Here is a 61,370-nt window from a genome sequence, read left to right on the forward strand (position 1 = left end):
GAAGCCGTACTGACCAAATGCTAGAAGCGCTGGCACGCATGGAGGCTTTGCATCCACGTTGCACAGACGGTCGACTAGTCTAATCTGTTCGGACCGTCGCACACATCCGATCAAAGAACTTCGTTGTCCGTTGAACACATGGGTAGAGTATTAAATATAGATTAATTATGAAATTAAATATATCGATTAAGATTAATTTATGAGATGAATTTTTAAACCTAATTAATCCATGATTTGATAATATGGTGTTACAGTAACAAATGCTAATACCGGATAAATTAATCTTGATAAATTTGTCTCATAAATTACTAATGAATTCTATAATTTATTTTTTTATTAGCATCTGAACACCCGCTTATACTTAGATTCCCGTTTAAATGCACGAGACTACCCATGTGTACGGCGCTACTACTCTCGTGCGCTATTCGTTCCAACATTTTTTAAACTTGTTTCGGCTGTTCATGCGCGCAAGACAAATATTTGGGACCCTTCTTCTCTGCTCTGTCCGGCGGCACAGGCCGCTGCAAGCAATCGTGCGTAATGCTCGTACAGTGACCGAGCAGGCTGGACCGCTGGAACCTGGAGTGGACGGTGCTTCAGATTCAGCTTGACCAAGCAATGCCCCGAGACAAAAAAAGGGAAGAAAAAAATCCATAAAATACTTAGTCTGGACATACTCCTAGTAGTATATCAATACAGCTTTCTGGCGTCAAAAAAAAATACAGCTTTCTGCTTTCGTGCGTTCAGAGTTCAGCGTTCAAAAAGACCATGGCGTGCATGAATTGGTGGCTCTGGCAAATGTATTGCGGTTGTCTAATCCTGAATGTCCACGCGTGGTTTCTTGAGAAAGCTCAAGGGAAAGCATACACACCTGTGCCAACGTTAGGACGACAGAACAAAAGCTAAAGATGAAAGCGCGCAATGTGACTGAATGATAGTTCCTTCTTGAGAAGGCAAAAAGGAGCGAGAGCAGCTTACATTACCGTGGCCGTGGTGGTGGTATCAATACCATCAATCATCAGGTTTTTCTGATATCCACCTGAAAATGGCACCTATCCGTGCCACTGCAAGTCTTTTGAGAGGGCAAAAGAAAAAACGAAACAGCAATACTGTACTATGGCTATTTTTGTTGGCTTCGCTGAAAAGCTAAGCTAAAAAAATATCATTTGCTGATTTGTTGTGAGCCATGATAAGGTTGTATTTAGTTCCTAAAAAGTTTCCCAAAAAGTGTTATAGTAGTCATCATATCGAATCTTGCGATACTTGTATGGAGTATTAAATATAGACGAAAAAAAACTAATTACACAATTTGGTTGGAAATCGTGAGATGAATATTTTGAGCCTAATTAATTCATAATTAAACACTAATTGTCAAATAAAAACGAAAGTACTGCCGTACATAAATTCCCAGATTTCACCGACTAAAACACAGGCTGAGCGAGCAATAAATGCTCCGGTCGCAACCCCCAAACCGCAACAGGATTTTTTTTTTCTGATCCCGACGAGCATCACATCGCGAGCAGGCGAAAGCAGATTCCCCCCGTCAGGCCGTCAGACGCCCGGCCGGCAGATCACCTCGCGCAGGCGTCCTCCTTTATTTTTCTCCTCCGGCCGGGGCCGGCCACGGGGCCGAGGCCTGCTGGCGCAGTGGCGCGCGCGCGAGCGAGCACTCGCCCGCGTCCTCTCCTCCCGCATTTTGATGCCGTCACCGTCCAATCCTAACAGCGGGGAGCGGGCAGGCCCAGCACACTGCGCAAACGGGCGGGCGCGGCGCCGGGCACACCACGTACGGCTCCTCCGGGGCTCCCGGATCTTCGGCGTCCCCCCCGCCGCGTTGCGGGGTGCGGTCTTCAAGTCCAAGTCCAGTTGGCAAATCAGGCGCGTCAGTGCCGGGTACGGGCGTCGGGTTCCACCACGGCGATTTGGATCGTGTCCGGCGGGCGGGCGTTGCCATGCCAACCGGGCCGGTGCGCGCGGCTGCCAGAGCGACAGGTGCATCGTGCATGCATGCAACGCAAGCAGCAAGCGTAATAAGGGTCCAGTGATCCAGCCGAAATACGCTGCACTGCGTGCATGCCACGGTCGCAACTTTTGATGCGCCGTACTAGCTACGCCGGGGCGACCTCGGGCTAGAGCCCAGGGTAGCCTCTAGCCCACTGTGCCGAGCTTTGTATGGTATCGCAGTCCGCACTCGGCAGGCAGTCCCTCCCCTCCCGGCTCCCACGGCAAGTGCATCGCTGCTTTCCACTACAACTGCTGTAGCCACCCGGCGTCTAGCGCTACGGATCGGATCAGATGGGATCACGACTTGTTTCTAGTAGTAGTACCTGATGACTGGATGAGTGCTGGACCGACCGCGCTAGCGCAGAGAATAGATGTGCATCGACGCGTCAGGCATTGCCCCTGGCCGTGTTTTGTTCTCTCTGTTTTCGCGCTCGATGCGGCGCCAAAGGGAACGGGGTGGATCGGGGCCGAAAACGACTAGAGCCGTCGCGGCGATGGTGGAGGCGCGTGTTGGTGGAGCGGACAAATCGAGGTTTCCTCCCCGACGAGAAAGCCACGCGAGGCCGACAAATCTTTGGGGCCGGCCGGAAAGGGAGGCGTGGCGAGCTAAAATAAAAGCTCCCGCGGCGGCACATACACATTGGCATTGCACCGAGCCCGAGCGGGTGGGGACTGGGGGTTGCAGCCTGGACCTGGAGGTTGCCCCTTGCCTGACCCGGGAGGCATGGGTCGCTGCTTGCGGCCGCCGGGTGGTGGTGGTCTGGACGTCTGGTCACTGCTGGTCTGCTGGACGAGGATCACGTCGGACGTCGCCGAGAACAGCCTTTGGGAAAAGGCCACTCGAGTCCAGTCCAGTTCAGTCGAGTCGTGCTGGCTTGGCTGTTGGCTCGCTCCGAGTCCGAGCGGAGCGGACTGTTGACACGAGCGTGACTGATTGGAGTTCTCCCGAGCACACTGCACACAGCGCGCGCGCGCGCGCGCGGCTGCTCAAGAGCGGCCACGTTGCGGCGCCCACCGGCGTCCCCCCGCCGCCGTGATGACACGCACGAGCGAGAACACAGGCATGTATATATATGCCCAAGTCGCGTCAACAGAGCCCGGCTCGATCGGGTCCGCAAGCACGCGCGTTTTGTGCATCTTTTCCTGCGGCCGTGCGAGCGAGCGAGGCTGCATGCCCCGCCTTTTGTTGCCGTCGGCCAATCGATGCACGCTAGGCGATCCACGCCGCTGTACTGCCGGGGATCAGCTGTAATTTGCAATCCTCCGGCCGTGCATGCTCCTTAGATCGCGCTGCAGCCTTTTGACTGAGCGAGCATTTGTTAATGAACACGGCAGGCAGCTCCGGACCGAGACACCTGATGTGTTTCAAGTACGTACTGATCCTTTTCGTGTGTGTGTGTGTGTGTGTGTGTGTGTGTGTGTTTTCTTTCTGTTCTTAATGACTTTGCTTTGTGCTCCTCTGGCTCCGACGTCAAATCGGTCGCGCCATTTTGAGGGGTTTCCTGCATGACGAGCGATCGACGATGCAGCATTGACCGTGTCAGGCGAACCGCACGGCCCTGAAGTTGCTGCGCACCGGCCGTGTCGCTCGCTTTTGCATCGCATCGCTTACATGACTTAATTACACTTCGATCTTTCTCTTTCCCCTGGCAAGTAAAAGCACCTCAGGCAGGTCACGTACACGCGTGCTTCAAAAGAGGGCAGCTCCGGCCCGGTCGTATCGCTGCAAACATTAGTACCGGGGGCCGTCAACGCGAGCGTGCATGCATGCAACCGACTGGCCCGTGTGCACTCGCGGTCGACCTACTACTACACAGCGACGCGCAGCTTCTTTTTCATCGAGACGTGTTTCGGGGCTGTGTTTGGTTTTGACGGAACTAAAATCTATATTTTAGTTGGACTAAAAAGTAAAACACTTGATTAAAAGTAGATTAAAATTTTTTAGTCCTTTAGTCCACAAAACTGGACTAAAATGGGTTAAAAGGGGTTGAGGACACCCATGTCTCTCATTTATTGCTCTCTCTCTTTACTTTAGTTAATTTTAATTTAATAAATCAAACACTACTTTAATCCACTTTTAGTTCATAGACTAAAATAGACTAAAATTTTTAGTCGATGAACCAGAGAATGGCGTACAGGGGGTGGCAGGCCTGCCTTTGCCACTCGCAGGGTCGGCAATGTCTCATGTGACAAAGCTGGACACATCGGTCTGCGCTTGCGCGGCACACGCAGCGTAGCAAGGGGAGGGGACAGGCAGTGTGCAGTGGCGTTACTTGGTGGCATGGCGCGCCAGTGTCGAGGTCTCCCGTGCTGAGGTCTCCACTGTCCCGGCAAAGGTTCTGGGGGACCATGTACTCTTGGAGACAGTTCTTGCTCAGAGATGGATGCTTAATTCGGCATGTACTTGCTGGCCTATACAAGTATGCAACTACTTGTGCAGATATAGTGTAATGTACATAAGTGGGAAATGGAGAAACGGGTAGGCAATAGGTACGAACCCAATTTTGCCGATCCATCTCTGGATCATTCGACAATCGCCAACTTTAGCATAAAAATTGACCAAAACATGGGGGAAACATACAAAAATGCAAAAGGAAACAAAAGCTTTCCCGACGAATAGAACTGAAAGCATCTAGGCCTCTAGTTGGGTTTCGACGATTAATGACAATACATGATTACTATGACTAACGTGTGTTTTGCAGAGGCAATTAAGTTAGGTCATGGTAATGGAGATCGATTGGGCTATCATGGTGGTCATGCCCCTACGATGGAAATCGTTTCGGTTTTCAAATGATGGACGACAAGGTTAAGGATGGACTAGTTCTAAGTGTCATTTGGTGTTGAAGAGACACTTAGAGTAGTTTAGAACTTTGTTTTTTCATTGGCCGTACTATTAAGGGGATATGGACGGATAGCTTGACCTAGGTGAGTCTAGTGGGTTAGGTGTGGTGCACACTTGCTAAACCTAGCACTAGGTAGCTCCTAAAAGCCCTTAGATCCATTGGAGCAAACTTCATTCACGTACGATCGAAAATTAGAAGTGATTGGAGGGTCAAATACTGACCAGACGCTGGCACAGAGTCTGATCAGTTCATTTGATCAAGGTGAAGTCGTCTAGAAGTGACCGGACGCTGAGAGGTGAACTGACCGGACGCTGGCCCCAGTAAGGTTCCAGAGAGGGAAAATAACGACCGGACGCGTTCGGTCAGCGATAACCGGACGCTGTCCAGCGTCCGGTCACCATTTGATCACTGAAATTCGGGGTGAACTGACCGGCGCGTCCGGTCAACATGACCAGAGCGTCCGGTCACCCCCACAGAGACACATAACGGTTCGTTTTTCAACCCATGTTATAACTACTTCCTCTATTCGTGTGTAGGGGTACTTTTGCTCATTTCAACAACTGAGAAACACCTTTGAGGGTGCCAAGAAGAGTAAGATCCTAGTGAGGTGATTGAGATTTAAGAACCCCAAAGAGAGCCCTTATTAGTGAGATCAAGAGTAGCAAAGTGTGCATCCACCCTTCTCTTTAGGCTTGTTGTGGTCAAGTGAGAGTTCGTGCTTGTTACTCTTGATGATCGCCATCACCTAGACGGCTTGGTGGTGATTGGAAGCTTGGTGATCATCCGGCGGAGCTTGTGGATGACCCAACTCAAGTTGTGAGCGGTTGTGGGTGATTCACCGTGACGGAGTGTCAAAGAATCAACCCGTAGAGATCATTTGATCCTTGCGCAGATCAAGGGGGAGCTACACCCTTGCGTGGGTGCTCCAACGAGGACTACTGGGGAGTGACGACTCTCCGATACCTCGATAAAATATCACCGTGTTCCTCCTTCTCTCTTTACTTTGAGCATTTACTTTAAGCAATTCAATACTTGTCTTTACATTCATAGAATTACCATGCTAGAGTAGGATTGGAACTTAGGTTGCAAGACTTTTTATGTGATAGAACATTAAAAACACTTTCTAGACACAAGGGGGCAATTGGGCTAACCGTTGGATTTAATTATTACAAAGAAATTTAGAATTAGCCTAATTCACCCTCCCTCTTGGACATCTTGATCCTTTTAATTGGTATCAGAGTCTCGTGCTCACGTATTTAGGCTTAACTGCCTAGAGAAAGATGTCTCACGGGAATGGACCTCCTCCTATCTTTGAGGGAGATGATTTTTTATATTGAAAAATTCGCATGGAGGCGTACTTAGAAGCTCTAGACATTGGAATACTTAGAGCCGCCTCATAAGGCTTCCCAAAACCTCAGGATGCTACTAACCTACAAGGCAATGAGGTGAATTACGAGAAATAGAATGCAAAGGCTCAAAGCACCATCTTTAGAGCCCTTTACAAAGATGCGTTTAACCGGGTGAGGAACCACAAAGACGCCCATGCACTATGGTCGGACGTTTGTGCGCTCCATGAGGGAACGAAGAGTGAGCGTGAGGAATGCTATCATCTTGTCATAAAAAAGTTTAATCCTTTGAGATGCTTCCTAAATAATTTGCTAATGAAATGTATTCACGCTTGAATGTTCTTGTAGAGGAAGTCAATGGGCTTGGACTCACTCAAATGCAACCATCTGATGTTGTAAGAAAGATCTTGAGTGTCCTCCCCATTGACAAATATGGGCATATTATGACCGTGCTTCATCAAGGTGATCTTTTCACCGATACACCGACACAAATCTTAGGAAAGATCAATGCTCATGAGATGTGCATGCACATCACACCTCAAGATGGCTCATCCTCTACAAAGAAGAAAGAAAAGGACTTAGCATTCAAAGCTAGCCAAGAGAAGGGTAAAGCAAGACTTGAGTATGAGAGCTCAAATGATGATGAAGTTGATGATGCAAGTCTTGCTCTCATGGTGAGAAAAACGTCAAGATGCTAAAGAAGCTCAACAAGAGTGGCATCAAATTCAATGGCAAGAACAAGAAGTTCTTCACTAATTCTAGAAGGAAGCCAATCTCCGAGATGAATTGGTATAATTATGGAGAACTTGGTCATCTAGCACACCAATGCACCAAGTCCAAGAAAGACAAGTTCAAGAACAAGTACAAGGGCAAGAAAGATGACTCAAGTAATGAAGAAGAAGATGAGAAGAAGAAAAACAAGCCATACAAGAAAAGAGATGGCAAGAAGAAAGACTTCCACAAGAAGAAGTTGGCTCACGGACATTGATTCATCTAGTGACTCATCCGATGATGATAGTGACAACGAGAAGGTGGCCGCAATTGTTATTGACTCTCATCATCTTCACCGTCACCACCGCTATCATCCTCTACACACCTATGCCTTATGGCCAAGGGTGAATGCAAGGTATCAAATGATGATGATAGTAGTGGTGATGAACATGCTAGTAATGGTGATAGTGATAGTGATGACGATGAATATAAATCACCTTCTTATGATGATATTGCTAAATTGCTAAAACAATACACTATGATCATTATAAAGACTAGAGGTAAAAATGAAAAGCTAGAAGCTAAGAATGATTCATTTTTAGCAAAATGTGATATGGCAAAAAAGGTTAGTATTGATCTTAAAGAAGCAAATGATGCTATATCATCCAAACTCAAGGAGCTCAAATCTTCTAAGAGCTTAGAGATAAACATGATAAACTTGAGAGGATACACAATGAGCTCATCATTAGCCATAACAAGCTAAAAAAGAATATACAACTCTAAATATCAATCATGATAATCTTGTTATTACTCAAGAATTCTTATCCAATGAGCCACATGATGCTACTAATGATATATCATGTGATGATTTGATCATTGAGAGCATTGAGCAAAGTTCTAGTAGCAAGGGCAAGCAAGTGATTGAGGCTGATAATTATGATGAGTTTGTCAAGCTCAAGAATGACAATGAAAAGCTCAAGAAAGATTATGAAGAGATCAAAAGCCACAATACTATTATGCAAGAAACTCTTGATCATGATGGTGACTTGATCCTTGAGAATGAGAAGCTTAAAGAGGAAAACAAGAAGCTCAAGGAAGAGAAAAACAATGATGCTCTCAAGGTAGAAAACAAGAAGCTCAAATTAGAGAAAGAGCATCTCAAGATTGAATTGAGCAAGTTCACAAGAGGCAAGTATCTACAAAGTGAGCTACTTATAAACACCGTCATGAAGATGGATAGAAGTGGCATTGTGTATTTAGTAAACCAAGAGAAGAAGGCTCAAGCTCAACAACAACACAAGTCAAAGCCAAAGCCAAAGAGATATTTTAAGTGTGGACAAGAAGGTCACTTTGCCTATGAGTGCCAAACTCCACCACCACAACCCTTGCTCAAGCATGCTAGACCTTTTGCCTTCAATGCTCACTACATGCTTAGAAAGGATTCTAGTGGGAAAATGAAAGTCATGTTCTTAGGACCTCCCAATAAGAATAGGCCTAAGAAAATTTGGGTTGCAAAGTCACTTGTTGAGAAGGTGAAGGGCTCTCAACAAGTTTGGGTTCATAAAGCTTGATCTCTTATGTGTACGTGAACTACAAGACCGGTGGAAGTCATTGGGTTATTGATAGTGATTGCACACAATATATGACCGGTGATCCTCGTATGTTCACCTCACTTGATGAAGAAGTAGATGGTCAAGAAAGGATTACTTTTGGTGATAATTCAAAGGACAAAGTACAAGGTTTAGGCAAAGTTGTAATATCAAATGATCACTCAATATCAAATATGCTATATGTTGCTTCATTGAGCTTCAACTTGCTATCCGTTGGTCAATTATGTGATCTTGGCTTTCAATGTTTGCTCACCGAGAAGGAAGTGGTCGTGTCCAAGAAAGATGATGATCAAGTTATATTCATGGGCTTTAGATACAACAACCTATATCTAGTGAATTTCACCTTCAAAGATGTAATCTTGAAGACATGTTTATTCACCAAAACATCACTTGAGTGGCTTTGGCATAGAAGACTTGCACATATTGGGATGAGCTCACTCAAGAAGCTAATGAAAAATGAGTTGGTGAGAGGTTTAAAGGATGTGAAATTTGAGAAGAACAAGCTTTGTAGTGCATGTCAAGCTGGCAAGCAAGTTGCAAACACTTACCCAACCAAAGCTTACATATCAATAATAAGAGTGCTAGAGCATCTCCACATGGATCTATTTGGATCAATAACTTATAAGAGCTTGGGAGGCAACCTCTATTGTCTTGTGATAGTCGATGACTACTCTAGATACACTTGGATGTTCTTTCTTTATGACAAGACCGAAGTGGTGAAAGGTCCTAATGGCTAGAGGAGGGTGAATAGTCTAATAAAAATTTCTACAACAACACTTAACAAAATAGTTAGACAACTATGAGGCGAAATAAGTGTTGCGCTAGCCTACTCAAGATGCAAGCCACCTACCACAATTCTAGTTTAGATAGTGTCTATTCACACAATAGCTATGACACTACCCTATGTTAGTGTGCTCTCAAAGGCTAACTAAAGAGCCACACCAACCAAGCAAGCAAGCTCTCACAACTAGCTATACTAAAGAGCTTGTCAACTAGTTTGTGGTAAAGTAAAGAGAGTGATCAAGATAGTTATACCGCCATATCAAGAAGTGAACCAATCAATCACAAGGATGAATAACAATGAAGACCAATCACCTCAGAATCAAAGGATGAACACAATGATTTTTATCGAGGTTCACTTGCTTGCCGGCAAGCTACTCCTCGTTATGGCGATTCACTCACTTGGAGGTTCACGTGCTAATTAGCTTCACACGCCAAACCCTCAATAAGGTGCTGCACAACTAACACAAGATAAGGATCACACAAGCCATGAGCAATCCACTAGAGTACCTTTTAGTGCTCTGCCGGGGAAAGGTCAAGAACCCCTCACAATCACCACGATTGGAGCTAGAGACAATCACCACCCTTCACTCAACGATCCTCGCTGCTCTAAGCCATCTAGCTGGCGGCAATCACCAAGAGTAACAAGCGAAATCCATAGCGAAACACGAACACCAAGTGCCTCTAGATGCAATCACTCAAGCAATGCACTTGGATTCACTCCCAATCTCACTATGATGATAAATCAATGATGGAGATGAGTGGGAGAACTTTGGCTAGGCTCACAAGGTTGCTATGTTAATGAAAATGGCCAAAGATATGAGCCATAGCCGGCCATGAGGCTTAAATAGAAGCCCCACGAAATAGAGCCGTTGTACCCCTTCACTGGGCACACTGCGCTCTGACCGGACGCTCCGGTCATACTGACCGGACCCTGGACTCAGTGTCCGGTCCACTGATTTATGCCATGTGTCACTCTAAGTTAAAACTGAATCATCAGATCACAATGGCTAAGTGCTGACCGGACACTCCGGCAAAACTGACCGGACCCTGGAGCCTTAGCGTCCGGTCGAGTACACTAAGGGTCCAAATCCATTTTCCTCGACCGGACATGTCCGGTCCACCTCGACCGGACACAGCCTAGCGTCTGGTGGAGTGCCCTAGCCACTGTACCGCCAGGTCAACGTGACCGGACGCAGGCAGTCAGTGTTCGGTGCATTCAGATCGAGCGTCCGGTCACTTGGAGATAATTCAAATAGCAAGGTTAAAGGATTGGGCAAAGTGGCAATATCAAATGATCATTCTATCTCAAATATGCTATATGTTGCTTCATTGAGCTTCAACTTGCTATCCGTTGGACAATTATGTGATCTTGGCTTTCAATGTTTGTTCACCGAGAAGGAAGTTGTTGTATCTAAGAAGGATGATGATCAAGTGATATTCAAAGGATTTAGATACAACAACCTATATCTAGTGGATTTCACCTCTAAAGATGCAAATTTGAAGACTTGCCTATTCACCAAAACAACACTTGGGTGGCTATGACATAGAAGACTTGCTCATGTTGGGATGAGCTCACTCAATAAGCTAATGAAGAATGATTTGGTGAGAGGGTTGAAGGATGTGAAGTTTGAGAAGGACAAGCTTTGTAGTGCATGTCAAGCCGGCAAGCAAGTTGCAAATACTCATCGAACCAAAGCTTTCATGTCAACCATAAGAGTGCTAGAAATCCTTCACATGGATTTATTTTGACCAATAACATATAAGAGTTTGGGAGGAAATCTTTATTGTCTTGTGATTGTTGATGACTATTCAAGATATATATGGGTATTCTTCCTTCATGACAAATCTGAAGTTGTATCTTGCTTCAATAAGTTTGCCAAGAGAGCACAAAATGAATTTAAAGTGAAGCTCAGGAAGATTAGAAGTGACAATGGAAAAGAATTTGACAACACAAACATAGAAGCCTATTGTGATGAAGTTGGGATCAAGCATAAGGTCTCCGCAACATATACTCCTCAACAAAATGGTGTAGTTGAGAGAAAGAACCAGACATTGATCACTCTTGCAAGAACAATGCTAGATGAGTACAACACCCCCGAAGCTCTATGGGCGGAATCTATCAACACCGCATGCTATGCATCCAACCGTCTATTCCTTCAAAAGTTCCTTGGTAAGACACCTTATGAGTTGCTCAATTGGAAGAAGTTGGACGTCTCTTTCTTTAGGGTGTTTGGCTACAAATGCTACATCTACAAGAAGCGGCAACACCTAGGGAAGTTTCAAAGACGTTGTGATATTGGTTTTCTTGTTGGTTACTCATCAAAGTCCAAAGCATATAGAGTATTTAATCATGCCACCAGCTTGGTTGAAGAAACATATGATATAGAATTTGATGAATCTAACGGCTCCCAAGGAGCACATAAGAATCTTGATGATGTAGGTGATGAACCATTAAGGGAGGCTATGAAGAATATTTTGGTTGGAGACATCAAGCCTAAAGATGATGTACAAGTGATTGATCCACCTTCTTCATTAAGTGTGCCACAAGATTGTGATAAAGAAGGAAGAGTAGAAAACAAAGATACTCATATCTCCCATGATCAAATGGTGGTATAAGCATAAGATGTTGATGCTCCACAACCTTCTCCTCAAGTGGTCAATAGAAAAAAATACACCTCTACTATAAGATCATCCACAAGATCTCACCATAGGGAGTCCATCAAAAGGTATAATGACTCGCTCACAAAAACTTGCTTCATTTATTGCTCATCATTCTTTTGTCTCTTGCTATGAGCCTACCAAGGTAGAAGAAGTTCTTCAAGATCTGGATTGGATAAACGACATGCATGAAGAGTTGAACAAATTCATCCATAATGAAGTTTGGACTCTTGAAGAGCGACCAAAAGGTGCAAGAGTCATTGGAACAAAGTGGGTGTTCCACAACAAGCAAGATGATCAAGGCATAGTTGTGAGGAACAAGACAAGACTAGTTGCAAAGGGGTTCTCTCAAGTTGGAGGATTGGATTTTAGAGAGACATTTGCACCGATTGCAAGACTAGAAGCCATTCGTATCCTCCTTGCATATGCATCACATCATGAAATAAAATTATATCAAATGGATGTGAAAAGTGCATTTTTAAATAGCTTTATTAATAAACTAGTCTATGTTGATCAACCTCCCGGGTTTGAAGACCCTAGATATCCTAATCATGTTTATAGGTTGTCTAAGACATTATATGGGCTTAAGCAAGCCCCAAGAGCTTGGTATAAGCGCCTTTGGGATTTCCTCATTGAGAAGGGCTTCACCATCAAAAAGGTTGACACCACACTATTCACCAAGAAGCTTGATAGCCACATCTTCATTTGTCAAGTGTATGTTGATGATATCATCTTTTGATCATGAAATAAAGATTCTTGCAAAGAGTTTGATGAATTGATGTCAAAGAAGTTCGAGATGTCAATGATTGAAGAGCTTACATTCTTTCATGGTTTTCAAGTCAAGCAAATGATAGAAGAGATTTTTATCTCTTATGAGAAATATACAAATGATCTTCTCAAGAGATTCAAGATGGATGAATATAAGCCAATCAAGACACCAATGCCAAGTAATAGACATCTCGACCTAGATGAGGGAGGTAACACGGTTGATCAAACTATCTACCGCTCTATGATAGGTAGCTTATTATATTTAACCGCATCTAGGCCCGACATCATATTTAGTGTGTGTATGTGTGCAAGATTTCAAGCTAATCCTAAGGAAACTCACTTAATTGTCGTAAAAAGAATCCTTAGGTATCTTAAGCACACACCAAGCATTGGCCTTTGGTATTCCAAAGGAGCTATATTTAAATTAGTTGGCTATTCTGATTCGGATTATGCCGGTTGCAAAGTTGATAGAAAAAGCACATCCGGAGGGTGCCATTTGTTTGGTAGATCACTTGTGTCTTGGTCCTCAAAAAATAAAGTAGTGTGGCCTTGTCCACCACCAAAGCGAAATATATTGTCGCGGGTGCTTGTTGTGCACAAATACTTTACATGAAGTAAACTTTGCTAGACTATGGTGTAGTTCTAGAAAAGGTACCTCTTTTGTGCGACAATGAAAGTGCAGTAAAACTTGCTAATAATTTAGTTCAACACTCTCGCACCAAACACATAGATATCCGCCATCACTTTCTTAGAGATCATGTTGCTAAAAATAATATATCATTAGAAGGTGTAAGGACCCAGGATTAATTGGCGGATATCTTCACTAAACCGCTAGATGAGGTGACTTTTTGTCGATTGCGGAATGAGCTCAATATTTTTGATTTTAGTAACTTCACTAAAAAATGAGCTTGTGTTGTCCCTTGCATTGCATTGTAATATACAACATGTTTAATTTTTGGTAATGCATATAGGGCTTGTCTAACATGGTTAAGATAACCGCCGTAAAGCGTGTGAAGAAGCTTAACCTTGGATCAAACTTGACAAGCAACTAGATTTATTTTCAAGTATTGCATTGCATATGCATGAATGTTGCTTTGTTGTTTATCTTCAATTGCCCTATTATTGCCTATTTTCTTAAAAAGAATTATAGCCTAAGGCAAAATATTTTGAAAATTTTAAGGGTTTGAGAGAGGTCACTCATATCAGTCCCAATTGGTGTTTATTTGGATCTTATTAGAGTTAAGACTTGATTGGGAACAGACAGCACGAAGGACTTTAAAGATTTGCTCGAAAAGGGTAACCGAACGCTGCATCGGACTCTGATGTCCAGCGTTCGGTCAGTTCACAGGAGGTGAACTACTGCTGAGAAAGAGTGACCGAACGCTGAAACAGTGTTCTCCCAGCGTCTGGTCAGATGGCGATCCAGCGTCCGGTCGATCGAAGACGATGAAGGCAGCTTGCACCGGACTCTAGCTGTGTCCAGTCGGTGTTCGCTGGACGCGTCCGGTCACGATTCTAGGGGATTTGGACCTCTTTGGAATCGACCAGATGCTTGGTGGCAGCGTTCGGTCGCTGCCACTGGAGCGTCCGGTTAGTAAAAATCGTGCGGGAATCAAACTCTCTTCTTCGTTTCCTATTCTACTCCGTGGGGGGCACTATAAATCTCCGCGTGCGGTTTTTGACCTATCTCTATTCTGCATCCTCGCCACCGCCGCGCCCGTCCACTATGCCATCGCCAGCTCCATGCCATGCGCCACCGCCATCGTTGCCCGTGCTCCGCTGCTGCCCGCACTGTGCCGCGCCTGCGCTCCGCCGCTGCCCGCGCACCGCCATCGTTGCTCGGGCTATGCCCTACCTACGCCACCACCGCCGCGCCCCGCGACGCCGTCCCCGCGCCTCCCCTACCCGCAGCTAGGCCGCCACTGCTCGTGTCGTCGTGCCCTACCCATAGCCGCGCTGCTGCTGCCAGCGCCGCTGTGTCCTGCCCGCGCCGCCTCCATGCACCAGCGCCGCCATCCGATCCAAGCTAGAGTCCCTGCCATCGCAAGCAACAGAGTCACTTTCCTACTCGCCTGTGCCCTAATCCACTGCCCTACATTGCATTGCTCGACCACCGCACTTCGCTGAAACCCTAATCACCTGTTGCCGACCCGGTGGTCCCCCGATCTGTTCCTCTTCTCGTCGTTTCGCTGGTTCATCAGGTAGCAAGCCCTTGGTTCTAATTTCGCATCTAATTGCTTGTTTTTCTAGGGTTTCATATCTCTAGATGAATAATTAAAATTATTTGTATACCCTCTATTCTATTGTGCAGCGAGTCGGTGTCGTTGTGGTCCTATTTGCAGTCATCAGTCAACTCGGGGCCAAGCTCGTGAGTACGGATCGAGGCCAAGCCTCGGAAGTGACAGTTGGCAGTTGATCTTCATCAACAATAGTTGTTCTTTTCAGATCCATCAGATGGTTCGCGTCAAGAATGTTGGAGGAGGCCCCGATGATGAGGATTTGAGACACCCGCCTCGCTTGCCTATAGATCCAAAAGGCAAGACAACGAAGAAGCTTACAACAAAGAAGTGAAAGTATCCAGATGCAGATACTGCTAGAGCAGCCGCAGTTGCAGTAGTAGCAGAGTGTGCAGAGGCAGGAGATGCTAGGAGTGGAGTCCAGATCGCAGATCAGCTCTCTCCATCTATGAGAGTTGCACTAGAGTAGGTCGAGCGCCGTCATGGTGGTCTAGCTGGGACTATCATGGTTGTGGAACGATGAGTTGTCTTGGATGAAATTCAGCCTCAGGGGGGTCATAGCAGGAGCCACAGCCAGCAGAGCAGACTCAGGAGGGAAAGCAGGCTGTGGAGATAGAGCAGGCACCTCAGTCACAGCTTCGCCGCTCTGGTCATACCCGTGTTCCAGTCACTCCGAGGTCAGAGACATAGTGGAGAGGTTCACGTCCACCGCCTAGACCACAGGGTCCGCCTCTAGTGACCCACTTGGATTTGAGGGCCGCCATGGCCAAGCAGGTTCAGCAGCTCAGATTTGTAGACTTTGAGCAGTCGTTTCCACCGAGGCAGGATGAGCGTGCTTCAAAGGGTTTCTACACACCTCTACAGAAAGATTTTTATAATGCATATCTTAACAGTGGGACTGTATTTAGATCTCAGAGGGTGTATAACATTAAGACCATTGTTGCAGCAGCTAGAGAGCACATTTGCCCCTACCTATCTTACCTGCCAGGGCTGATAGATTTACTTGGATGGATAGGCTTATATATTCCATCTTGGGCCTGTCAGTTCTATGCTTCTCTCTGGATTGACCCATAGCACAGATTTATACACTTTGCATTCAGTGGTAGAGATTATAGGCTGACGAGCACTAGGGTCAGAGAAATAGTCAGGCTTTAGGAGCAGCCTGTCCGGCTACATGAGGTTTGCTATAGACAGACAGTGCCCCCTAGATGCCCTCATGGCGGTATAGTGTCCCCTATAGATCTAGTCCACCATTGCTTCACAGAGCCATTCGGTGAGGGGTCTAGCAGGACACCCAGTGATCTCACTCTCACTACTAGAGTGCTTGATGCCATTATGAAGAGGACACTGCTTCCAAGGATGGGGTATCATGAGGGCTTGACTCACATACAGTTGTGGTTACTAAACTCTCTAATGTAGCAGACAACGTTTGATATTTGGGATCTCCTTCTATCAAAGATGGATGATACTATTGTAGAGGGGTTTAGGGGTCACAGGCAGCTGTCGTATGCTTACTGGATTACATTCTTGATCCACAGGGCAGTTACTGTGAGGACACCAGAGATGCTGGTAGAGTACAGTGGTGCTACTACAGAGTTCCCTGCATACAACATGACTCAGATGATCCACCATAGTGTAGTGAGGACACCTAGCCAGCCAAGCTGATGTCCAGAGGTGCTAGAGACTGTAGCTCAGTAGGATGAGACTATCAGGGGCATAGCAGCTATAGAGGAGGAGCAGCTTGATGCTCAGCAGAAGGGGAAGGTCGAGAGCGAATCTAGTGACAGATCAAATGAGGACTATCAGGACATTCCTCAGATGCCTCCATGTCGACATGACCATGAAGCCGGTAGCTCCAGTTCAGCTCCACCTACACCGCAGATAGACCCCGCTCTACCTGCCATACTTAAGCGGATGAGGCAGGATCAAACTCACCAGGCTCAGGAGACTGCCGCCACTTTTACATAGTTTCAGACTCGGCATGATGAGTTTCAGCGACAGCAGCATGCCATATAGCAGCAGCAGCAGGCCATGCATCAGCAACAGCTCCTCATGCAGCAATAGCTCCTTGGATTTATACAACATGTAGTGACAGCAATTGGGGTTCCACCGCCACAGCATTCACCCCAGCTGGTCAGCCTGCCACCAATTCTATGACTCTAGCTTTACAGCCTAGTGGGCTTCAGAGTCAGGGACAGCCATCAGCACAGTTTGCTTCACCTATAGAGCAGGTGTCCTAGTGGTTTGCTTCGCCAGTGTTAGCCCCACAGTTCACACCTCTTCAGATGGCCTTCACACCGGCTCAGACTTCCTCGCTACTAGTGTCAGATACCTCAGTCTCCAGGAGTCTTGAAGGACTTTCAATGAGTTGACAGGGCAGCCTACTCCGCCATATTTACATGTCCCAGGTCCTTCTATAGTTGCACCTATTACCGGGACTATAGAGATGCTTCCTTCCTCAGTGGCATCATCAGAGTCAGCTGCTCTAGTCATACCTGCATAGTATACGGCAGCTCTAGTTGTTGATCTAACCCAGACTGCTTCAGCGTCGCTTCTGGCTACAGAGGGTCAGACTGCTCAGAGCTCTGGTTCAGATGATGATGGCACTCAGTTTCAGCTTGCTCCTCGTACCTTAGTGCCCGACTTATCCGTTGTAGCCCCGCCGATCGACCCTTAGGTTTTGGTGTTTGACGCCAAAGGGGGAGAGGGATTGAGTATGTTAGTCTTAGGGGGAGCGACATATCTAGGGGGAGCTTAGTTTATCTATTAGATTATCTATTACATTTGGAGTTTTATGTGTGATACACTATTATGCATTCGTGTGTTTACTTTTATGCATCAAACTATATTTATGTGATAGTGATATCTACGTGATCGTGATATATGATATGTGTGCTCTCTACTTTGGATTATTTATATGTCATATCACTTGTGCTATGCTCATTTGCTTTGCTTTCGCGTTTTACTCCGATGCAAATGAGCTTGATTACTTGTACTCATGCTTATTTTCATATCTTTTGAGTACATCATGTTGGCTTGGGTCATATAAGCTTGCCTAACTCTTTTGTTCTTATTGTCAAAAGCTTATATGAACCAAACGTGTTAAAAACCTCAACTCTTTCACATACTCGAGGTAGTATTGTCATCAATCACCAAAAAGGGGGAGATTAAAAGCATCTAGGCCCCTAGTTGGGTTTCGGTGATTAATGACAATACGTGATTACTATGACTAACGTGTGTTTTGTAGAGGCAATTAAGTTAGGTCATGGTAATGGAGATCGATTGGGCTATCATGGTGGTCATGCCCCTACGATGGAAATTGTTTTGGTTTTCAAATGATGGACGATAAGGTTAAGGATAGACTAGTTCTAAGTGTCGTTTGGTGTTGAATAGACACTTAGAGTAGTTTAGGACTTTATTTTTCCTTTGGTCGTACTATTAAGGGGGGTATGGATGAGTAGCTTGACCTAGGTGAGTCTAGTGGGTTAGGTGTGGTACACACTTGCTAAACCTAGCCCTAGGTAGCTCCTAAAAAGCCCTTAGATCCATTGGAGTAAACTTCATTCACGTACGATCGAAAATTGGAAGTGATTGAAGGGTCAAATACTGACCGGATGCTGGCTTCGGTGTGACCAAACGCTGGCACATAGTTCGATCAGTTCATTTGATCAAGGTGAAGTCGTCTGGAAGTGACCGGACGCTGAGGGCCAGCGTCCGGTCGACTCCAGTAAGGTTCCAGAGAGGGAAAATCACGACCAGACGCGTCCGGTCAGTGATGACCGAACGCTGTCCAGCGTCCGGTCACCATTTGATCACTGGAATTAGGGGTGAACTGACCGGCGCGTCCGGTCACCCCATAGAGGCACATAACGGTTCGTTTTTCAACCCATGTTATAAATACTTCCTTCATTCGTGTGTTGGGGCACTTTTACTCATTTCAACAGCTGAACAACACCTTTGAGAATGCCAAGAAGAGCAAGGTCCTAGTGAGGTGATTGAGATTTGAGAATCCCAAAGAGAGCCCTCATTAATGAGATCAAGAGTAGCAAAGTGTGCATCCACCCTTCTCATTAGGCTTGTTGTGGTCAAGTGAGAGTTCATGCTTGTTACTCTTGGTGATCGCCATCACCTAGACAGCTTGGTGGTGATTGAGAGCTTGGTGATTATCCGGCGGAGCTTATGGATGACCCAACTCAAGTTGTGAGCAGTTGTGGGTGATTCACCGCGACGGAGTGTTAAAGAATCAACTCGTAGAGCGCACTTGATCCTTGCACGGATCAAGGGGGCTACACCGTTGCGCGGGAGCTCCAACGAGGACTAGTGGGGAGTGGCGACTCTCCGATACCTCGACAAAACATCGCCGCGTTCCTCATTCTCTCTTTACTTTGAGCATTTACTTTGAGCAATTCAATACTTGTCTTTACATTCGTAGAATTGTCATGCTAGAGTAGAATTAGAACTTATGTTAAGACTTTTTATGCGGTAGAATATTAGAAACACTTTCTAGACACAAGGAGTCAATTGGGTTAACCGTTGAATTTAATTATTGCAAAGAAATTTAGAATTAGTCCAATTCACCCTCTGTCTTAAGCATCTTGATCCTTTCCAGAACCAATGGCTAGATTACAAACAGGCCGGGCTCGTGCAGAGATCAATGACACGAACACCACGCTATCCACTTAGATAACAGCACGAGGATTTATCATAGGGAAAAAAGGGGAGATTCCTGTGCGCTGTCTCAATGTAGAAGCTTGACCATGTAAGCACGGGATGGGTCACCAAAGAAACATCATCAATATTAGAGAATATTCTTACAGACCACAAAGTACCTATAAGGTTTCAGGTATATAGAAGTAGTCACATGAATAACAGATCTACCTTTCAGAGTTGTCGCAAATGTTACATGAAACAGCCAAAAGAATATAGAAGATACACCAAACACATACCGTGCTAGGACACTAGTTTCAAGCTATTTTACAAAGTCATACTCCATTCCTAACATGGGCTTCCTCAATTGTCCTCGTCAAAATGTACTATTGTGCAGACTGCATTACAATGAATCCCATTACAGCATCACCAGACATGACTCAGATGGTCGCTGTGGCAGTGCGGGGTCAGCAGACAAGAAAACTTCCATATGGAGGAACTGTTTACCATGAACCAATGCCAACGGGAAACATATTACAAAATAGACTTTGTTCAAGTTAACTGACGTGTTATGTTTTGTAACTGTGTATGGAGGTCTATGAAGAAACAGTGCCTTTGGAAACTGTGGTACAAAAGAATGGGTCAACCTGACAAAACAAGTGGGATAATATCAAAGAGAAGTTAAAACAGTCAATTGGTGCAGTTTAGAGGATAAGCACATACCTTGGATGAATAGTGGTTAAAAGACAACATGCACAGATGTGGGCAAGATGCATCAATCAATCGGATGCTTGTCTGTTTGCCTGGTGGTGTATTGGGCAGAAATCAGAAGCAAGGACAGGAACGCACTAGCCACAAATATAGCATCAAACCAGCGGTGGTAGAAGTCAAATTGGATATCACCACCCAAAACATCAGTAATGATCACCCTGAGCACAAATGCATTAACAACCATATATTATATTGATGGAACTTGATCATGATTGAAAATTTCAAACCTTATGAAACATAAAAGACATCAAAAGAAGCATAACATCATTTCATTCAACAAGGTTGTTCACAAGGGACCCAGAAAGCCAGAGCCCCTTTATTTGTGACATCAATTGTTAAATTGACATATTCACTGTTCTTTCTTTAAGTCTTATATAAACTATCACATTTTAAATATCGTCTCCTTTTACTGGATTTTAAAAGGTATTGCAGGATCGTTACTGAAAATATATAGCGAAAATCAAGATAAACTAAACAGCGTGTTCAGTTATGGAATACCTATATTCATTTGCCAGGCTTTTTCTTATAAGAAGAATGGAAGATATGAAGTACATGCCCATGATCTCTGATAGGAAAAGGACAACATTGGTTGTCGACCCACTCCCAACTCTAGAAACTGCGAAGAAGAACTGCACAGAAAATGAGACACGACAGCTCAAGTTTAGAGTTAGATTCTTAATAGTTAATACAAAAGAAATCAAGACCACAGATCAATGGAAGGTACCACAAACTGATATACAAAATAGACGTAGCATCTATGAATAAATAATACTCACCTTCATAACATTTGCCAAGAAACCTCGAACAGATATGACAACCAACATCCCAATGAACATCAAAGATATGTACTGCAAGTACAACGCAGAAGCAGGACAAAGGTCAGAATCTCAACAAATATACAACTAGAAGAGGACAGCGATGAAAAAACAAGACAACCTAATATTACATTTAAGAAGGCAACAAGTCATCCACGTTCTATTTATGTAGAGTACACTACATAGAGGCAATTTTTAGATTCATTTTGCAATTATTTCAGCTATGATATACTTACCTGAGATAACAGTGCAACATCAATGCCAATGTCAAAATGTCTCAGGAAAATCGTTATTGTCATTGTTACAGGATCAACAGAGCCTGACTGGGAGAAAGAAAATGTAGGGAAAATAATTAAAATGTTTGTGGATTTAAAAATATCAAGCAAATGCATTTAGATCCACAAAGGCTGAGAAGTTTGTACCTCCTTAAAGACTACACTCTGCAAGGACTGCAAAAAAAAAGTAATATACATAAGGTTAAATCACAAGTGCGACATTTGAACCAAAGACTGAAAACAAAGTTCCATAAAAATAATCTTTGCAGCAACATGGTTAAGCTAGATAAAACTGTTCCAAAACGGAGTGATTAAACATATATTTATAATTATGCCCATCAAGTTCAGCATTTTCTGTGTGACTCATGGACTTATGGTACATGAAATGAGATGATTTGATGATGCGCAAATAAACAATATATGCAAGATGTATCAATTTGGAGTAATACCTTGAGCATCTTATAAACACAATACACCGACAAAGCATATCCAAGTAGATTCTGAAGATGCCCTCTCCACGTTCGAGAATACGCAGCAGCTATCTGCAAGGCAATTGCAGGAGAGCACAGAAACAGCTATTACTTAGCCTAAGAAAGATCCACTGCAAACAAACATGCCCAATAGTCACTACTGTTAAATGACATGCAAGATGCAAAATTGCAAAGGACTGCGATGCTGGCCTCCCTGTACACTAAAGTAAAAGATTCTATAACAAAAAAGTGATGTAATTTGGAGTGTGGGTGTGGGAGACAAAAAAAGTAGTTAATATCACAAAAACAAAACTATTTGCGTCTAACCACAAAGGAACTACAACTTCTAGGATCACTACACAGTACACAGAACTACAACTACTTGTGCAATCAGTTTCACAATCCCACAACATTTGACATTCATTCACATGGCAGCCACACAAGTTGGCATAAGGTCCCCACATGCAAAATGTTGTAGTTGCTTGAAACAGATGCCTCAGTTAGTTTTAGTTTTGAGAAACTGATACCTGAAGTTGTAGTTCCTTGATACTTATGTGCACATAGTTGTAGTTTTGTGAAATTAACTCAAAAGATAAAGTCCTGTGAAATTTGTGGGAGACGAAGAGCTATGGAAAAACACACACTCATCTACGAGACTATATAGGGCAAAAAACAAGGAAAAAAAACTGAGACAGTGAAGTCTTGTTAGAATATTTATGTTATTTTTCTAAGATTTTATGGCATAGAGTATGGACCACCAGCTATATCACTATCACTGAATACTTATTGATGCGTCAATATCACTATCATATGAGGATTACAGCTACCAGATGATTTGTAAGATACTAGGATGAACAACAAGGTTGAGAAAGTAGTGGGGTGTATCCAACTAACTAGTACAAAATGTTATCACTGATAATTAGATATCATTCATGGCACACAAAAAAATACCTTAGCCTGACGGAGTTCATATATCTCAAGGAACAGCTGTTTGGAAAGCTCTTCCAGTGCCTGGACTTCTGCTTCTAAGTTTTTTATATCTTCAAGATAGAACTGGGAATTAATGCTTATCACCAGCAAAGAAACATGTAAAGCAAACAAAAGCAGGAAACAAGGATACAAGTATACCCTGCTCAGTTTGATCTTCCTGCACAGATCTGACGACAGTTCCCACTATACGCTTCAGAAACGATCTGGCCTTTAGCTTCTGCAAGTAAATGTTCTTTATTCGCTCATGCTGTACATGGTATGCATCAAACAACAAAAGAATTTGCCACTTGCAAGTTGCAACCCCAGTGTTGTAACTTATTCCATTTCATGTTAAATGGAACAATACATTACCCCTTTGATTCCAATACATGACCACATTCCAAAACATGGCAATATCATGTAGTCAAATCTTTCGAGTTCTAATATTTTTTACCTAGTGCATATTTCCATGTAAACCAATGTGAAGATAGGATTATTTTCTCTGAAACATAAGGCAGGGACTAGTAAAGTAAGTACCTCCTCTGATCCTTGAATCCTCTCCATCTCAATCTGGGACAAAATAATTTTCTTCTTCTTAGCAGTACATGTCTCCATGGATTGCATCAGCTGCCGTTCCAAGGTTTTGATGTCTGCTTCATCAATTTCCCTGCAAATTATGATAGTTGAAATGACCAGTATAACATCTTAAAGATGTAGATCAAAGTTAGTCGTCAGAAGTGAAAATACAATCAGCCTGTTCGGGAGGCCGTATCGTATCGTGGATTATTTACTGCTGGCTGGTTTGGTGGGAGAGAAAAAACACTGTTCCCAGCTGGAAATTTACGATCGTTTACGAGCAAGCGAACAGGCTGAATATTGATGAGATAAGCTCCAAACCTGATGAAGAGCGACAGATAACTGTATGGCAGATTGACAGCACCAAAACCAGAAAGAACAGCCATGACACTCACTCCAATCACCCCAATCCTACTGACCAACTGTGGCATCGTAAAAAAACCTGCACGATGAACATGATGTCAAAAAATATGACACAACTAGGTATGAATTGAGCAACAAACAATTGGCTAGCATACAAAAAGGAATAAGCCAGAGATCAATATCCTAAGCTGTATTACTTAGTACAATCAATAGTTTGCAACGGCAACAAACCCTTCTCCGGTGAAGGCATGGGGAAGTGAATCCCCATGCGCCAGAACCCGTATAGGAAGACCAGCACAAAGAGCGCCGCGACGAGCCACGCCCGCTCCCTCCTCACCCCTGCAGTCAACAACCGATGAGCCGATCAGGACAGCCGCACACCCCACATAGGGAGAGAGAAATGAAGCAATGGGAGATTGATTGGGAGCCGGAACCTGAGTTACGGAGCAGAAGATAGCAGTGGTAGTAAGGGAGTACGAAGACGAGGAGGAGGATGAGGCAGAGGAGGTCGAGGTGCCAGTTGAGGAAGCGCGCATGCTTGGAGAGGACGGGGAGGATCTCGAAGAGAACGAGCTCGAAGAGGTTGCAGGAGAAGGCGAAGACGAGACCGAAGAGGATCTGCACCAGCACCCGCCGCTCCTCGTACTCCTTGTACAGCCGCCGGTTCAGGAACCACAGCCCCGCCCAGCCCAGCCCCACCAGCGACGAGCCGACGACCGCGCCCTCGTAAACCACTTTGCCCCACCCCATCCCTTACTGTATTCCTCGCGCGCTGCGGTCACCCTGTGCTGAGCCGGCTGCCGCGACGGTGGCCGGCGAGGAGAGTTTCGTCGGAGTCGGATCTCGTGGGAATTGTTGGAGGCGTCCGTAAGACTCTGCCGGTGGCGTCTCCCCTCCCCCACCGGGAACCCCTGCCGCGGTGATGCGCCGTTCGTGGGCCGGGCCGGATTTCAAGCCTGATGGCTAATTGGTGGTACTGCAAGGACTTTGTGTGCGTATGCCTTCTCTCCCCGTCTATACGGGCTTCGGCAGTAATATATGGGCCGGACGCATAAAAACCTACTTTTCGTGGGCCGTGCTCGGCTCTTCTGTTGGAAGTTTGACTCAGTGTGGACCAGCCCAACAAGATGCAACCAGCATGCATGATGACTCTTGTGGTCCTGCGGCCGTATTGCGTCGTGTTCAGTGTTCTTTCTCCGAGGGTCAGTGGGCCAGCTGAGCCCGGGCCCGTTAATCTTCACGTGGACTTGTTGTCGTGGACACTTGCATGATCCAACGCCGGGACCGGCCGTCCGTACACCGGAGACCACCACTGCTCCGCGAGACGCAACGAGTTGGCTTTTCTCCCTTGTCCCCAACGACCGCTACGACATCATTTCATCCCCTCTCCCAACCAGATCCACCAGACTACCCCAGCGCCCGATCGGCCGTCAGCAACGCAGGTGACACAAGGCAGCGGCTCGAAGCAATCTGGATGGATGGCTCATGGTCATGGATAGATCGCACGCTCCATCAAACCGGGGGACCGTTCGTGCTTTCTAGTCAGTAGTCACCACTCGCCACCAACCAAAAGTCCGACGACCTAACTCCGTCGCGTCCTACACCAGGCATGCCACTGTCATCGACGTGCCCTCGCGCGATCCCGGCACGCCCGCACTGGCCTAGGCCTACGCGTCCCCGCAAGCTTTAGCCGTCGGTCGTGCCGGGAGAGACGCGAGACCACACAGCCGGCTCGCTCGATCGGTCACATGCGTCCGCACCGTGTGTCCATGCTGATCCGCGATTCCCCCAAAAGCCCAAAGGCGTCAGCGTCAAGAACGGGACCCGATAGAGCACGTGACGCGAATCGCACCAGCCACCAGGCAAGTCCTCACCCACCGTGCCATCGTAGTACAGTGCACTGCCTTGTCCGGCGGGCCTCATCTCAAGTTCTGAGCTGTGCTGCGTTTGCTCCATGGATCAGAGAACTAGAGCGTGCAAGGACCCACGTCCAGGGTTACAGCCTGTTCCGCCACCAACTCTGGAAGCTTTGCGACAGATCCAGCGTTACTACGCTTTTCTTCTCCGAACACCCACGACTTCGACATGACGGGTGCCCATGAGCTTCGCCTATGCATCATGTTCCCTTCCGCCTCAACACGTCAAAGCGATCATCAAAAAAGCAGCATGGCGGTGGAGTTTGCCCATAACCACAAGCAACAAGCAAAGGCAGGCGCTGGCAGCAGATTAAAAAAGTTGTCATGTCACGTTTGTTCGCGCAACTTAAGCTAAGCTCCGCTCGCTGCTCTTAGCGAGAGAGGGATGGCAAGTTTTGTTTCATGTTTCCTGATGAGTTATTGGCTAGACCCAAAACTCATACTGTCCACGGTAATGTGAAGCGCAGGGAACATCTTTGAGAGCGTGTTTAGTTGCCTAAATTTGGAAATTCAGACTAATATAGCACTTTCGTTTTTATTTGACAAATAGTGTTCAATCATGGACTAATTAGGCTCAAAACGTTCGTCTCGCAATTTCCAACAAAACTGTGCAATTAGTTTTTTTTTCGCCTACATTTAATGCTCCATGCATGTATCGCAAGATTCGATGTGATGGGTACTGTAGCACTTTTTTGGATTTTGGGGTGGGAACTAAACAAGGGATGAGTTATTACTGATTCATGCAGCGATAAATCTCACATGCAGTGGAGCCAGAGAGGGACAGAGACACTGATCACGGAGTAGCAACTAGCAGGAAACAGAGCTTTCAAATTGAAAAAGGTCAAATAAACAACCGTGCCACGCAGACCATCCACTTCATACAATTCCAAACGGGTAAAGAGTGTGACATGAAAGAAATAGCATTACATAAGCATATTGTTCGAAAATTTAGGAGCATGATACTAGTAGTGAAGTATTTGTTGGCGCCTCAAGATACGATAAGGCCAGCACCAAGGAGTCGTCAGCTCTGAGACGTTGGGATCCACATGGTACTTGTTCATCTGCAAGGCCGTGCTAGATTTAGAAGGTTTGCAGAACGAAAGGATCAAAACCTGAAAAAAGAACTGTGCTTACCTTGACGGTATTCCATTCGGCGATCTGGAGCTGGTGTTGGAGAAGTCAGAGGTCGCCATGGGAATGGAGATGGAGAGCTGGGTGGCCGAGAAGCCAAGGTTGTTGTCCTCAGGCAGCTCTGGCCACGACTCCCTTGACTTGGGCCATTCGTCAAAGAAAGGGCGCAGCGTCTGGTTCTCCTGCTTGGCGGTCACAAAGTCACTCCCGAAGAAAGAGAGAGGCTCCCTCTGGGTCTTCGGCAGTGAGGCGATGGTGCTCTCATCCAGACCGCTCAGCGTGCCGAACAGAGGGTAGCTTGTGGCTTGAAATGTGGTGGTTTGGGATGGCAACAGGCGCCATGAGTTGTCCATGGATGTATCCATGCCGCCGGGCAAGAGCTGGCTGTGTTCATCAGACAGAGATTTCACCCCATATGCAGAGTACCTGGATTTCAGATGCCACAAGGAAATGCCAGCAAAAGTAAGCACGTCAGTCTGGAGATCAACATGATCCACCAGCAAATGGACAAACTCTTGTTGGTCACACGACACAAACCATGTTTACTGAAACAGTTGTAGTATTATTGGTTGTGCTATTGTGTAGCAGGAATTCTCTGAAAAGCATGCAGCCATTCATGACAAAAGACAAGAGAAACAACAGTGGGAAGACCAATCATGTAAGCAAACACAAAGATCATGTGCCCTGCAGGTAACCCTACAATGACAGAGCTTGGGTAAAGCAGTGTAAATTTGCAAAGTGCCGAGGGGTGCACAAAAGCTTCGGCGTGGGCGTGCAAAAGGAGATGGCCAAAGGATACTATCAATCTATCATGCTACTAGCCTTTTCAGATTTATTAGGTTCCAGGCACATGGATGAGACGTTTCCGGGCAGAAAAGCAAAAAAAAACACGCCAGTTTTCTGTGAGCAGTTCTGCCGTTATTTCCAGTCCGACAACGAGCATGCAGCGCAAGGAGAAAAACAGCAGCAGTCCGCAGAAGAATAATAAATGTGGAGGTCTAGTACGACAGAGCAGGAACATATAGAGATGCAGGCACTAGTTCTGAACATAGAGCCCAGATGTGTTTCATCATCACGATCTGTGAAGGATGATGGAACACCCTGCTCTGCGTACCAGAAAGCGTCATCTTCTCAGGATGAAATCAGGTCCCAGAAAGCATGACCAGATCAAAGGGAGCAGAGGGCTAAGCAGAGATGACTGATGTTTTTCTGTGGTAGTCCCGAGTGCAGAGGCAGAGATTTTTCAGTTCTTCGCTACTACTACTTGTCTGATGACAGATCTCAGATAATAACTGGGGCCTCGTTTAGATGCCTTCCAAATTCCAAGTTTTTTCACTCTCTCTCCATCACATCAATTTTTAGTCACTTGCATGGAGTATTAAATGTAGGTACAAAAAAATAACTAATTACACAGTTTAGTTGGAAATCACGAGATGAATCTTTTGAGCCTAGTTGATCCACGATTGGACAATATTTACCAAATAAGACGAAAATGGTACTATTCATTGGGTTCACTTTTTTTCGCAATCTAAACGAGGCCTGGGGCAGATAATAAAAAGTGCTTCTGTATGCACTACTCACAAGTCTGATCCACACTGCTGTCTAGTGTCCGTATTACTGAATGCAAATCATAAAAGCAATCCATCACATGACCACACTGATGAAACAATGCATCACAACAGATTAGCAGGCATTCATCATCCAACGGATGCCATGACCCATCTGACACCGATCAGGGAGCCTAACACCATCTACTACTAGTACTAAACAGTGGGATATGACACAGGTTGTTGCAGAAAACATAAAGAAACTCACCTGAGATCTTTGCTCCCTCCACCAGCAGCAGTCGCGTAAGCAGCAGCACTGTCCATGTGCAGCAGAGAGGCGGGCCCCATGCCGAACGTGCCACCACCACCACCTACTACCCCGCCGCCGCCGCCGTTGCCGGCGAGGACCGACGGGTACAGCGAGTGGTTCTGGAAGCCAGCAGCTGGCGCGGGGGCCTGCTGCTGCTGCTGCTGCTGGGGGGCGGGCGGCGGCGGCACGAGCTGCGCTTCCACAGGCTTTCTTGAACGGTTGCGGCCGCGGTGCATGTGGCGCTCGCAGTACTTGGAGTCCGGGGCGGCCTCCTTGGAGCACCGCCACTTCTTGCCGTCCGTACGCCGGCACCGCCCGGGCTCCGGGTCCACCTTCTTGCCGAAGTAGGTCCCATACCCAACTGCAAGGAAACCACACACGCAAGAGGAGTGAACCCCAGTGAGTCAATGGCTATGGCTGGCACGATGCGCATACTACATGTGTACGTGCGTACGAATAAGTTTTGTGTTCTTATACGATCGTGATTATAAGCATATTTTTCTATCACATCAAACCAGCCAAACCAGCTTACGATCATTTAGGACGAAACGAACATCCTGTTGGAGCCGGGGAGCAATACCGGAATGGGCACTTTTCCAATCAGACGAAAGAACCAAAAAATGAAACGCGTCCCATCTTTGCTCATCCAATCAGACCAAAGAATCAACCAAATATGAAACGCGTCCAATATTCGGCACAAGTTATCACACAAGAACAGATCTACCGACTACCGAGTCATTTTTTAGGCTTTATTTATTTACCCCCAAGAAAGCAGATGGAAGGGAAATGGTTGGAACTGTATTTTGGGGGTCCATTAGGTGCACTGGTGCAGCGCAGATGGCTAAACCGCACCAGCACTGGGAGCGTGGTTAGGCTCCCAACAACCAGACAGGAATAATCCCCAAGAAAAAGGACCAATCATCAATAAACTAACCACCGCTTTTGGCCGGAGCCAAGCCTAGCATCTTATCTAATCACATCGAACCAATAAATAAACTCCATTAGAACATGAGGCTAAGCTATGGTGGAGAGCAAATCTTGAGCTCCTCCGGATTAAAAAAACGCTACTCCTAGCCTTTTGGGACCGGATCCAGGACGTGATTAACAAATGACCGGAGCCGATTAACAAACGGACGGGGAGGACACCTGAATCCCTCGATCCGAATAAACAACCAGATCACTGCATGGACGACGACGACGACGACGCCGTCGTTGTGCAATGCAAAAGCGTTAAGCGGGCGTGGGAAGGGATGCGGAGGCGGCGCGGGGCCGTGCTTACGGGCGGGTTGGTGGTAGACGAAGCCTCGGCGTAGGGGGGCGAGGAGGTCCGGCGGGACGGACACGCCGGCGACGAGGTACTTGTATATGAGCGCCTGGTGCTCCAGCTCCTCGTACTGCGCCGCCGTGAAGAGCGCCGGCCTCGCCGCCCACCTGCCGCTCATCGTGTGCTGCTGCTGGTGGTGGTGCTGCTGCGCGGCGTCCTCCCCCACCCTGCAAAGCAAAGCTCACCGCATTAGATACCTGGAGGAGTCTGCGGGCATCCGGGTGGCATAAAGCAAGCGAAGAAGAGGGGGTTTCCCGGACGGGAGAAGAGGAGATGGCTTACGCGGAGAGAGGGGCGGCGCGGCAGAAGGGGAGGAGGGAGGAGGGGCGGTGGCCGGCTGCCGGAGACAGGGAGGCAAAGGGCATCGCCATATATGCTCTTCTCTCTCTCTCTCCGCTCTGCCGCTGCTCCGGCCTTCTCTTTTAATGTGCTGTGCTTTTGCCTTTTACCTGGCTGGCTCTGTCTCTTTCCCTCTGACTCGCTGGCTCTGGGCTGTGCCTGTGCCTGTGCCTGTGCCTACGCCTACGCCGAGCAGGGCGGCTGCTGTGCGTGGCTGCGTGCTACCACTCGCTACCTGATGAGGGGGGCGGGGCGGAGGCGAGGTGAGGTGAGGGACGGACGGACGGGGGCAAAGGGCAAATGGCCTGGGCCTGGCTGGGCTAGCCCTTATAGGCGACCGCAGCCGCGCTGCGCATGGCAGGGTGGTCCGGCGGTGGGATGAGGCCGACACGGAAGGGTTCCAGCTAAGGGACAAGCACCTGCCAGAAGCCCCTGTACTACAGCGTCTCACTTCCCTTCTCTCTCATCACCGATATTTCTCGGGCCCTCCCTCCCTCTCTCCACATGCGCGCGCGCGCACACACACACCCTGCTCTGCTTGGCTCTGTTCGCGGTCGTCTTGGGTTGCGGGCTACAGGTTAATAAGACGGTCTCCAACGGCGCGATACAAACGCAAAAATACGTTATGCACAGTGTTTTTTACCGAAACCATCCTCCAACGGAAGACCGAAACAAGATACCCATTCTGGGTACTCGACGATTCGGAAGGCAAATCTGCGTCTTCAAAGAGAGACGACGCAAACATATAGTGATGGGCCCGTAGGAGCCGTCAGGGCAGGGCGCGGCCGGCTCGACTCGGCGAGGCGGATCCGCGGCGGAGCGTGGCCGGCGGGGCGAGGCGGGCTCGAGGCGAGGAACGCCCGTAGCAGCGTGGCATGGCGAGGCGGATTCGGGGAGGAATGGAGTGGAGAAGGCGGGCCACCGCGGGAGGAGTTGACGAAGGAGAGGGCACCGGGGGTCCGTCGCGCGGGCGCGAGCTCGGGGGACCCGCCACCGCAGCAGGGGCAGCCCTCGCCTTGCGCCACGCCCGCGCCCTCACTGGTGCGCTGCCGCGTCGGGAGCCACCCTCGACCCGCGCCCATGGCCACAACCGGGGCCTACCCGCGCCGGGGGACTCCCACGCCTGGGCCGCCTGCGCCGGTGCGCCGCCACGCCGAGGGGCGCTCGCGCCCGGGCCCACCAGCGCCTCTGCGCCACCACGCCGGTGCGCCGTCGCGCCGAGAGGTGCCCTCGCTTAGGCCGCTAGCGCAAGACCGCCGAGCCCGCCTGCGCCGGTCCGCCGCCGCGCCGAGGGGCATCGTGGCCCCGCTGCCACCGCTGGCGAGGTGCTGCTGCCGCCTAGGGAGAGAAGAGAGCGAGGGAGCGTGGAGAGAGAGGGGAGAGAGAGCACAAATATCATCGGCGGGATTCGGGGCTTCCTGCTTGGAGCATGTGTTGGAGAGGTCAAGGAATGGGTACGTAGCTTTTTTACTGTACGTTACCTAAACTGTGAAATGGATGTTAGGTTTGGGTCACGCTGTTGGAGTCGGTCTAACTAGAGGGACTAATAAAGTTCAAAAAATAACTAGGGGGTACTAGTGACAAAAAAAACGTACTACACCGTGGTCAATTTCAACTGATGGGCCAACAAAAAGCCAAACCGATGCGTACGCACGGGCACTTCACGTGCCCGCAGAGCCGCAGAGGCAACCGCACCGCACCAGTCTCGTCATCGGCAGCCACCGGCAACGATTAGGCTGTGTTTAGTTGGAGGAATTTGATTAGGCTGTGTTTAGTTGGAGGAATTTGAATTTTGGGCTACTGTAGTATGTTCGTTTTTATTTGGTAAATAGTGTTTAAACATGGATTAATTAGGCTCAAAATGTTTGTCTCGCAATTTCCCACCAAACTGTGCAATTGATTTTTCTTTTCGTCTACATTTAATGCTCCATGCACGAACCGTAAACATTTAATGTAACAGATACTGTAGCAACTTTTTAGAAGTTGAGGTGAAACTAAACCAGGCTTAGTCGATCAGGCCAGGCGACCCGCACGACGACGACTCCTAACTGCCGGACGTTTTGCCGCCGTCTTAAACGATGGGGATGGTTTATTTACTGTTGACCGGTTTAGCTGATTTGATGTAAAAAATATTATTTTAACTTATAATGGATCGTATAAGCGCAGCTAAACAGGCTTTGGTTCGCTTGCAGCGCACAGCGCAGGCCTTTGGCCCGCGCGGCCGGGCATCCACGATCCATGCCATGCGACAGGGGTACGCGCAGGTGAGGCGCCAGAGCAGCCGCTGACAAAAGCAGCAGTGCAGCAGCGCAACCTCCCGTTGCCTTTAACTGCTTGCGCACCGCGCGCGCCCGGGGTAAAAGCTATCGCAGCCTTTTCCAAAGGGCTGCATTTGTATGCTTGCCTTCTCGGGTCAGAATCAATGGATCACACAGCCTCAAAGGATGATCGTGGCTGTCTGGCTTATCGAAGTTGAACATGTCTTGCTCGCCCATGACGCCCTGCTGCGTGTTCCGTCTTATCGTCGCCTTCTTCTTCTTCGGCTGTGTTTAGTTTGTGAAATTTAAGAATTTGGCTACCGTAATATTTTCGTTTTTATTTGACAATTAGTGTTCAATCATGGACTAATTAGGCTCAAAACGTTTGTCTCGCGATTTCCAACCAAACTGTGCAATTAGTTTTTTTTCGTCTACATTTAATGTTCCATACACATATCGCAAGATTTGATGTGATTGATACTGTAGCATTTTTTAGAAAACTTTTTAGGAACTAAACACAGCCTTCTTTTCCTTTGAACCCTTGTGTGTGTACGGGCGAAATCGCAGAGAGAGAGAGAGGGAACTCGGCGAGCTGGAATCCAGATCCAAAAACAAGTGCGGTAGGCCATTTCTAGGTGCCGCGTCGCGAGCCTCCTACTTCGGGGATGTTTGATCGAGGACAAAAGTTTAGGTACTAATTAAAAAAACTAAACAAAAATTAATTAGACATAATAAATTTATATAGTAAATTAGTCTCAATCTATACTATTAATTTTGTAATTAGTCTAGATTAGTCTCGAACCTGCTTCATCAAGCCTCCTCAGGCGTCAGACATTCACTAACAAGTCAGACAACAGCAAGTCAGCAAGGAGTGATGGCCTGATGGACGCATCATACTCCTACAAGGCAGCGCGCGCGTATGCACGCACCGGCAGCACCGCGCAGCAACTTCTCGTTACAGCCTTCCAGGTACTGTGCAATACGTGACATCGGACAAGCATGTTACTGTGTGCATAAGGTAGAACCTTGTTTAGTTCCTCCTAAAGTTTACTCTCTATTTCATCGAATGTTTGACATATACATAGAGTATTAAATATAGACTAAAAAATAACTAATTACACAGTTTGCGACTAATTTTCGAGATGAATCTTTTAAACCTAATTAGTTTATGATTTGACAATATGATACTACAGTAACTCGTATACTAATTATATATTAATTAGATTTAATAAATTTATCTCACGAGTTAACACGAATTCTATATTTTATTTTTTATGAGTATCTAAATACGACTGACACTCCGTTTACACGAGTCTACGCAGAGCTCCGCACAAGAAAATAGGTAAAGCTGCAACGAAACCGCTAGCCTGCTACTCCAGTGCTACTACTGCTACGGGCCTATGCATCCGTAGGCCATAGTCTATCTACAGATATATGAAAATTGAAGGCATGCATACACATCTGGAAACAGGAGTCGGGAGCATGTGTTAGCGCCTGTTCAGTTCCACCTTAAAATCTCAAAAAGTGCTATAGTACCTATCACATCGAATATTTGCGACTCATGCATGGAGCATTAAATGTATACGAAAAAAAAACTAATTGCATAGTTTGGTAGGGAAATTGCGAAACGAACGTTTTAAGCCTAATTAGTCTATGTTTGAACACTAATTGTCAAATAAAAATGAAAGTGCTACAGTAGCCCAAAATTCCAACTTCCTAGAACTAAACACGCTCTTAGGTGCGGAGTATAGTTTAAGGAGGATACGTCAGGTGTCACGTCAACATATTTTATTAAATCTCTACTACAAGGGATCAATTAAAATTACGCTTAGTCTATCTAAAAATTTGCCCCTTTTAGAAATGGCCTCTGATCTATTCACCCAAGAATTTGCACCCTGAAAACTTCGCCTGCAAACCAACGACACAGATCTGCTCTCAAAAGGCTTCACCACGATCGTGTGGCCATGAAGAATTCCAGGCTTCAACGCAGGCTTCAACGCCAGTCTGGTTCCCGACACAGCTAGGGTCTCCCTGGCCGCCGCCACGCCTGATGCGGCGGATGCGGCGGCGGCGCGGTGCAGACGTGGGGCGGACGCTTCGTCTCCGAGTTGCCAAGATCGTCATCGGCGCTGCTACTATTGGTCGACAGTACAAGAGGACGTCTCTGCATCACGAGTGCGTGCGCGGGTCCATCACAGGGCTACTGTCGCGAGTGCGTGTGCGGAGCCGCCAGCCGTGGGTGCACGGTGGGCGTGGGGCCGTCGACCGCAGGGAGCCAGCCACGGGAGCCCACGGCGTTGGCTCGCTGGCTGTAGCTAGGCTCACCAGCCACAGATCCTGTCGCCTGGCCCCAGCGTGGACCCAGCGCGGGGTCGTTGGCCGTCGGACCGGGCAGCAGGGCCGTGGGCGCCTTTTGGACTGCCTGTAGGTGAGGTCGTCGCTTTCCGTGTCAGATGCGAGGGCGATGCTTCACTTTGCTTCACCTCTCCCAGGATCTTGGCTCAGGAAGCGATGGATGAGTGGGACTCAGACACTGCTGCGGTTTCAGTTTATGATTTGGGTAAGCTTGGCTATGTGCTTTGTTTTCAACACTTGCTTGTTCCATGTGATACAAAGTACATTGTAACAGCGATAAGCATCATGATGCAGATTTGCTTAATGGAGTTGTTGGGTTCATAAACCCGGGGTCTCTCACGGACCGGCTTCCCCGCAAAGGCTCGGCCCTAAGCAAACAACGCGCAACTCATGGGGCGGCCCAAGTGTCTAAAACAATAGGCCAGAAGGGCAGTCCAGTCACAGACCGGAAGGTCAGGACCAAGGAGGAACAATGCTCGCTATGTCGACTCCGGCCCACCTCTCCGACCGGAGCGCTCACTTCGGTCTTCAGCCGCCTTCGGACGGTCTCTTCAGACCGGAAGGCCTTTCAAAGCACTACCTCCAACTCTGACCCCACGTCTCCGACCGGGGTATGCAAAGACCCTTGCTCACTGCTCTTCTCTGACTGGCGCAACCTAGAGCCGACTGGGACCAACCGACCGAGGACGCCCACCCAGAAGGGACCAGGGAACGAACTGGAGAAAGCGAGGCAAGACGCTCAAGTCAAACTATGATACCAGGGACCTGTACCCTATCACCTGTAGGACAGTACTTCTACAACCTACCCTAACACAAACAGTATAGTAGGCGCCGACATTTTCCTCTACAATATTATGGGCATCGTTAACTCCCATACGGTAAGGCCCCCCACATGCCCCTGGACATCGACAGTGTTGTGGGCGCCGAGATTTACCGTACCGAGTAAACATGGTGAAACTCTTCACATGCCTCTGAGCATCAACAGTATATACAGGTGCCGACATCTGCCACTACCCAAAATAAGACGATGTAACCTGCCACATACAACCGACATCCAACAGTGTTGTGGGCGCCTTCCATCCTCCTGTACCCGCCGACGTAGGCAACAAGACTTAGAAGCATAAGAACTCTCTCCCTCTCACTTGTAAGACCATTCCCCTTCATCTATAAATGGGGATGTGCTCTCTCCCAAAATGGAGGTGGATTCAAGTTCATACAAGTTAATCTAGATCGATCAAGTTTACTAGCTCAACCACAAAACCGTCAGGTTCAGACCTCAAGCACATGCTTGAACACTTAGCTCATAGAGGAGCTCCTGTCGCTCTCGGCCCTTCCGACCAGAGCCGACCAGACCTCTCGTGCTCCCCATCTTTCTCCTTGTTTATAACCCCACTACAAACTTTGAGCACCTGGGCTCAGGAATAAAGTCACCGACCGACTCAAACTGAACGTAGGGCACGTTGCCTAAACCAGTATAAACCCTATGTCATTAAGTGCTAGGCCACCTCCGATCACAATGTACGACAAAACTATAAATATTTACTTGTTGGTCACTTTCTGCACCGATAGTTGGTGCCGTCCGTGGAGAAGACGTTGTATGTTCAACCCTTTTTGTCATCGGATGACCCACTTTTCCGCCACCCTCGCCGTGGCAGGGCTTTGGAGATTTGATTCGCTTTCGCTCACTGGAGTTTCCCGTGCTCCCATGAAAGATCCTAATATGGCTAGAGGGGGGTGAATAGCCTATTTAAAATTCTACAAATCAACTAGAGCAATTTGATTAGTAAGATAAATAGCAAAATGCAAACTTGCTCTAGCTCTGCAAGGGTTGCAAGCCACCTATCCAACAATTCTAGTTGCAATGATAGCTAGACACACAACTTTCTATGATACTACTCACTAAGAGCTCTTAAACTTTCTACTCTAAAGAGCTCCACTAAGCAAACTTAAATAGTAAAGCAAGCTCTCAAATCTAATTACACTAAAGAACTTGCTACAACTAGTTTGCAAGAATATAAATGAGTGAGTAGTATGGTTGTACCACCGTGTAGTGGAATGAACCAATCACAAGATGAAGATTAAACCAATCACCGGGAGAATGCAAATGACAAGTGACAACCGATTTTTCTCTCGAAGTTCACGTGCTTGCCAACACGCTAGTTCTCGTTGTGTCGACCAACACTTGGTAGTTCGGCGGCTAAGAGGTGTTTCACAAACCTCGTCCACATGATAGGACACCGCAAGAACCGTACCCACAAGTGAGGTAACTCAATGACACGAGCAATTTACTAGAGTTACCTTTCGGCACTCCACCGGGGAAGGTACAACTCCCCTCACAATCACCGAAGGCGACCACGAATAATCACCAACTCGTGCCGATCCTTCACCGCTGCACCAAGCCGTCTAGGTGGTGGCAACCACCAAGAGTAACAAGCGAAATCCGCAGCGCAACACGAATACCAAGTGCCTCTAGATGCAATCACTCAAGCAATGCACTTGGATTCTCTCCCAATCTCATAAAGATGATGGATCAATGATGGAGATGAGTGGAAGTGTTTTGGTTAAGCTCACAAGGTTGCTATGTCAATAAAATGTGCAAGAGTTATAGCTTGAGTCAGCCAAGGGGCTTTAAATAGAGGCCCCCATCAAATAGAGCCGTTGGCTCAAAAAACGGGCTGACTGCGCGTCGACCGGACGCTCCGGTCACACAGCACCGAACGCAGCACCAGACGCTCTGGTCGTGAATACCGGACGCGTCCGATTGGCATACCGGACGTGTCCCGATAGCCCCAGACCGCCACGTGTCCTAGTTCAAATCAAACTTAGCCGTTGCTGCCCATTCTGCTGACAACCGGATGCTCACACCGGATGCAGAATCACAAATGACCAAACGCTGAGCCACAACGTCTTGTGGAGTACAGTAAGCAACCATGCCCGATCGGACGTGTCCGGTGATACCGGACCGAACGCTGCCAGCGTCCGATCGACTGCCCTGCCGTACACTGTGCCTGCTGAGTCACACCGGATGCGTCTGATGTGGCGACCGAACGCATCCGGTCGCTGAGTCTGCTGCCAAAATACCGGACGCGTCCGGTCACTCTATAACCAGCGTGACTAACTCTTTTTCGCTCTATCTCCTTCACCCTTGCTCAAATGTGCCAACCACCAAGTGTATCACATTGTGCATATGTGTTAGTATATTTTCGTAAACATTTTCAAGGGTGTTAGCACTCCACTAGATCCTAAATACATATGCAATGAATTAGAACATCTAGTGGCACTTTAATAACCGCATTCTCGATACGAGTTTCACTCCTCTTAATAGTACGGCTATCTATCCTAAATGTGATCACACTCACTAAGTGTCTTGATCACTAAAATAAAATGGCTACTACATTTTATATCTTTGTCTTGAGCCTTTTGTTTTTCTCTTTCTTCTTTTCCAAGTTTAAGCATTTGACCATCACCATTGTCATGATCTTCGACATTGCTTCATCACTTGGAGTAGTGCTACCTATCTCATAATTATCTTGATAAACTAGGTTAGCACTTAGGGTTTCATCAATTAACCAAAACTAAACTAGAGCTTTCATCCCACCTGTTGGGATGTGGGTTCCACCCATCTTCGAGCCATCCCTAGGCCTTTCTATTCGGAAGCCTAGACTTCATCGTCGATCGGCTCGACGTACTACACCTCCGTGAGGAGGCACTCGTTCTGGCACCCATCGGAGGGGCGTCCTCCATCGACTCCTGGGACGCACGACTTCAACAACGCGGCATCTACGCTTCATTCCGAGCAAACTCTCTGCTCAAACCATGCTGTGAGTAATGTACATATTGTTATTTACTTACTATTTTCTATCCTCCGCCGATTACCCAGAGGGACACTGTTATCCCCGACGCGATCGCCATACGATCGGTTCCCCTATGGCCTCGCGTCTCCCTGCGAACGCGTACGCCCGGGGCTCCGAAGGATGCCGACGTCGCCCCCTCTCACATCCAAATTCGTGGGGATGGCGAGCTACGCCCCCACATGTTTCCTCGACCTCACGGATGACGATCATGAGAGTGACGGCTCCAGCATCGGTGACGTGGCGCCTAACCATCGTCCGTCCCTGAGAGTGCGCTATGGCGGACGCTCCGGGACAGCCACCGGCGGTAACACAGTCCTTGTAGACTCACGTCCCTCCGGATCCTCTTGCGGAGACCCCCGAGCTCGCACGCGAGCACGACAAGGAACCACGACAACAGTGGCTGCACCAACCACTGACTGTGCTAGCGCGCTCGGCGCACCACACTGCGCTCCGTGCGCGTAGACCGGCGAGCGGTGCCCAGGGTCACGCCCGTCGAGTCCAGCACAACGCCATGGACAAGGGGAACGATCCCCCACAGTTCGCTCAGGCCAATCTGAACATCGCCGCCGTGGCAATGCTTCTGCATGGCCTGTCTGAGCCGAACGACCCTCATGAACAGGCGATCCACCGGAACCTCCGGACACTAGTGGACAATGATAGAGTTTTCTCTAGGGGGATGGTACGTACTACTGAACTACTATAATAAAATAACGAAGAGGATTTGTAATGGACAGTAGCACGTATCGTGTCCATAAGATAGTGTTTGGTTTTCTTGACTTATCAAATGTTTAGACACATGTATAAAATATTAAGTATAGACTAATTACGAAAATAATTGCATAGTTTACGATTAATTTGCGAGACGAATCTTTTAAGCCTAATTAGCCGATGATTTGACAATGTGCTGCTACAGTAAACAAGTGCTAATGACGGATTAATTAGGTTTAAAAAATTCATCTCGTGAAGTACTGATAAATTATGTAATTTATTTTTTTATTAGTATTCAAACACTTTATTCACCATCCTCTCAATACAAATCCTAAATTTTAGTAACTGATCCCAACACCACGTAAGCGATTGGAGTCGTGGATTAGCATGGTCCAGTGAGCCCCATGGCCATGGCCACCTCATCGCTGGGGTCATGCATGGTTCGTGGTACGCTGGTCAGGGGCTCAGGGCACCTGTACGCGACGGCCCCCCTTGCTGCCGCGACGTGTATCCCACGTCCACGACCATGTGGGGCGCGCGTAGAGGTGTTCGCCGCTGGTTGGGCATCGCAGGACAGCTGGCACACGTGATGGACCGGGAGGAGGCAAGCTTCCCCTCCAGCTGTGGACAAAGGAGGCAGGCGCCGCCGCTAGGGTCCCGCTCCCGTAGCCCGGCGCGCTGCTTGGCTCACGCTCGTAGCCGCTGTAAATTTCGCGTTTTTTTTGGCTGATCCCTTCAATGGTGAAGATGTGTACCATTTCGGTGGTGGTTCACATTTGCCTAGTTCAATGGTGAAGATGTGTACCTTTCCAAAAAAATAAATGGTGAAGATGTGCGAGATTTTTACCGCTTTCATTAGCATGCCTTTATGGCATCACGTGAGGATTCAATACTCCTTAGCTGCGAAGAAAAAAAAGACCAGCAGCCTGTTCATTTTGGTCGGATTGGCTTAAGTCACGATCTGAAGTATTACTAGTTGGTTTAGTGTGAAAGAAAAATACTATTGGTTGACTGATAAGCTAAGCCAAACACAAACAGAAACAGCAGCCGAACATGTAGTTGTTCTAAAGCAAGTCATCGGTCTAGGGCTCCTATCACAAAGCACAGCAACTCTCATGCTCCTATGATCCTATCCTATCGAACCTAGCTACAGGACAGTAGGACCTGCAGCAATGTGCACCGAGTTGCTTTCTCACTGCATGAGCGCCGAGAGCGACTCTAGTGGCATCGAAGCCACACACGCACCTTTTTGTTGACTTGTAGGACAAGGGAGAGCCAGCGTAGAGGCCCGATTTTCCGTAGACAGTTGGCACGTTAAATTGTGGGTACAGTGTGACGAGACGGTAAGATTGACAACGTACCCACAATGTACCCACAATTGAGGCATCAATTTGAGGCACGTTAAATTGAGGCCGTTTTGACGTCGTGGTCCAGCTGTTCTCACCCAGCGGGGTGGGGGCCGGCCCGCCAGCGCGCATAGGCCACAGCCCTGCGCCTTCACACCCCACGTAGGCCCAACGACGACGTCCTTCTCGAGAACTGTGCAAATGTATTGACCGCCTTCACGGTCCTGCCCTTCACAGTCCAATGGTCCTGCCCTTCACGGTCCGATCAATCCACATGGACCAGATCAACGACATCGACAAGTTATTACCGCGCCTCGTACAAATCACTGGCACGCTGTGAGCAAGAGCGGCGCCGCGGCGGGCCGACTGCCGTCAATGCCACGCCCCCCACACCCAAACCGGGGCCAGGTCCACAGCTCACCAGTCACACGCTGCGAACCTCCATGCGTCAACGTCGGCCTGCTGTATCGGACAGGAGACTGGGTCTGCGCCTGCGTCTCGATGGCACGAGCTTTTTTACTTTCGTTATCGTTACTGGGTTGCACGCTTGCACTTGCACATGCTACCTCTTTTTTTCTCGCAGTTGTGGTAGCTAGTCCTTCGCTGCAACAAATCTGCAGTGGTCCAGGGAGGAGAACGGCAATCCAGAACTTCCACCGGTGACGGGGACACGCAGCCTGTTCGGGAGTCCGTATCGTATCATGGATTATTTACTGCTGACTGGTTTGGTGTGAAAGAAAAATATTGTTCCTGGCTAGAAATTTACGATCGTTTACGACCAAGCGACGGCAAGCAGATCACCGTTCCCCCGGCAGCGAGGGGTGAAGAGGTGAGTGAAATCCATACCGTGAGGGCTCTGTGGCGATTGTACTTGTTAGGGGCTCATTTTTGTAGTGGTTTTGCTGCTGAAATAAAAAAAACTAGTGTACGTACACTTAATAGCAAGTGTTAAGACCCTACGGATGTTCTCTCTGGTGAGCTTGCATTAGAAAATCCCCTGACTATAAAAGAAACGAGGAAACATAACACCAGCAAAGCTGCAAAAAATGGTTTCATTTCCAATGCTGTTCTAAACATATGAAATCAATAGAGATAATATAAACCAAGGCTCAAACTTCATATCGTATATGTTACATACCCCACTTCTAGTATATTTCATATACCTGATTTTTTGTATTGCTCGTGAAACATGCAATTTTATCATTGCTTAGCTATGTGAAATTATGGATTTTTTTCTCGTGAATTGTCTTTTCAATTGTACTGGTTGGTTGTGTAAGATTGTTGTCTGAAAAAATCTAAAAATTAAGATTGAATAACAACTCTCTACATATCCTCTTGATATGTTCTAGCCAAAACTTTGAACAATTCAAATTCATATCTTTTAAAATAAATTTTCATAGTAAAATATATTAGAGAAAAATACAAACATTGGTAATATTTTGTACAAATCTAGTTAATAAAAAAATGACTTCTCGGACACAATAAATAATGTTATTTTCGGATGCAACGAGTAACCAGCAGATTTGCTAAATTTATTACTGCCTATGTGCAATGTTCAGGGACTCTAAAATATTATTACGGCCTCTGATTTGTATTAAGTACAGTTGTTAGTGATACTACAAATTAGCGTTACTAGTTTGATTAGTTAATAGAAACTCATTGCATGACCAGTTACCGCACACCACAATTCGACAAGTCAATAACTCCCACACCTCTCTAGGCTCTATATTTCTCATATCCGCTTATTTTCCGCATGTGCATACACACTTTAACTTTGAAATTAAATCTCATCAATCAAATTTTGTTTCCAATCCAAATCCGTGATCTTCAGGTTTTAATACATGTTAGTTTTTTTTCTTTGCATTTTGAGCAATGATCATAAATTTCTACTATAAAGGACCAATCAAAACTATACTAGGTCTTCCAAAAAAATTGACCCGCTGAGAGACTACAACCATTTGCACCAACGAAATTATACCTAGGATTACCGTATCATTAAAATCTATTGCTCCTAATCCTTTCTCACATGCTTCAACTTGATCCGATGGCCAACGTTATTTGGATCTCCCCCACCCATGCTTCAACGCACGCCTCACACATTCCGTAGTTTACGGTAAAATAATGAAAACCAATGGAAGTCAATCAAGGCAATTATGGAAGTCAATCAAGGCAAATAGGGATCCATGACTCCGATCAAGGCAATTTTCAGCACATCCCGTAGTCTACGGTAAAATAGAAACCAATGGAAGTCAATCAAGGCAAATATGGAAGTCAGTCAAGACAAATAGGAAGGAGGGATCCGTGACTCCAATCAAGGCAATTTCCAGAATTGTCATTATAATGAAAAAAATCCACGCCGAGCCCGGCCCCATCTGACGCGCCCCTTCCAAAACTCTCTGTGTCGTTCTGGTATTACGTCAATAAGGAATGACGACAGACCTGCCAACATACCCACTCGCATGTTTCCGTCAAGAACACGTGGGACCTGGTTTGATGACCCCACGCGTCAGTAGGAGCAGTGGAGCGTCTGCAGCGTGGCTAAACCTAGAAAGGTCTACCCCTTTCTTCTCATAAAATACCAACGGCGGACAAGGAAGCAAAACGAGTCACTTACAGTCTGGGCCCACAGAGAGGAGATCGATGAAGAGGTTTAGCACATTTGGTTTTGCCTATTTTTTTAAAAAATAGAAGAAATACCCGATTTCATCCTCCAAAGAGAGGAGTTAGACCACTATGTTACAAAAGTAACACACTACACGCCCTGACCGGGTTTACAAAATAAACGAACCGACTTGACATGTGATTATAAAAATAAAAGGCCATTATGAAATAGAACACGCAAGCTAGAGACAATTAATTTTGTTCTAATTTTTAGATATATAGCTTTTGCTATGCACCTAAATATACATCATGTCTATATACATAGTAAAAACTACTTCCTCCATTCTAAATTATAAGTCACTTTGATTTTTTTGGCACATCTAATTTGTTATGCATTTAGATATCGTAATATGTCTAGATACACAGCAAAATAGATAAACCAAAAAAGTCAGAGTGACTTATAATTTAGAATTGAGGGAGTATCAATCTAGAAAAGCTGGAATGACTTACGATTTAAAACAGATGGAATACTTAAAACTTACTTGATAAATCAGTTGATTATGCCAAGAAGATTTTTTTTTCTTTTTATCCAATAATTTTCATTAGTTAGCTTTCTAATACCAGAAAATCATCTGAAGAAAGAAAAACAGGATGTGAGAGAGGGAGAAACCGAGGAACAACCAGATAAATATCCATCGCGGTTGCGCACGTATATTTACGACTATATCTACTATTTAATTTAAAAAAAAGATCAAATACAATTTTTTCTTTCATTTATCAAAAGTGAATTATAGAGTTACTTTAAGAAGCTGTATCTACTTTAAGAAGTTTGGTACGACATCTTTGATTATTTGGGATGAAGTTTGCATGAAGTGACCATGAAGATCTCCTAGACATGTTTAAGGACTTAGGCAGATTGTAAATTATATGGTTAATGCGAGAAATAACTTTATTATGTCTTGTAACATGTAAGTGTTTGTTGGATTGTATATACATGGTCATATACAATTGTGTGAAAGTTAAACTCTGGAAACAAAAATCGTTGTTTGGTTGTTTCCATGTATATCCCTGAAACAAAGCCGTAGCGTTAGCACGAGTACTATACTAGTAATAATGAGTTGGTATAATTGTTTAACTGCTAGATAATTAACAAAAAAAAAACTGTTTTTAGAAACGACTTTTTTGTTTAACATACAGCCTTATTTTCAAATTCGCCCTGAGCCACCAAGGACGGCCCTGACCTGACCATGCTCCAGTATTTGCGGCCACGGCAGGCGTTGTCCCAAGGGCTGACGTGCGTCGTCGAGACAGAAGACCACGCCTTCCGGGTCAGCCAGAGACCAAAAAGGTTTCCATGCACGAACACGGTTTCACAAGCATGGCCAGGCGGCAAGCGCCCGGGCCGAAGCCCGATGGGAAGGCTGAGCACGCAGAGCGCCATGCATGATGCATCGTCCAGACTGCTACCCTGACCTCTCTGCCCGTACGTGCCGCTGCCACTAGAAAGAAGATCAGAGACCACCAAATAAAAAAAACTTCGTCACCAGCCACGGCGACCGCGCTACAGTGCACTGCGGCGATGGCATGCTACCCGACATGAATGGGGTGGGGTAGGACGTAATTTTCCACGTCAACGAGTAATGAAAGCTGGGCCTGGGCCCCTCTCGTAAGGGATGAAAATGGATCGGATACAGACGGATATCACCGATATTATATTTGTTTCCATATTTCTGTCCGGATTCGGATTCGAATACGAATAGTGTCAACTATGTCGGATAGGATACGATTGGATATCGACATCATAAATATACGATTTGAGTATTTGGATACGGATACGGTATCGGATGTTGGATATCCGGACTCGAATACGGACAGATCTCATCCCCTCTAAACGGATTTGGTTTCGAATACGGTCAAAAAATATCTGTACCGTTTTCATCCCTACTCGTGAGTGAGTCACATGATGGCATGTTTGCTCATTTCAGCAAAATAATAATATTTTTTCTTTAATAATAAATCAGTATCAATATCGACCGTCTTATCTACGGACGAACAGAGCCAGAGACGCCGGCATGGTGCATGGCCAAGGCCAATGATTCTAGCGTGGATACGTGTTAAAGTAGCGTCCAAGCGAGCTGTCTCCCAGCTCACATGCGAGCGGAGCGGTATGCACAGTGTCGTCACGAGTGGAGGCTCAGGGCTCATCACGAGTTCGGAGCGGTAGCATGTGTCTGTACGAACTTGAATCATCATTCGATGATGCGTGTCCAAAGATATCGAGCACAGTGCAGGTCGTTAGGCCTGACGTGTCCATGGGGGCTGAACACACTGTGAGTGTCGTTTTTTTTTTTAGGAAAACAGAGTGTCGGTATCTGTAAAGCTATAAGTGGGGCCCTACATTTTGTAGCTGTGGGAAAAGCCCGCGACCCAGTTCGGCCCAGGCCCATTAAATCCCCTGCATACGAATCACGTCACTAGCAGGTGTTTTGACATATGGGCCCAATCTGTCATTCGGCATCACGCCTGCTCCCTCCGTCAAAAAAAAAAAAAAATGGAGTTACGAGAATCGTGCCCATCAAATTTGCTAAAGTTTGATCAAGTTTATAGCGATTAGTATTAATATGTGTCAACCAAGATTTATTATGAAAATATATTCCATCATTACTCTATTGATACTTGTTTTGTATTATAAATGTTAGTACTTTTCGTAGAACTTTGGTCAAAGTTGAAAATGGTTGACTTCTCGGGAAGTGAGAATTACATTCTTTTTTGGACGAAGGGAGTATGTTTAAGTAATTTGCAGCTTTGAGTCTTGTTTAGTTCCCTACGCGCCATAGCTTGTCAGTTGTCACGCCTCACCTTTGCCCTCTTACCGGAACTATAGCGCGCTGAAAAAAGTTCGGCGTCCCTCCGGTGCTTATTTACAGCATTTCTTGCAAAAAGTTCGGCACATCATTTTTCAAACGTAATTTGTTGCAACTCGTGAGAATCGAATATGCGGTACGGCTGTGGTCAGGATCCAAAAAGAGCCTTGGCCCCATGAGACCAGAAACTCTGCTAATCTGAGTAATCTCTTTGTGCACTTGTGCAAGTGTAGCTCAGTTGATGTGGGCTCAAGCAAGCAGAAATATATGTTGCCCTGTTGTAGCTTAGGAGGCCCTCCGAATTTTTAGTTTAAATGATTGTTTGCATCTATAGGACTAACAATTACTCCCTTAGTCCCCATAGAGAGAGTTATTATAGGACTCGTGCTGGTCAAACTTTCTTTAATTTAACTAGTTTTATACAAAATATTTGCAGTATTTCTATCTCCAAATAAGTTTATTATAAAAATATATTCAGCGCTCTATCTAACAATACTAATTATGCATCATAAATATTAATGTTTTCTTATATATATTTGGTAAAAATTAAAAAAATATTTGACTTCTCGGGAAGCAAGAATAACACTTTTTTATGGGGTGGAGGGAGTAATTGATTAATTTTTAGTCCACTAGCTATGGATTAGTTGTTAGTCTATTAGTCCATATATATAGGAGTTAATAGGACAACTCCCTCCGTTCTTTTATTACATGTCACATTAGCTTTGCCCTAAGTCAAACATTATTATCTTTGATCGGTCATTTTTTTAAAAAAAATTATAGTTTCACAACATATAAATTATATAGTATTATGAAAGTATTTCTCATAGTAATCTAAAAACATAAATCTTATAGCATGGTTCTATATAATTTTTTTACGATCAATGGTGAAAGATACAAATATTTGACTTAGGGCAAAGCTAAAACTTTAAAATAGAGAGAGTAGTTATTAGTCCTGGTCCATTCCAAACTATAGACAAAATAAATAAAAAAATATGGACTCCGTGCTATGCCCGCAAGGGAACATTAATTCTAAATTGATAGTCATTCTGGATTTTCTAGGTCTCTTTGTTTCAAATTATGCAATGAGATCATCTGAAGTCGGACATCAACTTGTCTCCGCAGTCAATCATCTGAGCCGTCTATTTCGGAACCAACCATGACTTCTGTGGAATTCTGGAAGCCAGCTATTCTCATAGGCCAGCAGCTGGCCCATCAGCCCAAGGACGCGCAAGGGGCCCCTGTCTTGCAGATCGCCGGATGGGCACTCTCATGCCCGGCAAGCTGCCACGCGATGCTCGGGAACAGAGATGGGAGGAAAAGCTCTCCCTTGAGCGTTCGCGGGGGACGGGTATGGGGGGTTATCCCCGTATGGGAATTCTCCATTGACATCCTTAACCAAGAACCCTAATTTTGGGTTTGCATAATCATCTCTTGGACCGTTGTTTACTTGTTCACTTATTCTTGCACGTTCTTCACTTTATTTGTAGATTTGTAAAATTGTCTTTGGCACGATAAGAACAACACCAAATTGGAGCTCATGCAACTGTCGTTATGGTCTTACTACGTATTCCGTACGGAGTACCTTGCACCCACTGCTGGAGTAGTAGTACTAACAAAGGCAATACACGAACCAAATGATCCTAACCTTTGTCTGAAAGCAAGCTTCCACGCTGGACTCGCCTTTCACTGCATTTGATTCGTCTCTGAACCCAAGCCGACGGCACGTCGCGTCATATGATCAGACATGGTTGAGCAAGTCCTGTCAAATGATGATCATGGGCTAGGCGCTCAGCGCGGGGGCCACTCACGTGACCAAAGCCGGAGCTGCCATCAATCGCATCGTACTCCAGCGCAGTGAAAGGGCGCAGGGCACCGGGAGCAGGGAGGCGACGGCGGCAGTTACGCTGCCGCCGATGCGCCGACAGGCTCTCTCTCTCAAGTCCCAATTGACGGCCGGGACGTCGGGACGGACGACGGCGGCCGGTTGCGGGGTTGGCTAATCGCCTGGCTGTACTGAAGTCCAGGACGACAACTGTTGCTTCTGCTCCTGTTGCGTTTGACCGTAATACAGCCGTTGCTTTGCCAAGGAAGAGTGTGCGCTCCTCGTCCTCTGGATGGTGGATGCCATGGCTGCGGCTGCTCACGGGGTGGCGTGTCGTGATCACGTGCACATGGTAATGGTATGGTTGCACTACACACACATTATGGACTATGGTGTACCCCTGTATCCTGATGCTTCTTTGTGTATCCTGTACTGCACTGCTACACCGTAACTCCGTAAGACGTACTAGCTGTGGCCTGTGGACCTGTGGGAATGCGATTAGGACACGGCGAATCAATTGTGGGCTCAACAACGTTAGCCCTGGAGTGAGAACTTCATTTCACCTACTCTTCAATTAGTTCTGCTAAAAAAACCCTACTCTTCAATTGACAAATCGACTGGGGCTTTCAGTAAAACTTGCCGAAAGGCAATGGTCCTGGGCCTGCTATTACTGGGCCTCCTGGCGAATCAATGGAAGCCCAGTCTGATTCTTTCATTGCAAAACCAGCCCAACTGAGGTCGGAAAGCAAAACAAACAAGGGCAAATAAAAGCTCTCAACAAAATGAACCTCATCCGTGTTTGGTCAAAAAAAAAAGAAGGTAACAAAAGCTCTCAACAAAATGAACCTCATCCGTGTTTGATATATATAAAATAAGAAGGGAACAAACGAAGTCGCGAAGCATCACAAAGACTACTGACACGGAGTTCACTTCCTAAATTGCACATTAGCCGCGACTCAACTTTTTTATCGACCTCATCTTAGCACGTTTTTCATTCAAAGAAAATTTAGCCATGACTCACTGACAAGAATCCTCAATTATGTCCCAAATCCAGGATAAATCACATCGAACATCTGTCCCAGAGATATCAAAGAGCATATCACCGCACAAGCCGAAAAGAAACAACACCTATCCTAGATACCCTGCTCCATCTATACAGCCCACGACGGTGCAGTTCAGCTGTGCGAGTCACTCGACGCCCTCGGTGGATTTCTGCACCAGCACGACGCCCAGGGTGATGGCTGAGGCGTAGAGCGCGTTGGGCATCTTGCGCACCACCTTGCCCACGCCGGGGACGCCCTCCGTCGCCCGCTTGGTCGCCATCGCCAGCGCCGGCGCCGCCACCAGCGTGATCAGCAGCTTCACGCTGATCAGTGCACAGCGAGTCCGCGGTCAGCTTCCGGATGAACTCCGCGAACTCCTCGCGGTCCAGGAGCCCGTCCAGGTTCACGTCGTACTCCTGCGCGTTGCAGAAACCAAGCCAGTGATAACCACACTCGATTCGACTCAAGAGCTATACCTGTAGCAGCTGAAGCAACGGGGATCTCGAGAAGGGAAAAATAGTTACTCCCAGTCTTCCACAACAAACCACTGACTTTGTGATTTTTCTAACACATAAACCAAGAACACTTTGCTTCCAGTTCAAGGAACAGCTGGAAGAACACGATACTCGATTTTTTTTATTATTATGAAAACACGATACTCGATTGGCCATACTGAAAACAACAAAAATTAAACGAAGGGGAAGGAAAGGGGAAGACTGTGATTACATCCATCATGGCCTTGAGCTTCTCCTTGGACGGGGGATCGTGGTGCGGCCCCGGCAAGTACTTGTTAATGTCACTGCCACCAGCAAGAACAACAATAACCAATCAGAAATAGATAAAAACTGCAGAGTATTCCAACACAGCACAGGACAGGATTCGCTCGGCTGTTCTACTTGTAGACGCAGAGGACGGCGATGTAGACCTCCTCGAATCTGATGGACCTCCTTCTCGCGCTTCTGGGCGTCCTCCGTGAGCCGGTCGAACACCTTGTCGGTGATCTTCCTCACCTGGTGCTCCTTCCACCGCCGCCCTGCAGGCACCGATTCGATTCGTCGTTCATCTCCACCAACTCGACCGCTCACGAGACTGGACCGACAATAAGATGCGAATCGAACGATGGGGTTAAGGGGCGGGTACCTTGGAGTTTATCTTGGAGATTGCCCCAGGCTTGCCCCATGGCCGACGGCGGAGAGCTGGATGGGGCTCTGCAAAAGGGCAAGGGAATAAAGGTAAGTTGTGATTCTGGTTTAACGGATCCCCTAATCTAATCCTGTGGACTGTGTCCATCTTCCCGTGAGAATTTGGAGGTTACTAAAAGTGTGTGCTATGGGTACCCGATTTCTTGTACGCAGAGCTGACGGTATGAACCCAGCTCACTGTACCGCATTAATGGGCGAAAGCCTAGTTTTGGTAATCGACCAATTCGAGTTTCCATTTCTTCATTTTGAATCTGGGCTCTCAGGTTACTCGGAATGCTGCTAAGATACCAATATCCTTGGTAATACATGTATTTAGGATGTCCTTGTAATTTAAATAAACCAAGATCTTACCAGTGACTGTAATTCTAGAGAGACGGCTCTCTTTTTACTGAGAAATGCAAAACAAAGAAAAGTGGACCCAACCGTATTGCAGACCATATTCTTTTCCTTTTGGGGTTGAAGATAGAAAAATGCTAGAGAGGGTCTTGTACTCTTGTCTCAACCAAGTGTGATATTCTTACCTTTCTTTTCTACCAGTGGAGCAATCCCCTTACCTTTATCAGAAATCCAATCTAGGGGCGGATACAAAGGGGGGCTGCTGGGGCTACAGACCTCTAGTGAGTCCTGATTTCTTCATTAGACCATGATTACTTAGTCCTAAAATCATCATTAATCTCTAGGTTTAGCCTTAAATCTTCATTATTTAGCCTTCCTTTGTTCCCATCCTACATCCGCCACTGATCCAATCCTATATATAGGCCCGTTCGCTAGTCTGAAATTTGGCTGAAAACACTGTTCTGGCTGAATTATTGTGAGAGAAAAACACTGTTCCTGCTGAAAAAACAAGTCGAACAAACCGAATATGGGGTAAGCCGAACATGGCCTATACTAGTGGATGTGGATTTTAGCTTTTTTTTTTCTATCTTCCTAATACATATTTGAGTGCCGGTCTCTGCTACTCATCATATTGGATTTTTATCAGTATATTATCTAGAGCTCTCATTTTTTTTTCTTGTGACGGTGATGCCATACGACTATACGAGTAACACTTGGCACCTTGAGTTGTTCTCTTCCTTCAGTCTCCAACACTTCCTGGTCTGTCCCTAAATTTAGTTTGGCAAGTGTTCGCCCGGAGCGAACGTTACTCAATCTGCGGATGACACGTGATGGCTCGTCCATGCTTCAAGCCACTTGCGGTGATTAGCCCTGGCCGTTTGACCCATGTGGTTTTCATTCCACAATTTCTATGTAGTTGACGTGTTCGAGTGGTTTTTTGTTGCGGTATTTACCGACATGTGTTCTTCATTTTGCTTTCACTTTCACGTATACATGAGCTGCAACAGATGGTGATTTTATCTTCTTGTATCGACCGTTCCTCCTGTAGCTTGGTATTTTCTTTCTTTTTCTCCATTTCTCTTACCTAATACATATTTCAGTTTGAAAGAAATGTAACTGTAGCCTTCGGTGCAGGTGCTCGGAGTAAAAGAGACATTTCGCGCATAACTTAACATCGGGTAGCTCATCAAACTAACGGAAGGACAAAGAAACGAAAGAAAATTCGTTTTATGGCCAAATAAGTAAGTTCGAGAAAAGAAGACCAAAAAATTAAGCAGCACTTTTTTCAGACCAACGAAATAATTTTCTCTTTTTTATTTCATTTCCGTTCCTTGTCCGTCTGCTTCGTCTTTTTTATCCCTTTTCTCGCACGCAGGTGCTTCGTGCGTCGAGGCCTTAGAAAGGTGCCACCTCGTCGTGATGTCCGTGACTTTTCTGTCCCATTTATTTGTTTATTTGTTTATTATTTTCTAATGATGACGTAACTATACTTTTATAATAAAAATAAGATAAATAATTTATACAATATTACGAGTCTTTTGAACGTAGACCCTTACTTATAATAAATAAATATTTGTATTACTAAGTTGTTGGTATTAATTAGAAATAGATTATTATTATAACACAAATCAGCCTATGACCTAAGAAATCAAACCGTAAACTTAAATCTCGAACACTTTGTCATTCAGTGTATTAAAAATAAATGTTTCTTCAAGCTATCCGTACTTGCTATTGCAAATCTCTAAGGTAGTGTTTGGTTGGGAGTCAAGGTGGGGTGGGACGGTCCCGTCTCTGGTTTCTGGGAGGGGACGACTCTAATTTCTATTTGGTTGAAGAGAGATTGGACCAATCCATTTTCTGTTAGGTTTGGGGCATAAAAAGTGGCATCACCCACTAACAGGTGAGATCCATTTGTCAGTTTTTTCTTTTCTTTTTCTTTTCTTCTGCCCCTTTGGAATTTCCAGCCTGCTCGGGGCCGGGGCCAGGGCCAGGGCCACTACTCGCATCTCGGGGCCAGCTCACCGTCGTAGCTCGTCCTCGTGGCTCATCCTTGCGGCTCCTCCATTGGCCGCCGCACCCTCAGACCGCTCGCGCCTTTTTTCGGAGGACAGAGAGGAGTCAGGGGTGAGGAGAGTACGAGAGAACGAGGAAGGACGTCCCCCATCGCTGAAAAAAGAGGGATGCAGAGTCAATGAATCTGGAGCGAATATGATAACTGGATGTCAAACAACACTAAACCTAGGTCCATCCCATCCCGCGTCTACCAATCATCTTTGAGAAAATTCCTTGGTTGCCACCGAAAATTATAACCATCCCTTCATTGCCATTGAAAAAATGATCTCCCCTTCATTGCCATTGATTTATGTTTCCTTTCCCTTGGCTGTCATTCCGTCAATTTCATGGTCACGGTGTGAATCAGTCGCACATACATCCTAGTCCTGTGAATCGGCGCCAGCGACACACCGTGAGTCTGCGACACATCGGCGGCCCGGGCAAATCAACTCTGGCGGCATAGCACGAATTAGCGCCATGACGTGTCCCCACGCGCGTCCCCTTTCTCACTGACAGGCGAATCGCTCGCACACATGTGCATGTAGAAAGAAAGAGCAAGCTAGTCGTCGAGGGCGCGTGCTGGAGATGTGGCCATGAGCCAGCGAACAGCCTCCTTTGTGGACGATGGGCATGAGCCCTTGTTGGTCGCTGTACGCCAGCGTGGTCTCGTCCTGCAGAAGGTAGGATACACACTGGATGGCACCAGGGAACTGGGGCAGGTGGAGGTCGCCGGTGAGATGCGCCACGATGCGTGTCGCGAGCTTTCTCATCTCCACGTTCTCCGGTCGCTAGCCGTCTCTCCATCAAAGTCCGGTAGGAGCAGGAGTCCTTCGACGCCGACGGCGATCGTGGCAGCAGCGAGAGCAAGCACCACGAGCGCGGTGACCAGGAGGCGGTGGCCCTTGACGAGGTCCAACCGCACGCCATAGCCATCCTGGAGTTAGTACCCGAGCCCACAGAGCGCATGGACGTGACCCAGCATGGCTCCACGCATGTAGAGCCACCCCTGTGTGGCCACATGCAGTCGTGCAGGTCATGGTCTAACTTGGCAGCGGTGCTGCGGTGTGCCTACCGATGGCTGCCCTCTCCAAAAGTGATGCGCCGCTGCTGTGGCTGCTTAGGCACTCAACCCCCATACCATCCATGATCCATCATGCCACGCACACTTGATCCAAGAGGCAAAGCAAAGCTCCTCCAAACGTCGTTACACATGAAATTGACGGGATGGCAGCCAAGGGAAAGGAAAGCATAAATCAATGGCAATGAAGGGAAGATCATTTTTTCCATGGCAACTGTCAACGGAATATCATCGGCAGTCCTCCGAGGGGTATCCCATGAAGGTAGATTGGTCGGCAGAGAGACGTGTAATTAAGAACAAGAAGGCAACAAAGACACATGAGTTAGACAGGTTCAGATCATCGGTATGATGTAATACCCTACTCCTGTGGTCTGTTAGATTGTATTGGCTATCGTATGATATTACGTGAGTTTGGAGGGGGGCCCTGCCCGCCTTATATAGTCCGAGGGGTAGGGTTATAAGTCGGTTAGATCTGAGAGATAACTGGAAACTAATAACAGATTACAGGAATCATGGGATCATACGTATCCTAACAGATCTCGTAGTATCTTCAGGATATCTTCCCGGTGTCTTACGAGAGGCGCCGAGCAGAGTCATGCCCCACAAGGCTTCATCTTGTGGGCTGGGCCACCACTGGGGGTGCAGCCCATGTGGTCTGCCGTGGGTATCCAGGGTCGTACCCCCCATAGCTAGTCCCTAAGCGCCTTTGTACCCATTGTGCAACGCCGTCTTGAGCTTGTCCGAGCAGGTGCGAACAAAGCTGAGCAGTCAAACTCATAGTTCGACCACCATGATGAGTTGCCCAACAGTTATGAGCAGTTGCCGAGCAGCATAAACCATCGCCGAGCAGCGTGAACCGTTGCCGAGCAATGTAACCCAAGTACGGCTTGCCATAAGGGTGTAAGGAGCTCAAGTTCAGAATTGAAAATTTCTTCACAGTGGACCAAGTGTGCCCACTTAGAGTCCGACCATAAGAAAGGGAGATAGTCTTCTTCAGCTTCAAGAGGCGTAAAGTCTTCTAGATTAAAGCAAACACACTCATCACAAGGTGAAGTGTGCCCACTTAGTCTCCGAGCCTGATAGTAGATGACGTAGTCATGTGGTGCCAGGATCCAAAGTAGAAGAATAGTAGAAGACCAGCCGAGCAGGCAGTCAGTCCCCGGGCGTAGCCTCAAAATGAGAAAAAGCACATTCACTGCAAGGTGAAGTGTGCCCACTTAGTCCCCAAGCCTAACAGTAGGTGACGTGGTCACGTGGTGCCAGGGTCAGAAACAACGATCAACAGGAGAAAGTCCCCAATGCGGTGAGGAACTGAGACATAGTGCTGACACAGTCCCCGAGCCACAAGAGGAAATCTTGGAGAAATTAAATCGTGGAGAAAAGTATCAGCGTAATGGCTGTATAGTTGTAATTACTGAGCCGTAACGGATGGCGGAGAAGTCGATGAATATTCGGTGAGCCGTAACAAATTGCGGAGATAAATTGGCGATACAGGCTACGGTTGCACGAAAGCCTAGGTAACAGCCCACCTTGCTGTTGCGGAGAATTCGGAGAGGCGCAAATCATGGGAACGATTTCCCAAAAACCCTCGAATGCGAAAGGGTGGGGGAGTGCTTTATAACTACGCCGCCGCACCCCGCACTCCCACTTTTTCCACTTTGCCATTTCATCTTCCTCCTCAGCCGTCACACTTCTAGATTCATATGTGCTTTCGCTACCAATCCCAAATCAGATCTGAGAAATGGCACCGAAGAAGGGAGCTATGAAACCGAAGAGGGCGACCGTTGTAGCTAGCCATGATGAGGAATGGGTGCCATTGAGGATTAGGGAGGCAAAGATCAAAAGGATGGAGGAGACGGGTGTTCTTCCTAACTGAGTCATTGTCGGATGGCTACCAGCCAGTGGTGAGCCTTTCCCAATGCTCATACTGATGAAGTAGTGGTGTTTGAGGATTATTTCTGGCGTGGGTTGGGATTTCCTGTTCATTCCTTTTCTATGAGATCTATTGGAGTTCTAGGCTATTAGTCTGTGCAATCACCACCCAAACACCATCTTGCACATCTTGATCTTTATCCACTTCTACGAAGCGTATCTAGGGGTTCTTCCGCACTTCAATCTCTTTAGACACATGTTCTGGTTGAAGAAGAAAGGCGGCGGCGGTTCCAAGTTGGTCGGTGGCGTATATCTGCAACTTCAGGATGGAATGGAGAGCGAGTACATCACTATATCGCTGAATACTTCTCTAAAGGGGTGGAACGGTAGGTGGTTCTACATGAAGCAGATCCATCCTGCAATCCATTGTGACATCAACCACATCCCGGAGAACCAAAAGAGCTAGATGGAGAAACTGAGCAGTGCCGACATAGAGCAGGTGAGGGAGCTCCTCGACCTGATAAAAGGTGTGGAGATTAATGGCGGACTGGCAGCGTTGAGCTTCATAGTGTGCAGCATCCAACCCTGTAAGGAGAGGGCCCACCCAGGCTTTGACTTCAAGGGCGACGATGACGAGACCTGAGAGAGACCAGGGAGGCTAAAGAGGAGTGAAGTGCTAGAGCGGGCTATAGAGCTATTCACTTCAAATGCCTCGTTCAGCGTGTGAAGGTAGACGAGGGCCTTCAACTATACAAATCCACCTCCTCAGGTAACCATCCCAATTGTTTTGTTCGTGATGCTTTTTGTCAATGATTGTTGCTGAGCAGTGAACTTATTCACTTATGCAAAGATCTATTTGTAGGAGAGACCGATGTACTTCTCGGGCATGCTGAGGGGTGATTGGCAGCCGGCAGTAGATGCCCAGCCACCAAGACCACCTGAGGAAGATGCGGTCAGCACTTCGTCGAATTCCGAAGGCACAGACATTGGTCGGATGGAGAATACCCTCCCTGTGTCAGAGAAAGTCCGGGGGAAGAGGGCAGCGGTAGACTAGCTGGCCTGAAAGAAGAGAAAGACAACGGGTGTTGCTCCCCTCAAGCTGGGCACATCTCGTGATTTTTTTTAATTTTAACAATTTTTGAAAACTAATTTTAAATCTAACATTGTCTGTTTTTTTAAACTAACACTTTTGGTCGCGCCTATTGCCATGGCGTGGCCAAAAGCCTATGCCACGCCATGGATAGTGGTGCGGCAGGGGGGCTGACGTGGCGATGACCGGAAAGGCTGATGGTTGATGTGGCAGGGCCTGCCGCGCCACCCATCTTGGCGCGGCAGTTCCGCCACGACGCATGCCACGACAGGGCCAGATAAATATCATGAGCGAGCCCCCCGCCCGCACATGCCCCGCCACCATAGCGGCCACACGCGCCCCGCCGCCAGCGCGCTTGGATGGCCACCCACCCACGCCGCGGCCGCCCACTCCCGCCACGGCCGCCCACTCCCGCCGTGCAGCGCCCGCGCTAGCCGCACCACGAACGTCGGCACATCAAGGCTGCCCGCTCCTACCAAGGTACCTCACTCTCAATTTCATTCTATTTTGATTATTATTGATTTGGGATAATTAGTGATTTAGGATAGTTAGGGTTTTATGATTGTTATTGATTTATGATAGTTAGTGATTTAGGATAGTTAGGTTAGTGAATTTGTTTGTAATTTAGGTAGGTAGTTTTTAGGTTTAAGGTTGTGTGTTGTAGTATAGTTAGGATTTTGGGTTTAGGGATTGATTAGGTATTTATTATTTAGTTTATAGTTAGTTATTTAGTTAGGGATTTTAGGTATAGATACTAGTTTTCAAATGTCGATACTTACTAGTGCGTGATACGTCGATTTTGATGACTTGATGAAGTTTTGTCAAATGCTTATATTCCTAGTGAAGTTATTTAATATGTCTATTAATGTTACTTTGAATATGTACATGTGCTTTCATATTATGTTCGTATTGCATAACAAGTAGTTTAAATTTTGCAATGCTACATAATGGTAATTTGAATTTTGTTAATTTGAATACTCTAACCCTTTGTTTATCAATTTATAACAGGATAGCCCCTCCCACGTAGCACCCGTTGTACCTTATTCTTAAGGTGAAGTATGACGATCAGCACCAAGCACACATCTTGAGTGACAACAACGTAGAGGTGGCCTTGCCTCCTTTGAGGCCCTGCATGCACACGAGGGTGCACTAGTGGGACGAGCGTTACGCGCCGTACATACGGCGTGCCAGCTTCCTCGAGCTTGTCTGTGTTGTTAACTACGGTCTTCTGCCCTTGACCCAGCACTACTTACTACAGATGTAGATAGGTGCGAGTGCCTTATTTGTACGTAAACATTCTTGTAACAAATTTAAGACAACTAATAGTTGTTCTATTCTTATAACAGGTGGAGGCCTAAGACCCACACGTTCCACCTACCTTGTGTTGAGATGACCTTGACCATGCAGGATGTGAATGTTATTTTTTGCCTTTGGTTGGGGGGACTTTTAGTGACAGGGATAGTTGACAACGATCACTGGAGGGAGTTGGTGGCTCAGTTTACTGGCTTTCTTCCACCGGACGACGAGGCTTCCAAGAAAAATAAGTGAGAAATTTAAGCCTATTTAATACTTGCATTGCTTTCCTGTAGCCATCGGGTCTCATTTTCTTTTTCAATTTGAGGAAAAGTTCCGGTGTTTCGTTGTCCTAGATCATAGAGTGCTTTGATTACTTGCACCCACAGGCTGAGGAGGCTCAGATCTATAGGTTTGCTCGAGTGTGGCTCTGACACTTTCTTGGTGCTTTCCTCTTCCTAGACATCTTGGGCAACACCATCAGCTAGATCTTCCTTGACATACTACGCCAGCCGTAGAAGAACATAGTGGCATACAGCAGGGGCAACACAGTCCTAGCATGGACGTATTGACAGCTATATGTTGCCTGCCATCGCACCTCAGGGTATACGAACCTTGGGGGTTTCTCGTACCTACTCTAGGTTTGGTGTTGGGAACGATGGCCCATTGGGAGGCCCCTTAATACTGGTTTTCTGGTAAGTACTTTGGTTCATTATATTCTTCGATATAGTTAGATATGATGAGTTTATTAATGGCTAATTCATTATCGTGTTCAATGTAGCAATGGAACGGGTAGAATACACTCCCTACAGCTCTGTATATCTGGACAGAAGCAGAGTTAGTTAGAGGGAATGCGAGGCGCAAGTACAGGGAGTACATGGACGGGCTCGATGTCCTGACATAGCACCAGGTTACGCTCTCTTTACTACAATACATGTGTCTTGTTCGATGTACACTATATCACAACCTAACTCAATTACAAAATGTTTAGGTGCATTGGTGTCCTTGGGATGCTCCAGAGCTCAGTACTATCTCAGCCCTGTCACTAGGGACGAGTTAGACAAGTATCGCTGCAATGTCCCTCTTATTTTCTTCCATGTGGTCGGGATTCACTTGCCCATCAAGGTTTGCAGACAGTTTGGAAGAATGATAGGCTGCCCACCACCGCTTTACTCCACCAACCAAAGATTCAACAAAAGACAGAAACAAATCCACTATTAGTTTTATGTCAAGCAATACCTAGAGTAACTCCCACTATTGGCATAGAAAGTTCCGATTAAACAATCCAGGTACAGCCGTGCCATGCGCTGTGGCGCGACACTGCCGTGCCGAGATGGGTGGCGCGATAGGCCCTACCACATCAACGGTCAGCCTTTCCAGTCGTCGCCATGTCAATCCCCTACCATGCCACCATGCATGGTGCGACACAGGCTTTTAGCCGCGCCATGGCAATAGGCGCGACCAAAAGTGTTAGTATTAAAAAAACAAACAGTGTTAGATTTAAAATTAGTTTTCAAAAAGTATTAAAATTTAAAAAAATCCATCTCACTTGGCGGTGACCAGACCCCTCGGACACAAAGTGTGGTGTTGTCCGAGCGGTCGAATGACGATGGGGCTCTGGTAGCTCCTTTTCCGAGCACGGTGACGCCTCCACGCAGCACGCGCGCGGAGGAGCAACCAAAAGGAGGGGAGGGAGTCCCCAAGCAATGGGCGAAGGGAGTCCTAGAGCCGTAGGCCTGGGAAGTCTCGGTGTGGTAGGTGGAGGAGAGGCCGACAGTGGAGACTATGGGAGCTCCACCCTAGGGCGCGCAAGTTGACCCTAAGGCTACGCCTGGGGGCTCGGGCCGATAGCGCTGGTTCAGGAAATTGTACCGGTAGGCTAGCACGTAAGTATCCTTGCCTTGGAGTTATTTTGCTGTCATATGCTTATCTCTTTTGGCGATTGATGAGCCAGTCTGATGTAGGGCGAGGCGTACAAAGGAATAGACCTCGTCCATCCAGACTGACGAGCAGCTGGGGGCTAGTCCTAGAGCGGAGGCAATGCCGGAGGCTCTCGTCCTAGAGTCCCTGGGTGCTCGACAACCAATGGAATAGTCAACCACCGCTGCTGATGTATTTGGTGGCAGCGAGAGGTTGGCATCAACGGTAGATGGGTCGGCGACGATGCCCGAGGCAACGATAGAAGCCACCGGGTCTTCAGGAGCGGAGATTGAAGTCACCGACGCTGCGCTAGAGGTTGGAGCGGAGAAACCTACAGTGCCTGAGGAGCTAACGATGCTCCCTAAGGCGTCAAAAGGCATGGTCGGACACGTTGTCCGACCACAGAGCCCTAGCACAGTGGTACCTCTAGCTATGGCGGAGGAGGACGAGGTGGAAGAGATCGAATGTGAGGAATCTCGACCCAAGCTGTCTGAATCCTCCGCAAGCGCGGCAATGAGGTGGTGGTTGTTGAGGAGGAGGACACCACCAGGGAGCTCAGGAGATTGGAGTCCCCCCTTGCCAGGGTGATGAAGCAGATCAGGGTCAGTACTACGTCTAGAATGCTCCTTTTTGACGTTGGAGACCGAAGTTCTTCATAGTCATTGTGTGTTTGTAGGGGATAACTCAGACTACCGAGCAGCGGTGCTAGCTAATAAAGAGGATGGAGCCTCTCACCAAGGAGAATGAAAAACTCAAAGAGGCGATGAAATTTATAGAGAAAAACATTCAGAGGGCCCAGCATGAGCGAGACCTTGCTGAGTCCAACACGTGGGACCTATAGTACTAGAAGGGCGTCCTATCTGAACAGCTGCGTGGCAAGTCTGAGCAGCTGGCCACTATCTCTGAGCAGTTGTCGAGTGCTTTCTAGCAGCTAGAGTGGAAGTCTGAGCAGCTCAGAAGCGTATTCGAGCAGAAAATAGGTATGGCGTATCGGCGAATGTGCTTTGTATTGTTGAACAATCATATCGTTGCTGACAACTGTTGTGCTTGTAGAGCAAGATTCAGAGCTTGACCAGCTACGCCAAGCCATCGGGCAACTCCAAGAGGAGAAGGTGAAGGAGTCAGAGCACGCAGAGAAGCTGACCGAGGAGCTAAAAGGTGAAATACTTCATGATTAGAGTTATTTCTAGAGTAATATCTTGGCTCAATGGATTCTTTTGATGCCCATAGATTATTGTCGGAGGGTTAAGGCATAGTTTGATG

General features: G+C 46.8%; 2 protein-coding genes and 1 pseudogene across 2 annotated transcripts; all 3 read right to left on the reverse strand.

Annotated features, from left to right (window-relative positions):
• Positions 1 to 19,808: 19,808 nt before the first annotated feature.
• On the reverse strand, positions 19,809 to 26,018 carry LOC136491370 (GPCR-type G protein COLD1-like). Its single transcript, XM_066487646.1, has 13 exons — positions 24,281 to 26,018; positions 24,078 to 24,185; positions 23,805 to 23,925; positions 23,445 to 23,574; positions 23,067 to 23,145; positions 22,890 to 22,978; positions 21,918 to 22,010; positions 21,616 to 21,642; positions 21,430 to 21,516; positions 21,155 to 21,226; positions 20,877 to 21,007; positions 20,331 to 20,536; positions 19,809 to 20,254 (listed from the first exon to the last, which is right to left on the reverse strand). Exons 1-12 carry the CDS (start codon positions 24,594 to 24,596, stop codon positions 20,383 to 20,385), a joined length of 1,407 nt encoding a protein of 468 aa, XP_066343743.1. The 5' UTR covers positions 24,597 to 26,018; the 3' UTR covers positions 19,809 to 20,254; positions 20,331 to 20,382.
• A 545-nt stretch (positions 26,019 to 26,563) lies between these two features.
• Positions 26,564 to 30,715, reverse strand: LOC136493601 (growth-regulating factor 3-like). Its single transcript, XM_066489700.1, has 5 exons — positions 30,357 to 30,715; positions 30,030 to 30,241; positions 28,709 to 29,111; positions 26,897 to 27,319; positions 26,564 to 26,823 (listed from the first exon to the last, which is right to left on the reverse strand). The coding sequence occupies exons 1-5, from the start codon at positions 30,443 to 30,445 to the stop codon at positions 26,820 to 26,822; spliced, it is 1,131 nt and encodes a 376-aa protein (XP_066345797.1). The 5' UTR covers positions 30,446 to 30,715; the 3' UTR covers positions 26,564 to 26,819.
• Positions 30,716 to 49,238: 18,523 nt separating this feature from the next.
• LOC136493602 (uncharacterized) lies at positions 49,239 to 50,553 on the reverse strand (annotated as a pseudogene).
• Positions 50,554 to 61,370: the final 10,817 nt, after the last annotated feature.

Source organism: Miscanthus floridulus, chromosome 11, assembly GCF_019320115.1.
Source record: "Miscanthus floridulus cultivar M001 chromosome 11, ASM1932011v1, whole genome shotgun sequence".
Taxonomy (NCBI): domain Eukaryota; kingdom Viridiplantae; phylum Streptophyta; class Magnoliopsida; order Poales; family Poaceae; genus Miscanthus; species Miscanthus floridulus.

Bases quoted from the DNA above. Each gene is read 5' to 3' on its own strand.
- LOC136491370 (XM_066487646.1), bottom strand. From the start codon at position 24,596: ATGGGGTGGGGCAAAGTGGTTTACGAGGGCGCGGTCGTCGGCTCGTCG. The intron at 23,146-23,444 runs GTACTTACTTTA...ATTTACTTGCAG, and splicing joins GGATTCAAGGATCAGAGGAG to AAGCTAAAGGCCAGATCGTT. The intron at 21,517-21,615 runs GTACAAACTTCT...TCTTTCTCCCAG, and splicing joins AGAGTGTAGTCTTTAAGGAG to TCAGGCTCTGTTGATCCTGT.
- LOC136493601 (XM_066489700.1), bottom strand. From the start codon at position 30,445: ATGGCGATGCCCTTTGCCTCCCTGTCTCCGGCAGCCGGCCACCGCCCC. The intron at 30,242-30,356 runs GTAAGCCATCTC...TTTGCTTTGCAG, and splicing joins CGCGCCGCCCCTCTCTCCGC to GGTGGGGGAGGACGCCGCGC. The intron at 29,112-30,029 runs GTAAGCACGGCC...GTTTCCTTGCAG, and splicing joins CGTCTACCACCAACCCGCCC to TTGGGTATGGGACCTACTTC.